Source organism: Somniosus microcephalus, chromosome 4, assembly GCF_052327205.1.
Source record: "Somniosus microcephalus isolate GS21.2 chromosome 4, FLI_Smic_1.0, whole genome shotgun sequence".
Taxonomy (NCBI): Eukaryota; Metazoa; Chordata; class Chondrichthyes; order Squaliformes; family Somniosidae; genus Somniosus; species Somniosus microcephalus.
The window spans coordinates 345917921-345990009 of record NC_140990.1 but is presented as its reverse complement, the minus strand read 5'-3'; positions in this window follow the sequence as shown (position 1 = coordinate 345990009).

The window sequence follows — 72089 nt, the reverse complement described above, 5'->3', positions numbered from 1 at the left end:
TGTGCGCAAATTGGCTGCTGCGTTTCCTACATTACAACAGTGACTACACTTCACACGGGACTTCATTGGCTGTAAAGCACTTTGGGAGGTCCTGAGATTGTGAAAGACGCTGGAGAAATGCGAGTCTTTCTCTGTCCCTCACTGGTTCAATGTGGAGCAAGAAAGGGACTTGGTGACATCGCAACCCATGGCCACGGACCCTGATCTCGGAGATCAGCCAGAGAATCCACAACCCATGGACCCTGAGCTCGGAGATCAACCAGAGAATCCACAACCCATGGACCCTGAGCTCGGAGATCAACCAGAGAATCCACATCCCATGGACCCAGAGCTCGGAGATCAACCAGAGAATCCACAACCCATGGACCCAGAGCTCGGCGATCAACCAGAGAATCCACATCCCATGGACCCAGAGCTCGGAGATTAACGAGAGAATCCACAACCCATGGACCCAGAGCTCGGAGATCAACCAGAGAATCCACATCCCATGGACCCAGAGCTCGGAGATTAACCAGAGAATCCACAACCCATGGACCCTGAGCTCGGAGATCAACCAGAGAATCCACATCCCATGGACCCAGGGCTCGGAGATCAACCAGAGAATCCACATCCCACGGACCCTGAGCTCGGAGATCAACCAGAGAATCCACATCCCACGGACCCTGAGCTCGGAGATCAGCCAGAGAATCCACATCCCATGGACCCTGAGCTCGGAGATCAACCAGAGAATCCACATCCCATGGACCCTGAGCTCGGAGATCAGCCAGAGAATCCACATCCCACGGACCCTGAGCTCGGAGATCAACCAGAGAATCCACATCCCATGGACCCTGAGCTCGGAGATCAGCCAGAGAATCCACATCCCATGGACCCAGAGCTCGGAGATCAGCCAGAGAATCCACAACCCACGGACCCTGAGCTCGGAGATCAGCCAGAGAATCCACATCCCATGTCCACAGACCCTGAGCTCGGAGATCAGCCAGAGAATCCACATCCCATGGCCACGAACCTGAGCTCGGAGATCAACCAGAGAATCCACAACCCATGGACCCTGAGCTCGGAGATCAGCCAGAGAATCCACATCCCAGAGGCTCTCGAGTGTGAGCCCTGACCCACTCAGCCACACCGCCCCTCCTCAAACAGCTTTGATCTGCCATCTGGATTCCTGTGGTTTGCTGGCTGCTCTTGAGTTTCACAAATAGGATGTCTCTGATAATTTAAAGTATTTCCTTCTTGAAAGTAAACCGATGGAAAGTGGCAACTGCCTGTCTGGGGCAGGTGTGGGTCAGGGCGAGGACACAAGCGAAGCTCTCGGCGATGTTAAATTCAATTTATCCACAGGGTCTTCTGAGCTTTGAGGTATCACCTTAACGCTCAGTGTTGGGGCCGAGCTGGGGATCAGTCTGAGCTGCTGCACTTGGTCCCTGTGCCCCAGGCTGGGTTGGGGAAGAAACAGCCCGGGGTCCAGTTCCTTGTCGTATCCAGTGTGTCCTCCTGGAATGTATGTGTGTTCAAGTGTGTGTGTGCATGCGTGTACGCACGTGTAAGCCACATGTGTGTGCGTGCATGCAAGGGTGTATGCAGGTATGGCTGCGTTGGTTTGTGTGCGCTGGAGTGCGTGTGTGAGTGTGTGCGAAGGTGTGTGTGCACTAGAGTGCGTGTGAGCATGTGCGAGGGTGTGTGTGCGCTGGAGTGCGTGTGTGAGTGTGTGCGAGGGTGTGTGTGCACTGGAGTGCGTGTGTGAGTGTGTGCGAAGGTGTGTGTGCAATAGAGTGTGTGTGAGCGTGTGCGAGGGTGTGTGTGTGCTGGAGTGCGTATGTGAGTGTGCGAGGGTGTGTGTGTGCTGGAGTGAGTGTGTGAGTGTGCGAGGGTGTGTGTGTGCTGGAGTGCGTGTGTGAGTGTGCGAGGGTGTGTGTGCACTGGAGAGTGTGAGTCTATGAGCGAGGGTACATGTGCGCTGGAGTGCGTGAGTAAGTGTGCAAGGGTGTGTGTGCGCTGGAGTGCGTGTGTGAGTGTGTACGAGGGTGTGTGTTCGTTGGAGTGCGTGTGTGAGTGTGTGAGAGTGGGTGTGCACTGGAGTGCATGTGTGAGCGTGTGCGAGTGTGATTGCACGCTGGAGTGCATGCATGAGTGTGTGCGAGGGTATGTGTGCGCTGGAGCGAGGGTGTGTGTGCGAGGATGTGTGTGTGCTGGAGTGTGTGAGTGTGTGTGCGAGGGTGTGCATGCGCTGGAGTACATGAGCGTGTGTGCGAGGGTGTGTGTGCGCTGGAGTGCACGTGTGAGTGTGAGTGAGGGTGTGTGTGCGCTGGAGTGCGCGTGTGAGTGTGAGCGAGGGTGTGTGTGCACTGGAGTGCGCGTGTGAGTGTGAGTGAGGGTGTGTGTGCGCTGGAGTGCACGTGTGAGTGTGAGTGAGGGTGTGTGTGCGCTGGAGTGCGCGTGTGAGTGTGAGCGAGGGTGTGTGTGCACTAGAGTGCGCGTGTGAGTGTGTGTGCGAAAGTGTGTGTGCGCTAGAGTGCGTGTCAGTGTGTGCAAGGGTGCGTGTGCGCTGGAGTGCGTGCGTGAGTGTGTGAGGATGTGTGTGCACTGGAGCGCGTGCGTGATTGTGCGAGGGTGTGTGTGCGCTGGAGTGCGTGCATGAGTGTGTGCGAGGATATGTGTGTGTGCTGGAGTGTGTGAGTGTGTGTGCGAGGGTGTATGTGCACTGGTGTGCGTGTCAGTGTGTGCTGGAGTGCATGCGTGAATGTGCGAGGATGTGTGTGCACTGGATTGCGTGCGTGATTGTGCGAGGGTGTGTGTGTGCTGGAGTGCGTGTGTGAGTGTGTGCGAGGGTGTGTGTGCTAGTATCAGTAATGGTGACCATAAAACTGCCGGATTGTCATAAGCCCATCTGGTTCACTGGTGTCCTTTAGGGAAGGAAATCTGCCGTCCTTACCCGGTCTGGCCTATATGTGACTCCAGACCCACAGCAATGTGGTTGACTCTTAACTGCCCTCTGAAATGGCCACTCAGTTGTATTCAAGAAGGCGGCTCACCACCACCATCACCTTCTCAATATAAATACAAGCTATTGTTGTAGGACACAGGATGTATCTGGGCACCCACCCCTGAGATAAATACTAGAAGATAATGGAGTGAGTGAATGGCTGAGAGATCAGGGTGAACGGGCGGAGAACCAGCAACAGTGAAGGAAGGGAAATTGCGATTGGCCAACAACACACAATTAGATCTGAGCGAGCAAACAAAGTCAGGATGAAGTTAGTTAACTGGTCAAGGACGACAAGACCTTGGAGAGGGTGCAGAGGAGATTTACTGGGATGAGGGACTTCAGTTATGTGGAGAGACTGGAGAAAATGGGAATGTTCTCCTTAGAAAGGGAAGGTTAAGGGGAGATTTAATAGAGGTCCGCCCCATCTCCAACCTCCCCCTCCTCTCCAAAGTTCTTGAACGTGTTGTCTCCTCCCAAATCCATGCCCATCTTTCCCGGAACTCCATGTTTGAATCCCTCCAATCAGGTCTCCACCCCGCCACAGCACGGGTAGCACGGTGGCATAGTGGTTAGCACTGTTGCCTCACAGCGCCAGGGACCCGGGTTTGAATCCGGCCTCAGGCGACTGTCTGTGTGGAGTTTGCACATTCTCCCCGTGTTTGCGTGGGTTTCCTCCGGGTGCTCCGGTTTCCTCCCACAGTCCAAAGATGTGCGGGTTAGGATGATTGGCCATGATAAATTGACCCTTAGTGTTAGGGGGATTAAATACGTGGGGTTACGGGGATCGGGTGGGATATGTGTTGGTGTAGGGGTTACGGGGATCGGGTGGGATATGTGTCGGTGCAGGCTCGATGGGCCGAAATGGCCTCTATCTGCACTGTGGGGTTTCTGTGTTTCTGTGTTTCTGTGTTCAAACTTATGAAGGGTAATAGGGAGAAACTGTTTCCAGTGACAGGAGGGTCGGTAACCAGAGGACACAGAGTGAAGGTAATCGGCAAAAGAACCAGAGGGGGGATGAGGAGAATGTTTTTCCGCAGCGAGTTGTTGTGATCTGGAACGCGCTGCCTGAAAGGGCGGTGGAAGCAGATTCAATAGTAACTTTCAAAAGGGAATTGGAGAAATACTTGAAAAGGGGAAATGTGCAGGGTTATGGGGAAAGAGCGGGGGACTAATTGGAGAGAATCTTTCAAAGATCCGGCACAGGCACGATGGGCCGAATGGCCTCCTCCTGTGCTGTATCATTCCATGATTGTACGGTTCATTCTGGGACACTGATATCTCTATCCAGACAGGACCCAGTCAGAGAGGAGGGAGAGAAACCTAATGACACCTTTCCTCTCTGTCATTATTATTAGCAACAATGAGTATTCACAGAATCACAGAAACCCCACAGTGCAGATAGAGGCCATTTCGGCCCATCGAGCCTGCACTGACACATATCCCACCCTATCCCCGTAACCCCTACACCAACACATATCCCACCCTATCCCTGTAACCACACGTATTTAATCCCCCGAACACTAAGGGTCAATTTATCATAGCCAATCAACCTAACCCGCACATCTTTGGACTGTGGGAGGAAACCGGAGCACCCGGAGGAAACCCACGCAAACACGGGGAGAATGTGAAAACTCCACACAGACAGTCACCCGAGGCCGGATTCGAACCCGGGTCTCTGGCGCTGTGAGGCAACAGTGCTAACCACTATGCCACCGTGCTGCCCTGAATGTATTAACTGAATGTAACAGGAACTGAATCGACTGAGCTGCTTTGAAGAGTTCTTACCGCTCAATGGGGATTGATCCACATCAAAGGCCTTGTGGGGAGGGCTCTCCTCACCGCTGTTTTTTCAGCTCTATTTTCTTTTTTGAGTTGTCAGTATTTCTGGGGTTGTGTCAGCATTTAATGAAGCTCAGTCGGAGATTCTGGAGTGGAAATTGGTTTAGGTCCAGCCTGCAGGCAGAAACCGGGTGCTGGGAATGGCCACTGCGCCTGAACGTGTAGGCCTGAGGACAGGCCCGAGGACAGGCCCTAGGCCTGAGGACAGGCCCGCAGACAGGCCCGAGGACAGGTCCAAGACACAAGGCCTGAGGCCCGAGGACAGGCCCAAGGACAGGTCTGAGGCTCAAGGACGGGCCCGAGGCCCAAGGGCAGGCCCTAGACCTGAGGACAGGCCCTAGGACAGGCCCAAGACCCGAGGACAGGCCCGAGGACAGGCCCTAGGCCTGAGGACAGGCCCGAGGACAGGTCCAAGGCACAAGGCCTGAGGCTCGAGGACAGGCCCAAGGACAGGCCTGAGGCTCAAGGACGGGCCCGAGGAAAAAGGGCAGGCCCTAGACCTGAGGACAGGCCCTAGGACAGGCCCAAGACCCGAGGACAGGCCCGAGGACAGGCCCTAGGCCTGAGGACAGGCCCGAGGACAGGCCCGAGGACAGGTCCAAGACACAAGGCCTGAGGCCCGAGGACAGGCCCAAGGACAGGTCTGAGGCTCAAGGACGGGCCCGAGGACAGGACCTAGGCCTGAGGACAGGCCCGAGGACAGGCCCGAGGACAGGTCCAAGACACAAGGCCTGAGGCCCGAGGACAGGCCCAAGGACAGGCCTGAGGCTCAAGGACGGGCCCGAGGCCCAAGGGCAGGCCCTAGACCTGAGGACAGGCCCTAGGACAGGCCCAAGGCCCGAGGACAGGCCCGAGGACAGGCCCTAGGCCTGAGGACAGGCCCGAGTACAGGTCCAAGGCACAAGGCCTGAGGCCCGAGGACAGGCCCAAGGACAGGCCTGAGGCTCAAGGACGGGCCCGAGGCCCGAGGGCAGGCCCTAGACCTGAGGACAGGCCCTAGGACAGGCCCAAGACCCGAGGACAGGCCCAAGGACAGGCCCCTAGGCCCAAGGACAGGTCCAAGGTACAAGGCCCGAGGCCTGAGGACAGGTCCTAGGCCTAGGCCCGAGGACAGGCCCGAGGACAGGCCCTAGGCCCGAGGACAGGCCCGAGGACAGGATCTAGGCCTGAGGACAGGTCCAAGGCACAAGGCCCGAGGCCCGAGGACAGGCCCTAGGCCTGAGGACAGGCCCGTGGATAGGCCTAGGCCTGAGGCTCAAGGAGAGACCAAAATTGGGCTTCATTTAAAATATGATGTGGAGATGCCGGTGTTGGACTGGGGTGGACAAATGTGAGAAGTCACAGAACACCAGGTTATAGTCCAACAGCTTTATTTGAAATCATAAGCTTTCGGAGCGCTGCTCCTTCGTCAGGTGAAGTGAAGAGATGCATATAGGCACAGCATATATAGTCAGAGAACACTGCCAGATGATTACAGGTAATCTTTCTAACTGCCCTTTATCCCACCTCGGCAGAGAGATAATCACAGCAATCAAAGGTGTGGATGGTGTCCAAACAGGTCAGTCAGGAAAACATTACATCAAAGAACAATGAGGTGGGGTCACCAGGGGTCAAATGTTGCAGATGCTGGGGTCTGTATGAAAAACAAAAAACAAACAAAGAACAATATAAAAAAATATATTTTTTTTTGCTGAAAATCACAGCAGGTCCGGCCGCATCTGTGTAGAGAGAACAAGCCAACGACGACTCGAGTCTGGATGACTCTACGTCAGGTGGGGTTACATGTAGCGTGACATGAACCCAAGATCCCGGTTGATGCCGTCCTCATGGGTGCGGAACTTGGCTATCAGTTTCTGCTCGACGATTTTGCGTTGTCGTGTGTCTCGAAGGCCGCCTTGGAGAATGCTTACCCGAAGATCGGAGGCTGAATGTCCTTGACTGCTGAAGTGTTCCCCGACTGGGAGGGAACACTCCTGCCTGGTGATTGTTGCGCGGTGTCCGTTCATCCGTTGTCGCAGTGTCTGCACGGTCTCGCCGATGTACCATGCTCCGGGGCATCCTTTCCTGCAACGTATGAGGTAGACAACGTTGGCCGAGTCACATGAGTATGTACCATGTACCTGGTGGGTGGTGTCCTCACGTGTGATGATGGTATCTGTGTTGATGATCTGGCATGTCTTGCAGTGGTTGCCGTGGCAGGGTTGTGTGGTGTCGTGGTCGCTGTTCTCCTGAAAGCTGGGTAATTTGCTGCGAACGATGGTCTGTTTGAGGTTAGGCGGCTGTTTGAAGGCGAGTAGTGGTGGCGTGGAGATGGCCTTAGCGAGGTGTTCGTCGTCATCGATGACATGTTGAAGGCTGTGAAGAATATGGCGTAGTTTCTCCGCTCCGGGGAAGTACTGGACGACGAAGGGTACTCTGTTGGTTGTGTCCCGTGTTTGTCTTCTGAGGAGGTCTATGCGATTTTTCGCTGTGGCCCGTCGGAACTGTCGATCGACGAGTCGAGCGTCATATCCCGTTCTTACGAGGGCATCTTTCAGCGTCTGTAGGTGTCCATTGCGTTCTTCCTCGTCTGAGCAGATCCTGTGTATTCGCAGGGCTTGTCCATAGGGGATGGCTTCTTTAACGTGGTTAGTGTTCAAGTCAACCTACAACACAGACTACGCTGAGAGACTCTGCCGTCGTACCTCTCGCACACTCCTCAGCCATCTCATACACCAGCTCTACAGCAGACGCCGCAACCTCGAAGCCAAGATAGAGTCCATGTTCTCAGCCTGTGCTCAGGACACAGCAGACCAGCTACGAGACACCGCCAAACAGACGAGGCAACGGAACTACGCTGCCTACATACACACCAAGAACAGGAAGCTTGAGAAACTCGGCATCACCACCAGCAGCAACCAAGCCTTCCCCGGTACCACGGTTGAAACCACAGGGAAGTCCATCGTCAACTTGTCCGACCACACCCTTCAACCAGACAAAATCGAAGTTCTCAGCCGAGGATTCAATTTCTGCCCCACCACCAAAATGGACCCCATCGGTCTCGCGGCAGACACAGAGGAATTCATCAGGAGAATGAGGCTCCGGGAATTCTTCCACAAATCCCAAGATGTCAGCAGCGAACCCAATGAGACAATCAGTGATCCGGAACAGAGACAGAGGGATCCGCAGTGCAGCAACCGAAGAAGAAAGAGTCAAATTGGACCCCTCCGGAGGGTCGCTGCCCTAAGCTTGACATGTATGCTCAAGCTGTCAGGAGATGCATCAACACCAGATTCATCAGCCGCACTCACAAGACAGTCCAGAATGTCACCCGAGCACAACGCAATGCCATCCATGCTCTCAAGACCAACCGCAACATCGTCATCAAACCAGTAGACAAAGGAGGAGCCATCGTCATACAGAACAGAACGGACTATTGCAAAGAAGCATACTGACAACTGGACAACCAGGAACACTACAGACAGTTACCCGCAGATCCGACCAAAGAACACACCCACCAACTCAACAGACTGATCAAGACCTTCGATCCAGACCTTCAAAGCATCCTACGCGGTCTCATCCCACGTACTCCCCGCGTGGGAGACTTCTACTGCCTCCCAAAGATACACAAAGCCAATACACCCAGACATCCTATCGTATCAGGCAACGGAACCCTGTGTGAGAACCTCTCTGGATACGTCGAGGGCATCCTGAAACCCATCGTACTGAGAACCCCCAGCTTCTGTCGCGACACTGCAGACTTCTTACAGAAACTCAACACCCACGGACCAGTTGAACCAGGAACACTCCTCGCCACGATGGACGTCTCGGCATTCTACACCAGTATCCCCCACGATGACGGCATCACTGCGACAGCCTCAGTACTCAACACCAACAACAGCTAATCCCCAGACGCCATCCTACAACTCATACGCTTCATCCTTGACCACAATGTCTTCACCTTTGACAACCAGTTCTTTACCCAAACACACGGAACAGCCATGGGGACCAAATTCGCACCCCAATACACCAACATCTTCATGCACAAGTTCAAGTAAGACTTCTTCGCTGCACAGGACCTCCAACCAATGCTATACACCAGATACATCGACGACATTTTCTTCCTATGGACCCACGGCGAAGAATCACTGAAAAGACTACACAATAACATCAAGAAGTTCCATCCCACCATCAAACTCACCATGGACTACTCCTCAAAATCGGTTTCATTCTTGGACACACGAATCTCCATCAAAGACGGACACCTCAGCACCTCACTCTACCACAAGCCCACGGACAACCTCACGATGCTCCACTTCTCCAGCTTCCACCCTAACCACGTTAAAGAAGCCATCCCCTATGGACAAGCCCTGCGAATACACAGGATCTGCTCAGATGAGGAGGAACGCGATGGACACCTACAGGCGCTGAAAGACGCCCTCATAAGAACGGGATATGACAAAATCGCATAGACCTCCTCAGAAGTAAAACACGGGACACAACCAACAGAGTACCCTTCGTCGTCCAGTACTTCCCCGGAGCGAAGAAACTATGCCATGTTCTTTGCAGCCTTCAACATGTCATCGATGATGAGGAACACCTCGCTAAGGCCATCCCCACGCCACCACTACATGCCTTCAAACAGCCGCCTAACCTCAAACAGACCATCGTTCGCAGCAAATTACCCAGCTTTCAGGAGAACAGCGACCACGACACCACACAACCCTGCCACGGCAACCTTTGCAAGACATGCCAGATCATCAACACAGATACCATCATCACACGTGAGGACACCACCCACCAGGTACATGGTACATACTCATGTGACTCGGCCAACGTTGTCTACCTCATACGTTGCAGGAAAGGATGCCCCGGAGCATGGTACATCGGTGAGACCATGCAGACACTGCGACAACGGATGAACGGACACCGCACAGCAATCGCCAGGCAGGAGTGTTCCCTCCCAGTCAGGGAACACTTCAGCAGTCAAGGATATTCAGCCTCCAATCTTCGGGTAAGCATTCTCCAAGGCGGCCTTCGAGACACACGACAACGCAAAATCATCGAGCAGAAACTGATAGCCAAGTTCCGCACTCATGAGGAAGGCCTCAACCGGGATCTTGGGTTCATGTCACGCTACATGTAACCCCACCTGACGTAGAGTCATCCAGACTCGAGTCGTCATTGGCTTGTTCTCTCTACACAGATGCGGCTGGACCTGCTGTGATTTCCAGCAAAAAAATATTTTTTTTATATTGTTCTTTGTTTGTTTTTTGTTTTTCATACAGACCCCAGCATCTGCAACATTTGACCCCTGGTGACCCCACCTCATTGTTCTTTGATGTCATGTTTCCTGAATGACCTGTTTGGACACCATTCACACCTTTGATTGCTGTGATTATCTCTCTGCCGAGGTGGGATAAAGGGCAGTTAGAAAGATTACCTGTAATCATCTGGCAGTGTCCTCTGACTATATATGCTGTGCCTATATGCATCTCTTCACTTTACCTGACGAAGGAGCAGCGCTCCGAAAGCTTATGATTTCAAATAAAGCTGTTGGACTATAACCTGGTGTTGTGTGATTTCTCACATTCATTTAAAATAGACTAGCAAAGCAGACATCAATTTTGGGCATTGCATGTAAGTCCTGGAAGGTGGTGGGTGAGGGGAGGTGTTCTGGAGGAGGCCAAGCGGGGTTTTCTGTGGAGTCAGGAGGAGCGTCTCAACCATCGAGAATCAGACCACGTGGACTGGGACTGGAGTCACCCGTAGGCCGGAGCAGGTAGGCGTCGCAGTGCCCACAGTCCCAGCCATTAATAAGGTCCCTTTCCTCTTCAAAATCCTTGAACGTGCTGTTGCCTCCCAAGACCATGCCCATCTTTACCACAACTCCATGTTTGAACGTCTCCAATCAGATTTCCGTGTAAATATTGGGAAGACCAGTCCCTACCACAAACTCTGTTCCCTAGTGACCGGCTCCATCCTTCTCCCTGGCAACTGTCTGAGGCTAAACCAGACTGGTCGCAGCCTTGGCACCGTATTGACTAAGAAAGTGGTTAGAAGGTGGAACCCGATGCTTTCAAAAGGAAACTAGATGAGTACGTGAGAGAAAAGGGAACAGAAAGATATGCTGAAAGACTGAGGTTAACTAGAGTGAATGGAAGGTTATGTGTGTGGAGTATAACCCGCAGCACAGGCTGGTTGGGCGGAATGGCCAGTTTCTGTGCTGTATATTCTATGTAATTCTATTTGACCCTGAGATGAGCTTCCGACCACATATTCGCTTCATCAGCAAAACCGCCTATTCTACCTCCATAACATCGCCCGTCTCCGCGCCCGCCTCAGCTCATCCGCTGCTGAAACCCTCACCGTGCCTTCATTACCTCTAGACTCGACTATTCCGACACTCTCCTGGCCGACCTCCCATCTTCCACCCTCTGTAAACTTCAGCTCATCCAAAACTCTACTGTCCGGTGTCCTAACTCGCACCGAGTCCTGCTCACCCATCCCCCCTGTGCACGCTGACATACATTGGCTCCCGGTCCGGCATTACCACGATTTCAAAATTCTCATCCTTGTTTTCAAATCCCTCCATGGCCTCGCTGTTGCGTTTGCAAAGATAATCCAGAGGCCGTATGCAGAGCTCAGTTCATGTTGCTTTTAATGGCTGATCCAAAAACCCTCTCACAGGCAAAAGCAATCGAATACCTATATCCAATGTCAGACACAATACAACGATAACAGCACTATCAAACTCCATGTGCTCAGGCCAAGGCAATCGAGTACCTATCACCAAATGTCAGACATAACATTTCCTCCCCCCTCACAGAATTTCAAACATGAAATGGCGTGACAAAGTCCTGTAGGTGGCCAGGGCGAGAACGTGTACGAACAGGCCGAGGTGCGGACTGCTGAAGAGCAGGCCGAGGTGGGGACTGGTGAGGAGCAGGCTGAGGCACAATATCTGCTTGAGGGTTGGCTGGCTGAGCCACATGTGCATCCCGCCACTCTGGGGGTAAGGCTTGGGGATTAGGTCCGTATAATCCCGCATCAGGGGGTGCTGGCACCTTCCGAAGGTGGCTGGCATGCCACCGAGAGCCGTCAGTGAGGCAGAAAGTGGCTGGTCCAAGTTGGCAGCTGATTTGGAGAGGGGAGGACCAGAATGAGGCCATCTTATTGTTGCGGTGAGGCCTGCGGACTCTGACCCAATCGGAGACTGAGATGTTGGGCGCCTTGGCCCTCTTCGACTGGCCGAAGCGGAGTTTCATCTTCTCCTGCTGTCTAGCGACTGTGGCTTGAGCCGGTGGAGCAGGGCTCTGAGCTAGCGAGGGGCGGAGCCTGCCAAGGGGCAGCATGAGCTCACGGCCTAGCATGAGGGATGCGGGTGAGACCCCTGTAGTGGAATGCTGGGAGGCTCTGTAGTGCAGCAGTGTGTGGAGGAGGACCTTGTCAAACGCACACCCCTGGGATAGGTGTGCTCTGAGGCCATTTTTCAGTGTCTGGTTAAAACGCTCCACCCCCCCATTTGACTCGGGGTGGTAGTGTAAGATCAGGATCACAGGCTCACACAGATTACCCAACAGGGCTTTAGAAGTTGTAAGGCTTTTATTAAAGAGCTACAGTTTTAAGGCATAATCAGATATTACATATGGTTTAAGCCGAGTATAATAGACATACAACCCGTGACAGCAGGAGCGATCTACGACTCCCCGAATCGGAATGCCACGACCGGACGGACGGGGAGGCAGTAGGGTGGTCTCGGATTGGGTGGATTCCTGCAGTCTGCTGCAGTGGTCACTTCCGTTGGGTCATCTCTCAAGCTGCTGGAGGTGTTAGGCCATCAGCCACCTCAGAGGCTAAACTTGACCAAGGTGTTAGGCCACCTCGGAGAAGCCTTTGCCCCTAACTGCCTGATTTCCTCTCTCGGTCGTCTATATTTATAGTTATTTCGGTGGGCTGGTAATCACCTGTTGTCAATCATTTGATCCCCATCCTATTGTCCAATTGTGAAGCGGGAAGGCACCCCTCGCCGTCCCTTTCTGCATGACTGATGAAGCCTCCCTCGGATCTTTCTGAGGAATGTTTTGTTATGTTTCTTTAAGGATATTTTATGACTTTTCGGCTCTATTTTTGTCTATTATCCCACCACCCTGTGATGTTTTGCATTTTACGATTCCCTTATCACTTCTATTTGTCTTTTGATGCTTGATATTCGACCTTGCTGGCATTTCTGCTCTCTGTTCCCGGTTGTGTGTTGTCAGTCCCTGGTCTAAGAATTAAAACCCATCTTTGAATCTCACAGCTATTTCTTACAATTCCCTTCTTTGAGAAGGAAATATCCTTATTGACTTCTCACAATCGGCTCTTGACTAATCTAGCTAGCTCTTATTGCTCTCTCAACTTGGGCGTTAGTTCGTAGGGAGTCTTGAAAATGAAGATTACCCTCATCCTTACAGTCCATTCCTTTGAGGAGAAGGAGCAACCTCTGACCCCTTACTCAAATTCAATTCACTGTTCCGGTGTTCCAATTCTGCCCCGCTTGGGACATCCTCTGTTTCTTCTATCTTTCCTGATGTTACCCCGCCTGGGGTCTCCTATACATTGCTTCGGATCTTCTCTTTTGGTGTGCTCAATTAATTTGTTAGTGCTTGTCAGTCATGGGCATGAGTACCCAATTGGCTTATGTATCAAAGTCTTACTGCACACGTTACATGTATCAAATACACTATCATTACAAGTTGGATAACTAGCAGAGCATGTGAAATAATACGAACCTAAGGGTGTGCTGATGTATTAAGCCCAATATCCCACCAGTCTGAGTTGTTCCCTATGCTGTCAATTTCAATATCCATTCTCGAGTTGTCTTGCTCCAAAACATAAAAATACTTTAGGGAGGAATTCAGTCACATCATGAGCTCACTGAAGCCCTCAAACAACAGGGGAATGTCGTATCCGAGTATCCGAATGGGACAGGTCCTGTTAGACCCATAAAGCGTGGTAGTTGCGGTAGTAGTGACACAGGAGGCACCACCAAAACTGGTAGATCCGTGTATCTTGATGTTGTGTCCTTCAATAATTAGACAACAAGACTGCAGGGAACGATTCAACAGGTGTTTACTTAATGAGGGTTACTCTAGAACTAACTGTACAGATCACTACTCGGGGTTTATATACAGGTGTGGTCACTGCCGGTACTACAGTATACAGGAGCTGTAAAAAGTAGTTCTCCCCTTAAAGGTACATACATTACAATTCCTCCCCTTTTAGATTAACAGTACCATAACACTCATTTAACAATTAAATATCAAACTAATTACAATTAACACTTTTAACATGCAACATTAACTGAAAATAGTCTATTTATAAATTCAGTCTTTGGGGAGGCTTCCTGATTCTTTCTGGATAACGCCTTTCCCGAGTGTCTCGCTTTTGGTGCGGAGTCGATTCTAGCACCCTGTCGTCAGTTGATTCATCAGCTTCCAATGCTATTGTTTCTGAGGTAGATGCGACCTGTACGTCGGGTTCCTCGCCAGGTACGTATGGCTGAGACATGGGGTTGACTCGTTCCTGTGACTCTAGGATCTGGTCAGCATGGCGTCTCACAATGTTCTCCCCAACATCCACTGTGTACATTAGTGGCCCCTGCCGTGTGCATATCGTTCCTGGTTGCCATTTCTCTGTTCGGTAGTCGCGGGCCAAGACAGGTTGCCCTACATTGAAGCTCCTTGTCGGCTTCTCATTGATGTGCTGGAATTGCTTACTCTCAACATCTCTTCGTACATTTGGTCTGAGCAAATCCAGACGAGATCTCAACCTTCAGTTAAAGAACATCATGGCTGGAGCCTGGCTGGTGACTGCATGTGTCGCATTCCGGTAGGCGAACAGGAAATTGTCCACCTTGTGCTGCAGCGGAATGTTGCCATTGTACATAGCCTTTATTGCCTTCTTAAAGGTTTGTACGAACCTCTCAGCCAATCCATTTGTGGCTGGATGATACGGGGTGGATGTGTAATGCCTTACCCCATTCCTTTTCATAAATCTTCGAAACTCTTCGGACACAAACTGTGGTCCGTTATCAGAGCAAATCTGCTCTGGCAAGCCGTTCCTGGCAAAAATGGTCCGTAGGACTGCAATAGTTTTCTCCGTGGTGGTGGAGGACATTTTGATCACCTCAGGCCATTTCGAGTGCGCATCCACGGCTATTAAAATCATTGAGTCCATGAATGGACCAGCAAAATCAATATGCACCCGTTGCCATGGAGAGGAGGGCCACTCCCATGGGTGTAGAGGGGCATGTGGTGGTGCATTTTGGACCTTCTGGCATCCTGAGCAGCTCTTTGTCAGGTCCTCGATTTGCTGATCGATCCCCGGCCACCACACATAAGCCCTAGCAAGGCTTTTCATTTTCACCCCTCCCAGATGACCTTCGTGAAGCTCATTGAGCACTCTCTCTCTTAACTTGGGTGGAATTACCACTCGGGATCCACACATCAAGGTCCCCTGGCATACTGACAGCTGTTCTCTTCTGGATGAGAATGCTGGCAACAGTGAGTCGCCATGTGCTGGCCATCCCTTCACCGTCAAATCATATACCCGAGACAGTGTGGGGTCATTTCGGGTCTCCTTCTCTATACCAGCGTTAGTTACTGGCAAGCATTCAATTATAGTCGAATGAAATATTTCGACAGGATCCACTGCTGGTGCTTCCTCCACAGTAGGCAGTGGCAGGCGTGATAACCCATCAGCGTTTCCATGCTGTTTCGTGCCCTTAAACTTGATTTCATATTGGCGCGCCCCTAGAAAAAGGGACCATCTTTGTAGCCGTTGTGCAGTCATCACTGGAATGCCCTTCTTTGGATTAAAGATGGAGACAAGTGGTTGGTGGTCAGTCAGCAAGGTGAACTTCTGCCCGTGCAGATAGTGATTCAACTTTTTCACTCCCGACACTAGGCTGAGGGCCTCCCTGTCAATCTGGGCGTAGTTACGCTCGGCTGAGGTTAGTGACCGAGACGCAAAGGCTACTGGCCTCTCCGAGCCATCCAGGAATTTGTGCGACAGCACCGCTCCAATGCCATAGGGTGATGCATCACACGCCAACCGAATTGGTAGTGCTGGGTTGAAATGAGCCAACACCTCTTTTGATGTGATCAATACTTTGCTCTTCTGGAAAGCTCGTTTACATTCGTCACTCCACTTCCATGGTACCCCCGTTTGCAGTAGGGTGTTCAGTGGGTGTAGTACGGTGGACAAATTCGGCAAGAACTTATGGTAGTAGTTCACCAGCCCGAGGAACAACCTCAGTTGTGACACATTTTCCAGTGCTGGAGCCTTGACTACTGCCTCAATCTTTTCAGGGGACTTATGTAACCCCTCTTTATCAATAACGTGGCCACAATACGAGATCTGCTTCTGGAAAAACTCGCATTTGTGGTGATTAGCTCGGAGCCCATATTCCTTCAATCTAGTGAGCACCTGCTCCAGGTTGGCGAGGTGATCACTGTCATTTTCGCCCGTGACCAGGATGTCGTCCAAATAACACTGGGTCCCTGGAATCCCTTGCAGGACTTGTTCCATTGCCCTTTGCCAAATAGTCGGAGCTGATGCTACCCCGAACACCAGCCGGTTTTATTGGTAGAGGCCTTTATGAGTGTTGATCGTGAGGTACTGTTTCGAGGCTTCTTCTACCTCCATTTGCAGGTACGCCTGGGCCAGATCAATCTTAGTGAAGCGTTTCCCTCCAGATAGCGAGGCGAAAATATCTTCATTCCGCGGAAGCGGATATTGTACAGTGTGAAGGACTGGGTTCACTGTCACCTTAAAGTCCCCACAGATGCGAACCTTCTTTGATTACCCAGGCGTGTTACTCAACGACCTCTTCATTACAGGAACGATGGGTGTAGCCCACTCGCTCCAGTCCACTTTGGACAGTACTCCTGAACGTTCCAAACCTTCCAGCTCTGCTTCGACGGCTGGGCGGATCGCATAAGGTACCGGTCTGACCTTAAAAAACTTTGGGCTTCCATTTTCCTCTTTTTTGATCGTCGCTGTTATGCCTTTTAGTGTTCTGAGTCCCTGCTGGAACACTTCTTGTGTGTCAGTTAGCATTTTTGACAGTCGTCCAGGTGTGACGTCGTCATCCTTTTTGGCATCTACAGTCAGTGCTTGTATGGAATGCCAATCTAGCTGTATCTTCCGGATCCATTCACGTCCTAGTAGTGGTGGTCCTCCCTCTGGCAATACATATAGGTCCATTTTTGGCGTTTCCTTGCCGTTATATATAACGTTCACCCTTATTTTTCCTTTGGGGTAGACTTTTTGCCCCGTGTACGTCTTCAAGACAATCTTTGTATCTCTCAAGGGTATGTGTGAGAATAGCCGCTTGTAGTCCCTTCGGTTTATGACTGTTAGGGCTGATCCTGTGTCCAATTCTATTTTCACTTAGACTCCTGCTATCTTGAGCGTGACCCAGATAGTTTGGTGATCCTCCGTTTTGATCACATTATGTAGTTTCAGACAACCCAGCTCCTTGCTTCCGGAGTCTGTATCACTTTTCTGTTTGTCTGAACTACTCTCCGTCACCTTATGTACCTTCTTGTACTTCTCCTGTGGAGATTTCTTGCTGCTGGTTTTCTTTCCCGACCTGCAGACTCTTGCTATGTGCCCTACTTTTCCACACTGTCTGCACACTTTGTCCTTGAACCAGCAATCATTATGGTCGTGTGTTGTTCTGCCGCTGCGATAGCACTTCACTGTTCCGTATGACATTTCATTTGTGCCATATTCTTGCGGTCTCCGTTGTATCTCTGCCGCGCCCCGTGCTGCTGCTTCGTGTGATACTGCAATGCTGAAAGCCTTGTCCAGCGTAAGATCCTTTTCTGATAGAAGCTGTTTCTGGGTTCCTTCACTTTGAAGCCCACACACAAACTTGTCCCTTAAAGTATCTGCTAGTCCCGTTCCAAACTGGCAGTGTTTCGATAGCTTGCGCAGTTCCGTTAAATACTCAGCATTACTTTCATCTTTATGCTGGTTCCTTTTGTGAAACTTAAATCTTTCTGCTATCAGCAGCGGTGTGTGGTTTAAGTGGTCCTGTAGGATTGACACTATGTCTTCAAAATCCTTTTCTACTATCTTCTCTGGGGTTACTATGTTTCACAGTAAGCCATAGGTTTTTGCACCCATTGAATTCAACAATACCAGCGCTTTCTTGTCATCTGGCACTTCATTTGCCTTGCAGTATACTTCTATGCGTTCGACATATGTCGTCCAATCTTCGACTTCATTGTCGAACGCTGTGATACTGCCACTCTTCGGCATTTTTGGGTGTGGTTAGACTGGCTTAAAATGGCGTCTCCCGCGCTTTCCTTTCTTCCCCGCTGCGGCTTAAAATGGCGTCTCCTGCGCTGCTGCCAACGCCGCTCTCGGCGCTCCTTGTGGCAAATGGCGACGCCCTGTGGGTTTTCTGCACTGCTCCTGCACTTCTGCCAACGCCGCTCTCTGCGGTCCTCATGGCAATGGCAGCACCTCGCGTTTTCCTGCGCGCCTCTCTCCCCCGTTGACGCTGCTCGGCCCTTGAACACCGGCTGTGCTCTGCTCTCTCTCGCCTCGCTCCCCTGTTGACGCCGCTCGGTCCTGAACACCGGCTGCGCCCTGTGCGCTCTACCCTCTCTCTCTCCCCCATCGACGCTGCTCGGCCTTTTTCTGTGCCGCTCGGTTGGCTCTAGCCGCCGCTGTCCGGGAAGGGTCTGCGCAGTACCTGTTGCCAGCCCGTTTCGCTGGACCACCGTGACTGGAAAGCCAAGCCTGGCTCTCAACAGCCTCCCCTGCGATGCTCAAATCTCCGCTGGATGACTGGGGGGTTGCCCGTGGTTGACGCCCGTGCTTCTGGACTCGGTCTTCTTCCACTGTTCTCCAGGAACAAATCTCTGGGAGGTGATGCAGAGTTGCAGGTAGGTTCGAATCTGCTCGTCGCCAATGTTAGATCCATGTATCTTGATGTTGTGTCCTTCAATAATTAGACAACAAGACTGCAGGGAACAATCAACAGGTGTTTACTGAATGAGGGTTACTCTAGAACTAACTGTACAGATCACTACACAGGGTTTATATACAGGTGTGGTCACTGCCGGTACTACAGTATACAGGAGCTGTAAAAAGTAGTTCTCCCCTTAAAGGTACATACATTACAAAAACCACCTCATACTGGATTCGTACTGGTTTTTCCCACGCTCTGTTACCTACAAAACACAATTATTACAGTCACAGTTAGAGTCAGTCTTACAATCATTTTAAGCGACATTACAGTTTCACATCTAATCAACAAATCATGGACTTAAAGATTCTCCAGATCTCTCTTTTGCTCGTATCCATCTTGTGGATAATTCTTACTAAACATGATTTCTCCTTAGCCCTCAATTGTCCCAATCCAGATTCCATGTAACTCTCCACTTCAACTTCAACTTCAATCCCTCTAACAGGTACCAGTGTGTTTAACTCTATTCTGATTGTTTCATTAATTAGATAGTTTCTCGATGGAGTATGTGTCAATGCTTTAAAAGTTGTCTCGCTCTCCTGAGCCACATTAACCATTTCATGTTTTGCTGTTGTCAAGTAACTGAGCATGTCTGAGACCTATTCTTCAGTGCAGATTCACCATACATTCCTGGATGGTAATTGCTTCATACATAACAAATCACATTTGCACACTCATATCAGTATCTCAACATTATGCCACACGTGCATCCGATACAAGCCTTTCTCGGGCTTTCAGGTATCTTATCGAAAGATTGTAGTCGTCTGGAGATCTTCCTCTGCATGGTCCCGATGTCTTGGGTAGTGGCCAGACTATCAAATTCAGTTTTCTTAAAAGTTCATTAAAGGCAGGGACACAAACGTCTCCAAGAGAAAGCTATCAATTTACTATTCTTAACTACACTTTCCTGACTTTCACTAGAAAGTTTTGAAAATTCTCAATTGGTGGTGTAATTCTCCTGTTTCTATCTCACACCATCAATCACTTCCTCGCTCCATTTTACACATCCCATTAATTATCATTCATATCTCATTCATGAGCCCTGGAGGAACTTTACTGTCCAGTACAATATTTAAGATTGAAAACATAGATCAAACATTCTCACTTGGTCCAAGTTATTAACACTTTTTATTTATCATTATTTTAGAGGATCTTTTATTTTCCCAAAAGTAACCCAATATATAGTGCCTGAGTCCATTTTGTCATTTCAAAATTGCCCCAAAATCCAAACAGCAGTATTATTGAACTGACAATGTTCAATTTCATTTCTATCAATTTATCCTCCATTTCCAATTTCAAAAACAAGTAATTCTCAGACTAGGTAGCTTACACAGTGTTTTAACATTAGAGACAGAAGTGCTGCAATTAGTTTACAAGGTAACTTCCGTATAACAAAAGAAAGAAGATAATCCATTGTGACTCTGCTTAGAGCCCAAGGGGTTAATTTATCAAATCATAATTTTCCTTCTGTCACTGTGGTGAAATATTAACTTAAAATTAAGAAACTTAAATTTAATAATGTCCAATATCTTTAAATTTCATACTAAAGTTGTTGCTTGGTGAACTTAAACAGCTGTCAGTGGGAAGGGTTAACTCCTTTGCAGGATTTTAAGAAGGTGGAGCAAAACATTATCAGGCGCACGCAATTACGTTACTTCACGTAAATTTTAAAAAACTTTCCCGATCGAAAAAGACAGTTGTGTTTTCACACTTTAACTAAACACGAACAGAACAGATAAAACAAAACAAAATAGCACATTCTTGCAGAAAACAGTAAATTGTGTCATATTTCTTATTGTCCTTTCTTCAGATGTCTTTCCAAAATACTGTAAAAATATTGAATATAACTGGAGAAAAATTCGTTTTTCACATTTAAACAAATCAAACCAAACTGCTTTAGAAGATTTCACCATAGCAACCGCGACTCCAAGGTTAAATCTTAGACTGAAACCTAATCTTTTGTTAAACAAACTTATTGTTGTTCTTCCCAGTTTTTACACACCAGCTTAATTTAAATTGTAGTTCAAAGATTTTTTTAAAAATTCTTGGGGCACAATCTTATTCGCACATTCTTAAAACTTCCAAAATCCAAGACAAGACAAAAGATTTAAACGCTTTTAACACAGAAGTGGGTGGAGCCAGAACAAACATAACAGAATCTTTCTTTTAAAGACAGACTTTCAGACAAAAGAAATACTGTAACTTCTTAAACATTCATAGTCAGAAAAACAGTTATACTTTAACACACACTTTCACACAAACTGAAATTCCAGCATTTTTTAAGGTTTCTTTCACTCAGCAATCTTGTGTTCTATTTGTCTCGGCACAGACATTAATAACTTCCATGTCGGTAAAACTTTAAGTTTCTCTTTTTACATCGGTGTCTCAGCAGCTTTTCCTGGCTTTCCAAATCACTGTTTTTTCCCTTCCTTTGCTGAGTTTTCAGATTGGTTAGTCTGCAAATTAGATCCCTTTCCTTCTTTATCTCTCCCTCTCTCTCCTGCACTTTATGCTTTACCTCCTTCAGGCTATCTATCAGCTGCTCCCGGTGATATGCCAACGCCATTGTATTTCTGGTTTTACCTTTCAACAAGCTCTTTACCGCTCCCTTCTTTCAGAGAGAAAAAAACACTAAACACAGACTAACCAACGATCACGTGCATTCGACCGGACCGCCCCCTTCCTTCAGAGAGAATAAAACACTATACACAGACTAACCAACGATCACGTGCATTCGACCAGACCGCTCCCTTCCTTCAGGGAGTAAAACACTATACACAGTCTAACCAACGATCACGTGCGTTCGACCGGACCGCTCCCTTCCTTCAGGGAGTAAAACACTATACACAGTCTAACCAACGATCACGTGCGTTCGACCGGACCGCTACCTTCCTTCAGGGAGTAAAACACTATACACAGTCTAACCAACGATCACGTGCATTCGACCGGACCGCTCCCTTCCTTCAGAGAGAATAAAACACTATACACAGTCTAAGCAACGATCACACGTGTTTGACCGGTCCCTCCGGTCATCCCAACCGGAACCTTACAACTCCTAACTCCGTGATCCCACTTCTGACACCAATGTAACGTTAGGATCACAGGCTCACACAGATTACCCAACAGGGCTTTAGAAGTTGTAAGGCTTTTATTAAAGAGCTACAGTTTTAAGGCATAATCAGATATTAGATATGGTTTAAGCTGAGTATAATAGACATACAACCCGTGACAGTAGGAGCGATCTACGACTCCCCGAATCGGAATGCCACGACCGGACGGACGGGGAGGCAGTAGGGTGGTCTCGGATTGGGTGGATTCCTGCAGTCTGCTGCAGTGGTCACTTCCGTTGGGTCATCTCTCAAGCTGCTGGAGGTGTTAGGCCATCAGCCACCTCAGAGGCTAAACTTGACCAAGGTGTTAGGCCACCTTGGGGAAGCCTTCGCCCCTGACTGCCCGATTTCCTCTCTCGGTCGTCTATATTTATAGTTATTTCGGTGGGCTGGTAATCACCTGGTGTCAATCATTTGATCCCCATCCTATTGTCCAATTGTGAAGCGGGAAGGCAACCCTCGCCGTCCCTTTCTGCATGACCGATGAAGCCTCCCTCGGATCTTTCTGAGGAATGTTTTGTTATGTTTCTTTAAGGATATTTTATGACTTTTCGGCTCCATTTTTGTCTATTATCCCACCACCCTGTGATGTTTTGCATTTTACGATTCCCTTATCACTTCTATTTGTCTTTTGATGCTTGATATTCGACCTTGCTGGCATTTCTGCTCTCTGTTCCCGGCTGTATGTTGTCCAGTCTCCGTTCTAAGAATTAAAACCCATCTTTGAATCTAACAGCTATTTCTTACAGTAGTGCGCTGTGCGTATGTGACGGATGCCCTTGCTCTCAAGGTAAGAGGAGAGTTCCGAAGAGACCATTTGGGGGCCATTGTCTGTGGTGATGGCCTTTGGATGCCCCCAGCGGGAGAAGAGGGACTCAAGGATATCGATGATGACCCGAGAGGTGACGGAGCCCACGGCAGTGACCTCTGGCCATTTTGAGTGCAGGTCATAGGTCACCACTAGGAACCGTTAATGGTGGGGGACACCATGGATCTCCCCGCAGACGTCCAGCTGCAGGTGCTCCCAGGGCTGAGAGGGCCAGGCAAGGGGTTGCAGGGGTGGGGGAGCTTGGTGGCCAGTCTTGCCACTTACAAGGCAGGCTGCACAGTCCTTGACGAGGGCCTCGATTTCCCTGTCGATACCCGGCCACATCGTTGTTTGAGCTTCACTATGCCCAAGTGGCCCTCGTGCGCCATGGATAAAACACGCGCACGAAGGGCACTTGGGACCACAGTGCAGAGTCCACGTGCAACACAGGAGTCATTCCAGCAGGAGAGCTCCTCTTTAACTCTGGAGTAGGCAGACAGTTCCTCAGGCACCTTGCGAGGCCAGCCATCTCTGATGAAGGTGCACAGCTGGGAGAGAGCCGGCTTCTGTTCAGAGGCCTCTTTGAGCTCCTGGAGAGAGACTGTGGTTTGGAGAGGCGTGTGCAGCATCTGGACGATATCCTGTTCCACATGTTCAGACCCGACGAGTGGGGCTGGGGCAGAGACACTGCGGGAGAGCAGATCTGCAACAACATTGTCACGTCCTGGTGTGAACTGGAGACTGAAATTGTATTGGCGGAGGCGGTCAGACCAGCGGTGTAGACGCAGTGGTCTGTGGCCCATGCCGGATGTCGACAGCAGGGCAGTGAGAGCCTGGTGATCGGTTCGCAGGGTGAAGGCACGGCCATACGTGTACAGGTGCCACCGCTCACATGCCCAGACGCACGCCAGCGCCTCACGCTCGCCTACTGAGTACTTCTGTTCAGTGGGAGTAAAGGCTCGGGAGGCAAAGGCGATTGGTTTCGTCACTCCATTCTGTATCTGCGATAACACCGCCCCCACAGCTGCAGCAGATGCGTCGCAGGTGACGAGGGTGGGGCTGGCGACGTCAAAGTGAGCCAACACTGGAGGCGACGTGAGCTGCGATTTGAGGAGGCGAACAGCTTCCGTACAGGCTTGTGACCACACCCAGGGCTTATCCTTTTGCAGGAGCTGGCGCAGTGGGGCTGTGGTGGCTGAGTACTGGGGCAAAAACTTCAGGTAGTACCCAGTCATGCCAAGGAAGGAGGCAACCTGTGCTGCAGAGCTGGGTTCTGGGATGCTGTGAATGGCATCCACGTTTGACTGGAGTGGGGATATACCATCAGCCGACAACCGAAACCCCACAAATTTGATCTCTGAAACAGCAAAGACACACTTTTCGCCATTCAGTGTGAGCTTGTGTTTTGCTAGAGCCGTGAAAACTCTGTGAAGGCGTTCGTCGTGAGTGGAGGTCGAGGGCCCATGCACGACGATGTCATCCAGGTAGATGGCCACCCCAGGAGTGCCCGTGAGCACAGAGGACATCACCTTTTGGAAGCAGCTGGGTGCAGAGCTAAGTCCAAATGGCATCCTGGTGTACCGAAAGACGCCAGCATGTGTCACAAAAGCAGTGAGGTCCCTGCTGCTGGGGTGGAGGGGAACCTGTAGATAGCCCTGTCGAAGGTCCAGTTTCGAGAACAGGATGGAACCATAGAGCTGCGCTGTGAGTTCCTCTGACGTGGGCAGTGGATATTTGTCAGGGATTACGGCCTTATTCACTGCTCAAAGATCGACACAGACGCGTAGACCACCTGACTTTTTCGTTGCGACCACCAGGTTGGAGACCCATGGGGAGGCATCAACTGGTTCGATGATGCCAGCTTCCAGTAGCTGCTTTAGTTCAGCTGTGACCCCGTCACGGAAAGCAAGCAGGATGCGGCGCAGTGGCTGAATGACAGGGGTAACAGTGGAGTCAACCATGGGCTGGTGGGTGAAGGCAGTCAGGCAGCCCAGACCCTCGAACAGTGCTGGCCACATTCAGCAGTGAGGCGCTGGCACCGGTATCCAACAACAGAGGGATGCGATATTCATCATCTAGAATCGGGGCAGAGGGTATTTAAGAATAATAATAAATTTAATTAATTACATAGAATGGGAGATCAGGTGATGTGTTGCTGCTGCAATATGTGGGAGCTGGTGGACACCATTGATGCTCACGATGATCACATTTGCAGTAAGTGTTGGCTGCTCGAGGAATTCCGGCTCCGTGTTGAAGAGCTGGAGTCCGAGCTTCAAACACTGAGACACATCAGGGAGGGGGAGAGTTACCTGGACTCTGTGTATCAGGAGGTAGTCACACCAATTAGATTAATTAATTCAGATGTAGTCCGTGGCCAGGGTCAGGATGGTGTGACTAGAAGTGAGGCAGGTACGGGGATCCAGGAGGTAGTGTTGGAGGAGCCGCAGCCCTTGCTCTTGTCCAACAGGTTTGAGGCTCTTACTCCCTGTGAGGATGGGAACGGGGACTGCGGGGAGGATGAGCAACCTGGCCACAGCACCGTGGAACAGGGGGCCATTCAAGTGGGGGGAGATAAAAGAAATGTTGTAGTGGTAGGGGATAGTATTGTTAGGGGGATAGATAGCGTTCTTTGCAGCCGAGAGCGAGAGTCCCGAAGGCTGTGTTGCCTGCCCGGTGCCAGGGTTAAGGACATCTCCTCTGGGCTGGAGAGAAACTTGGAGTGGGAGGTGGAGGATCCAGTTGTCGTGGTCCATGTTGGTACCAACGACATAGATAGGACAAGGAAGGAGGTTCTGCTGAGGGAGTTTGAGCAGCTAGGGGCCAAATTAAAAAGCAGAACCACAAGGGTAATAATCTCTGGATTACTACCTGAGCCATGTGCAAATTTGGCTAGGGTAAATAAAATTAGAGAGTTAAATGCGTGGCTCAAAGACTGGTGTGGGAGAAATGGGTTTTGCTTCTTGGGACACTGGCATCAGTACTGGGACAGGAGAGAGCTGTTCCGTTGGGACGGACTTCACTTGGCCAGTGCTGGGACTAGAGTCCTGGCGAATTGAATAACTAGGGCTGTAGAGAGGGCTTTAAACTAATTAGTGGGGGGGAGGTTTTAAGAGAGTGAAAAATAAAAATGACAGCGGAGAAGGCAATAGAGCAAGGTAGCAGTGGGGGAATTAAAAACCAGAGTGTGTCAGGAAGGGACACAATGTATAATGATAAAGGTAAAGTAGTAAAAGGGGTAAAAGCAGGAATAAATTGTCAGAAAACATATTTGAAAGTTCTTTATCTGAATGCACGCAGCATTCGTAACAAAATAGATGAGTTGACGGTACAAATAACTACACATGGGTATGATCTGGTGGCCATTACGGAAACATGGTTGCAAGATAATCATGACTGGGAACTAAACATACAAGGGTATTTGACAATTAGGAAGGACAGACTGGAAGGAAAGGGAGGTGGGGTTGCTATGTTAATCAAGGATGGAATCACTGCAATAGTCAGAAATGATATTGGGTCAAAGGATTAGGATAGTGAAACAGTTTGGGTGGAGATAAGGAATAATAAGGGGAAAAAGTCACTAGTGGGCGTAGTCTATAGGCCTCCTAGCAGTTGCAACTCTGTTGGTCGGAGTATAAATCAGGAAATAGTTGGGGCTTGTAATAAGGGAACAGCTATAATCATGGGGGATTTTAACTTTCATATTGACTGGACTAATCAAATTGGGCATGGCAGCCTTGAGGAAGAGTTCATAGAGTGTATTAGGGATGGGTTCCTTGAGCAGTATGTAACTGAACCAACCAGGGGGCAGGCAATCTTAGATCTGGTCCTGTGTAATGAGACAGGATTAATAAAAAATGTCCTAGTAAAGGATCCCCTTGGAATGAGTGACCATAATATGGTTGCATTCCAAATTCAGTTTGAGGATGAGAGAGTTGGATCTCAAACCAGCGTACTGAGCTTAAATAAAGGAGACTATGAAGGTATGAGAGTAGAATTGACTAAAGTGGACTGGGAAAACAGATTAAAGTGTAAGACGGTACAAGAGCAGCATTCAAGGAGATACAAACATACAAGGTATTGGTGAGACCGCACCTGGAATACTGCGTACAGTTTTGGTGTCCATACTTAAGAAAAGACATACTTGCTCTCGAGTCAGTACAAAGAAGGTTCACTCGGTTAATCCCGGGGATGAGGGGGTGGTCATATGAGGAGAGGTTGAGTAGATTGGGACTTTACTCATTGGAGTTCAGAAGAATGAGAGGCGATCGTATTGAAACATATAAGATTGTGAAGGGGCTTGATCGGGTGGATGCGGTGAGGATGTTCCCAATGATGGGTGAAACTAGAACTAGGGGGCATAATCTTAGAATAAGGGGCTGCTCTTTCAAAACTGAGATGAGGAGAAACTTCTTCACTCAGAGGGTGGTAGGTTTGTGGAATTTGCTGCCCCAGAAAGCTGTGGAAGCTACATCATTAAATAAATTTAAAACAGAAATAGATAGTTTCTTAGAAGTAAAGGGAATTAAGGGTTACGGGGAGCGGGCAGGAAATTGGACATGAGTCTAGGTTCGGAATGGTCATGGCCCTGTGGGTAGTGGAGTGGGCCCAGGGGCCATGTAGCCTGGTTCTGCTCCTACTTCTTGTGTTCTAATTCTGTGTTAGATTTCAGGAGATGGTTTTATTCCTGTTCCTGGCTGGGTGGAGATCGCCTTTACAGAAGGTAAGTACTGTCGAAAATATAGGGACAGAGTGATCTCCTGGACGAGTTTCGATCGCCTAGACGGGTCGGAGAGGAATTTCCCTGATTTTTCCTCCCAAATTGGCCATTGGGTTTTTTATCTGGTTTTTCGCCTCTCCCGGGAGATCACATGGGTTCGGGTGGATGGAGAGGGGTAGAAGATTTGAGGTTAGGATCAGATCAGCCATGATCTTATTGAATGGTGGAGCAGGCTCGAGGGGCCGATTGGCCTACTCCTGCTCCTATTTCTTATGTTCTTATTTCACATCTTTCAAGATAAATATACTCCACTGAGGAAAAAGGGGAATAAAAGAAAAGAAAGCCATCCGTGGCTTAGTAAAGTAATAAAGGATAGTATCCGACTGAAAACAAGGGCATATAAAGTAGCCAAATCTAGTGGGAGGATAGAAGATTGGGAAGCATTTAAAAGCCAGCAAACAATAACTAAAAGATTAATTAAGAAAGGGAAGATAGATTATGCAAGTAAACTAGCAAAAATGATAAAAACAGATAGCAAGAGTTTCTACAGCTATATAAAAAGAAAAAAGGGTGGCTAAAGTGAAAGTTGATCCCTTAGAGGATGGGACCGGGAAACTAGTGGTGGGGAACATGGAGATGGCCAAGACGCTGAACAAATATTTTGTATCAGTCTTTACAGTAGAGGACACTAAAAATATCCCAACACTGGACAAACAGGGGACAATGGGGGGGGGGGAGGAGCTAAACACGATTAAAATCACTAAGGAGATGGTACTCAGTAAAATAATGGGACTTAAGGCGGATAAATCCCCCGGACCTGATGGCCTACATCCTAGGGTCTTGAGAGAAGTGGCGGTAGGGATTGTGGATGCATTGGTGATTATTTTCCAGAACTCCCTGGACTCAGGAAAGGTCCCGGCAGATTGGAAAACTGCTAATGTAACGCCCTTATTTAAGAAGGGAAGTAGACAAAAAGCTGGAAACTATAGACCAATTAGCCTAATATCTGTGGTTGGCAAAATGTTGGAGTCCATTATTAAGGAAACAGTAACAGAGCATTTGGATAAACATAATTTAATAGGACAGAGTCAGCATGGTTTTATGAAGGGGAAGTCATGTTTGACAAATTTGCTCGAATTCTTTGAGGATGTAACATACAGGGTGGATAAAGGGGAACCAGTGGATGTAGTGTATTTGGACTTCCAAAAGGCATTTGACAAGGTTCCACACAAAAGATTACTGATCAAGATAAGAAATCACGGGATTGGGGGTAATATACTGGCATGGGTGGAAGATTGGCTATCTAACAGAAAACAAAGAGTTGGGATAAATGGTTCATTCTCGGGCTGGCAATCAGTAACTAGTGGTGTTCCGCAGGGGTCAGTGCTGGGTCCGCAACTCTTTACAATCTATATTAACGATTTGGAGGAAGGGACCGAGTGCAACATATCCAAGTTTGCCGACGATACAAAGATGGGAGGGAAAGCAGTGAGTGAGGAGGACATAAAAAACCTGCAAAAGGACATAGACAGGCTAAGTGAGTGGGCAGAGATTTGGCAGATGCAATATAATGTTGGAAAGTGTGAGGTTATGCACTATGGCAGAAAAAATCCAAGAGCAAGTTATTATCTAAATGGAGAGAAACTGCAAAGTGCTACAGTACAAAGGGATCTGGGGGTCCTGGTGCATGAAACACAAAAAGTTAGTATGCAGGTGCAGCAGGTGATCAGGAAGGCCAATGGAATCTTGGCTTTTATTGCGAGGGGGATGGAGTATAAAAACAGGGAAGTCTTGCTGCAGTTATACAGGGTATTGGTGAGGCCACACCTGGAATACTGCGTGCAGTTTTGGTTTCCACATTTAAGAAAAGATATACTTGCTCTCGAGGCGGTTCAGTGAAGGTTCACTCGGTTGATTCCGGAGATGAGGGGGTTGACGTATGAGGAAAGGTTGAGTAGGTTGGGACTCTACTCATTGGAGTTCAGAAAAATGAGAGGCGATCTTATCGAAACATATAAGATTGTGAGGGGGCTTGATCGGGTGGATGCAGTGAGGATTGTAAAGATACCAGCAAATAGTGATGTTATTTGCCTGTTTGATTATGATGCCTTACCAGCATGTTTGCATGTATTGATTACTTATGCCTGACCAGCAGAGGTCATGTGACAGAGACAAGCAGTTTGGTTTAGTTTCAGTTTCGTTCTAGATGGATCACTAGCATGGTGTCTCCTGAAATGCTGTATAAAGAGTTGAACAGACTTTAGATTAAAAGACATTCTCTTTCATAAATGTCTCGTCATTGAACCCACAAAGAAATCAATACATGGTGTCAGAAGTGGTTGAAAGAGATGAAGAGGAAAAATCTGAAGCTACCCAGTGAAATCAGCTCTCCACATATTAGCAAGCCAAAAGAAAAAATCGTTACTTACCTTGGAGAATAGCTAACGAAGTGAAAAAATGGAAGGATTACACCCACCGGCGAAGCTTCAGTTAACAGGTAATGTGGCTGAAAATTGGAGGAGGTTCAAACAACGTGTGGGGTTGTATTTAGCGGCAATCGGAGCTGACGAGAAAAGTAATAAAAAGAAATCGTCACTGTTCTTACATGTCGTGGGTGATGAAGCGCTGGAGGTGTATAATAACTTCACATTCGCTGCTGATGGAGACAAAATGAAGCTAGATAAAATAATGGAACAGTTTGAGGCCTACTGCATACCTAAACGTAACGTGACGTTTGAGAGGCACAGATTTTTCACATGTGTACAGAAAACGGGAGAGCCGATTGATCAGTATGTGACTGAACTGAGAAACAGAAGCAAATCATGTGAATTTGGAGGACTGACAGACTCGCTGATAAAAGACAGACTGGTGTGTGGTATTCCAGATAATGGTCTAAGGGAAAGACTGCTAAGAGAGCAAGATCTAGACCTGGGAAAAGCCATAGCACTGTGTAGGGCTACAGAGACTGTGAAGTTGCAGGCAAAGGAGCTGTTCAGTGACAGTAGCTGCAACGTGGATGCAGTGAGAAAGAACGGACACAAACCGTTTAACAAAAAGAGCGCCAATGTGAAAAAAGAGGCGTGGCCAACGAACAAAAATGAGAGGGACAATCGAAAGTCATGTAGTCGATGCGGTACACAGCATACACCAAGAAAGTGTCCAGCATATGGTAAAACATGCAATAGTTGCAACAAAAACAACCATTATGCCCGTTGCTGTAAGAACCAAGCGCAACAAAGCAAGGTCCATACAGTAGATGAAAGCGAGATAGAGGAGTTCTATGTAGATGTTGTGTCTGAAAACAAAAAAGAAGAAAGAGACTGGATGTTGACACTAAAAGTGAATGACATACACATTCCATTTAAATTGGATACTGGAGCACAAGTTGATGTGATATCAGAGACTGATTTTAAGAAAATTAGACCCAGACCAAAGATACATGGAATAAAAGTGAAAGTGACAGGATACACAGGTACTGATATACCAGTGAAAGGAAGATGCATTGTCAAAGTAACACACAAGGACAGAGAGCACACGCTAGCATTAATCGTGGTGCCAAAGGATGTGCAAGCCATACTAGGTTTAAAAGCCTGTGAGAGACTGAACCTGGTAAAGAGAGTCCTCGTTGTGGAAAGCGAAGGAGAGACAGTCTATGATGAACTGAATGTTGCGTACACACCGGGTAAGCTGATGTATACAGCAGACACTTTGTCCAGAGCTGTTGACCCAGGAGAGCCCGCAAACACAGTGAAAAGACTGATGTACAAGGCAAAAGACAGTGGAACTGACTTCTACCAGAGCATGCTTGTATACCGCACAACGCCGCTCGAGTGTGGTATGTCACCAGCCCAACTCCTTATGGGACGTATGCTAAGGTCATACCTACCCATCCCGGAGAACCTCCTGAAAACAAAAGAGGGGGAGAAAGTGAGGAAGTTCAAAGAGCAACAGAAAGAAAAGCAAAAGTACTACTTTGACAGAGGAACACAAAACCTACCTGAACTCCACACTGGTGACCAAGTAAGGTTCAAAGACAAAACAAACATATGGACTCAGAAGGGAACTGTCCTGAGTGAAGTTCAACCAAGATCATACACCATTCAGACAGACGAGGGTGCTGTTCTGAGAAGAAATCGTCGAGATCTTCTCATGGGACCAGCCACAGCAAGTCAGAAGACTGATACTGTTGAACAACCTGATCACACAGCTGAGAAACCATCATCTGAGGCAACAACTCAGATTCAAGGACAATCAATCAGAAAATCCTCAAGACACGTGAAGCCTCCTGAGAGACTCATTGAGCAAATTTAAGGACTATTGTTATAGAAGGAAGTAATGTTATCTTATTCTTTCTTCAAGTTCTATTGTAGTTACATATTTCATGTGAACACACAAAGCAAGGTTAAAAAACCTTGATCATGATAATGATAATGTAAGTTCATTAAGTGTTACTGTTAAAATGCAGATTAATACAAAGAAAACATGTTGTTAGTTAAAAGTAAAATACTTTTGTTTTAAGAAAGGGAGATGTAATGATATCAGCAAATAGTGATGTTATTTGCCTGTTTGATTATGATGCCTTACCAGCATGTTTGCATGTATTGATTACTTATGCCTGACCAGCAGAGGTCATGTGACAGAGACAAGCAGTTTGGTTTAGTTTCAGTTTCGTTCTAGATGGATCACTAGCATGGTGTCTCCTGTAAATGCTGTTTAACCAGAGTTGAATATACTTTAGATTAAAAGACATTCTCTTTCATAAATGTCTCGTCATTGAACCCACAAAGAAATCAATACAAGGATGTTTCCACTGATGGGTGAGACTAGAAGTAGGGGGCATAATCTAAGAATAAGGGGCTGCCCTTTCAAAACTGAGATGAGGAGAAACTTCTTCACTCAGAGGGTAGTAAATCTATGGAATTTGCTACCCCAGAGAGCTGCGGAAGCTGCTACATTAAATAAATTTAAAATGGAGATAGACAGTTTCCTAGCAGATAAGGGAATTAGGGGTTACGGGGAGAGGGCAGGGAAGTGGACATGAGTCTAGATTCGGATCAGCCATGATCCTATTGAATGGCGGAGCAGGCCCGAGGGGCCATATAGCCTACTCCTGCTCCTACTTCTTATGTTATGTTCTTATTCAGGTTAATTGTGCATGACTTGAAAGCCACTACTGGCCCAGAGCTCACGTTGTGAATTATAGGCCAACTGCTTGAGGACTGAGAGTGTTCATTTGTAGCAACAGGGGCAGAGCGGTAGACATTGGCAAAGTGATTTTGTTTTCCACAATTGCGACAGGCTTGGCCGTGCGTGGGGCAATTCTGCGCTCTGGTAGCATGTGAACGAGATCAGCAGTTTCCACACTATTGCCGCAGTAGTGCGCGTTGCTGCCGTCGCGCGAGCATTGCAGTGTCAGAGCTGTCGGGCCCGAGGGCGCTGTCACTGGGTGTGTGTGCTAGTTTCGCTGCACATTCGGCTGCAGACTCCACTTGAAAGGCAATGTTGACTGCCTGTGACAACGACAGATCGTCGGACTCGAGTAACAGTCTTTCACGCACTCTCACGTTGTTGGTGTGCTGTATTAGTTGATCACGCACCATCTTGTCTTGTAGTGCACCAAACTTGCACGAGCTAGCTAACCCCCTCAAATTAGCCACGTATTGATGCACCGACTCGCCGGGGAGTTGGTGACGCTGTCTAAAAATGAATCGCCGCAGGAGGGCACTTTGTGGGGCAGAGAAGTGTGTGCTTAACAGAGCCACAGCCACATCATACGTTTGAATTGAGTCTGCTGTGCATAATGTCCCAAGAACACGCTGGCCCTCCGCTCCCCAGCAATGGGATAACAGTGCCTTTTTCCGTGCTGTACTCACATTTTCTAGTCCAAGAGCAATGAGATAGGTTTCAAAGGACTGTAACCAGCGAACCCATGGGATCAGTGGCTCACCGGGTAGTGCAAGGAAGGGAGGAGGTGGTGGAAGAGAGATTTCAGCCATCCTCGTCGCCAAATGTTGCATTTGCAAAGATAATCCAGAGGCCGTATGCAGAGCTCAGTTCATGTTGCTTTTAATGGCTGATCCAAAAACCCTCTCACAGGCAAAAGCAATCGAATACCTATATCCAATGTCAGACACAATACAACGATAACAGCACTATCAAACTCTGTAAGGATTCGCAATAATTTACAGTTCTGAAGATTCATGTTTTTTTGATTAAAGTATCCCTGGGCAATGTGCTTTTTAAATTTCCAGGGATAAAATGGCTGTCACACCACATGGCCGAATGACAAAAGAGGTTTGGAATGCAGCTTTCTGTGTCTGGAAGTAAGGTTCAATGAAGACAAAGGACAATGCTTTGTTTACAAAGCAATTGAATGCTATTAGCATTTGTTTGTATGTCGAGTGGATCCAAAGGACAACTAAACTGCAGAAGTGACTTTTTGTATCTTAAATGGGGAGCGTTAACATTTGAAAGGATTTTTAAGACACCCAGTACTGGACAATGGAGCAGATGTACCTCCCTTTTGTTTCAGCAAAGGGAGCTCTGAAAATCACATTAACTCAATCTAACCACTTTGAATTAGCCTATCACAGCTTTGGGGTTAATTTTGCACACAGCCCTTGCAAGGCAGAACGGCAGGGGGGCTCACCAGGTATAAAGATAGATGCTGAAGCCAGCTCTTTCTCTTGACTTCCTGGGACGATAAGGTGAGCTCTCTCTCTCTCTCTCTCTTCGCTGGACCATGTGAGCAGAGATTTTCTGACTCTCAACAAGGCAACCTAGCAGGAGTTAAGGGGGATGGTGATTTAAGGGAATTGCTAAGATTGTTTAAATAACATTGTAGCCATTGTATCCCTCGTTTTTGTCGTGTGTACCCCCTTGATATATAGTTTTACAATTTTACTGTGTTCATGTGGGATAGTTTGATATTGTGATTATAGTTTCTTTTAGTTAATAAAGCTTGATAATTTTCTCTCATCCAAACCACGTGTTCCGTTTTAATATCATTAATGATAAGTTCCTCCACTCAGAACTAAAGGAGGGGTAGCGATTCGAAACCGCTGTTTGTAAATTGGTTTAGAGTGCAGCAGCAAAAAGACTGCTGGCCAGGTAGATTACCTTAAACCAGTTTAAACGAAGCCCCCGAAATCCTTACAATGGCGAGCCAGGTAGGAGTGGAGGCAGTTTTTGATTTAATAAGTGGTCTGGATCTGGTGAAAGCATCAGCTCTTGTTTCTCTCGTTTTCAGTATGTGGGTAGCCCTGCGAATGTTAGCAGCAGCGTGTAGGCTCACCTATCGGGGTATAGGTGGCTGGGTTAGGAAGGGTGTGATGGGAGAGCAGGAGGAGTTCAAAGAGGCCAGAGCTAGTGGTATGAGGGTGCGGGAAGAGAATGCAAGCCTCACACTAGAGGTCACGAAATGCCAGGCATTTATAGAGCGCCTTGTGCAGGAAGTCACAGAGGCAAGGGACAGTGAGATGAGACTGCGGGAAGAGAATGCCAGGTTTGGTGAAGCAGATCATGGCCCCTGTAGGGCAGAGATAGAAAGTCTTAACGTGGCTTTAAAGGCAGCAAGGGGAATGATTTGCATGATCAGCCCGAAGGCAGGTCAGCTGGATTTTACTGGCAGCCCAAATCAAACTATCCCACAGGCATCACCCAGGGAAAGGCTGGCTAGGGAATTAGAGGGAGGGAGGGAGGGAGAAGAGGGAGGGAGGGAGGGAGGGAGAAGAGGGAGGGAGGGAGGGAGGGAGAAGAGGGAGGGAGGGAGGGAGGGAGAAGAGGGAGGGAGGGAGGGAGGGAGAAGAGGGAGGGATGGAGAAGAGGGAGGGAGGGAGGGAGGGAGAAGAGGGAGGGAGGGAGGGAGAAGAGGGAGGGAGGGAGGGAGGGAGGGAGGGAGGGAGAAGAGGGAGGGAGGGAGAAGAGGGAGGGAGGGAGGGAGGGAGAAGAGGGAGGGAGGGGGGGAGGGAGAAGAGGGAGGGAGGGAGGGAGGGAGAAGAGGGAGGGAGGGAGGGAGGGAGAAGAGGGAGGGAGGGAGGGAGGGAGAAGAGGGAGGGAGGGAGGGAGAAGAGGGAGGGAGGGAGGGAGGGAGGGAGGGAGAAGAGGGAGGGAGGGAGGGAGAAGAGGGAGGGAGGGAGGGATCCCAAGACAGCAGCCCACAGCTCCGGGTTTTGAGGAGCTCTAGCAGCGAGGAGGGGTGGACAATGGGGTGGTAGGAGACATAGGGAGGGAGCTGACACCAGGTTTTGGATCAGGAGAGAGAGATTTGTACCAGCAGGCTTCCAGATATATTATACAGTGCGGGCTATTTGGACATGGGGGAGAAGGTTCCCAGCCAGCTGGGGCTGTGACCCAAGCTCAGGGTCCGCCAGCCAAAGTTTCCCCCATAGAGACACCCCTCAGAAGGTCTCAGCAGGTGCCCCAGCCTAAGAAAGCCTGGTCACCCACTTTACAGTGGAGTAGGGCGGACTCCCGAGCCGGGGAGAAGCCAGAGAACAGAGGCCCCCACTCAACAGCCATAAGCTGCGGGGGACCAGAGACAGGAGGCAGACCAGCTTCGCTGCAGCCAGCAGCAATCTGCGACAGTGCCAGAGATTAGACTGGCCGTCCGGAGACGGGCGGCATTTGTATTATAGTAATGGTGGGATGGTGGTGTATATAGCTTGCTTTAAGGTGTATTTTAAGTATTGTGTAATCTAACTAGTTTCAAGTTAAAGTGCAAAGAGTTTAAGTTTACATGTGTGCCGAATGTTTGTATTTTGGTCCGAGGTCGAGGGACCCGACCATGTCTCCACCTAAGGCAGCAGGTCAGTGAGACCTGGCTGCATGTCCTTTTAAGTTTTTGCAGGAGATTGGAAAATGAAGCAGCCATGTTCGCCCAGCCCGAGCTGGACATCGAATGAAGATACGGAAGGTTGGGGATCACCTCGCCACTGGACGAATCCAGGAAACCCCGCAGCGATCTTCGGGAAAAACCGGACAGAGTCCGGAGGAACTTGCCTACTCCTCCTACGGGGAGGAGATGGCCCCAGCTGGGTGGGGCATGGCCCCCAACCCAGCACTATCCTGACCGAAGTTCACGTGCGGGAGACCTCACTGTTGAGGAGTCACGATGGGGAAGCGTGGGCGCCTTGTGATAGGGACGCATTCCCCGGGGTGGGTGGTGATGGCCCGGGAATGATTGTATAGAGGAGGGGGAGACCCAAGAGTCGCGTGGGTGTGGTCGGGGGAGGGAGGAACTCACCCGGGGGCCCACGGGCAAAGAAGATAAGTTGTGGCTGGGAAGGATGAGTGGGTGGCCGGATCGGTGTGGGGCCAGGGAGTGCCGCCACACAGGCACCCATCATTTTCTGCAGCCAGTCGAGGGAAGACGGGAGGGGGAGGGACTGAGAGTCATGAGATCCCATACTCCCCGGTCTCGGTCTGTCAAGGTAATTTTAAACGTGAGGGTTACCCCGCCTCCACAAAGGGACAAGGGAACGGCTCGGGGCTGGCGGAGCAGGCTGGTCGGTATATCCATTCTGCCTGTTTTAAAGTTTAAGCGAATCAAAGGGGGGTGGAAGGTACTTTTACTGCCCGAGTGGGAGGAGCAATACCCACTCGAATTTCGCAACCCACCATCGGCACGTGATGATCGGGGTTCATAAGCATGTTGTTTAATGATTTTTTGTATTTTGTGTTGCAGCCCCAAGTTGAGCAGAGGCGTGAGGTCCTCTCCGTGCTTGGGACCAGTTTGTGACAACTCCAAGTTGAGCAGAGGCGTAGGACCCTCTCCGTGCTTGCGATAATTTTTTGAGTACAATGTGTAACTAAGATTGCAACATTTTGTAATAACTTATGATGTAAAAAAAAGGTGATTGTAAATTTGGTTTACACTGTATAATTTTACAAGCGTGTAGGGGTATGAGACCCCTTAGTGAAAACTGAAGTATCTGTAAGATGCCTACCGCACCATGGTTTGTTTCTTGAATTTAAGGGGAATAGACGGGACGGGGATCAGTGGCAGATAGCTATTAGGTAAATACAGGGGATGGTTGTTTGTGGGGGGTCAGAAATTATTGCTCATTTCTTCAAGAGGATACTACAAGCAAGCTGGAAGTATCCAAGGGCGGACTGTAAGAATTCGCAATAATTTACAGTTCTGAAGATTCATGTTTTTTTGATTAAAGTATCCCTGGGCAATGTGCTTTTTAAATTTCCAGGGATAAAATGGCTGTCACACCACATGGCCGAATGACAAAAGAGGTTTGGAATGCAGCTTTCTGTGTCTGGAAGTAAGGTTCAATGAAGACAAAGGACAATGCTTTGTTTACAAAGCAATTGAATGCTATTAGCATTTGTTTGTATGTCGAGTGGATCCAAAGGACAACTAAACTGCAGAAGTGACTTTTTGTATCTTAAATGGGAAGCGTTAACATTTGAAAGGATTTTTAAGACACCCAGTACTGGACAATGGAGCAGATGTACCTCCCTTTTATTTCAGCAAAGGGAGCTCTGAAAATCACATTAACTCAATCTAACCACTTTGAATTAGCCTATCACAGCTTTGGGGTTAATTTTGCACACAGCCCTTGCAAGGCAGAACGGCAGGGGGGCTCACCAGGTATAAAGATAGATGCTGAAGCCAGCTCTTTCTCTTGACTTCCTGGGACGATAAGGTGAGCTCTCTCTCTCTCTCTCTCTCTCTCTCTCTCTCTTCGCTGGACCATGTGAGCAGAGATTTTCTGACTCTCAACAAGGCAACCTAGCAGGAGTTAAGGGGGGATGGTGATTTAAGGGAATTGCTAAGATTGTTTAAATAACATTGTAGCCATTGTATCCCTCGTTTTTGTCGTGTGTACCCCCTTGATATATAGTTTTACAATTTTACTGTGTTCGTGTGGGATAGTTTGATATTGTGATTATAGTTTCTTTTAGTTAATAAAGCTTGATAATTTTCTCTCATCCAAACCACGTGTTCCGTTTTAATATCATTAATGATAAGTTCCTCCACTCAGAACTAAAGGAGGGGTAGCGATTCGAAACCGCTGTTTGTAAATTGGTTTAGAGTGCAGCAGCAAAAAGACTGCTGGCCAGGTAGATTACCTTAAACCAGTTTAAACGAAGCCCCCGAAATCCTTACAACTCCATGTGCTCAGGCCAAGGCAATCAAGTACCTATCACCAATGTCAGACTTAAAACTCGCCCCTCCCTATCTCTGTAACCTCCTCCAGCCCCACAATCCCCCGAGATCTCTGTAACCTCCTCCAGACCCACAACCCCCCGAGATCTCTGTAACCTCCTCCAGCCCCACAACCCCCCGAGATCTCTGTAACCTCCTCCAGACCCACAACCCCCCGAGATCTCTGTAACCTCCTCCAGCCTCACAACCCCCCGAGATCTCTGTAACCTCCTCCAGCCCCACAACCCCCCCGAGATCTCTGTAACCTCCTCCAGCCCCACAACCCCCCCGAGATCTCTGTAACCTCCTCCAGCCTCACAACCCCCCGAGATCTCTGTAACCTCCTCCAGCCCCAGAACCCCCCCGAGATCTCTGTAACCTCCTCCAGCCCCACAACCCCCCGAGATCTCTGTAACCTCCTCCAGCCACCACCCCCCCCCCGCCCCGAGATCTCTACGCTGCTCTAATTCTGGCCTCTTGCGCATCCCCGATGTTGTGTGTATACCCTGTGTTATATGTTGTGTTAGAATCATAGAAACTTACAGCACAGAAGGAGGCCATTCGGCCCGTCGTCCCTGTGCTGGCTCTTTGAAAGATCAGTCGTGCTCAGTCACACACTCCCGCGTATTGTCCGTAACCCTGTGAGTTCCTCATCCTCGAGAACCCGTCCAACTCCCTTTTAAAATTCTTGATGGAATCAGCTCCCACCACCTGTTCAGGCCGAGCGTTCCCGATCCCGACAACTCTCGGAGTGAAAACATTTCTCCTCATCTCCCCTCGAGATCTGTCGCCAGTGATTTTGAATCTATGACCTCTGGTATTGACCCACTCGCCAGAGGGAATAGCTTTTCTCTCTCTACTCTATCAAAACCTCTCATCATCCTGAAAACCTCCATTAGGTCACCTCTTAACCTTCTCTGTTCCGAGGAGAACAGTCCAAACTTTTCCAACCTCTCCTCATAACTGAAAAGGTGGAGAAAGAAATATGCAAACAAATTAGGGAAATGAGTAAAAAACATAGAATAATAATCATGGGGATTTCAACTACCCCGATATTAATTGGACAGAAGAGGCAGGTGAAGGGGATAAGGGAATGGAGTTCCTACAATGTGTACAGGACTCCTTTCTAACCCAATATGTAAAAAGCCCAGCAAGGGAGGATTCGCTATTGGATCTAGTAATGGGGAATGAACCAGAGAAGATAAGAGAAGTCAAAGTAGGGGAACATCCAGGCAATAGTGACCATAATATAATACGCTTTAAGATGATAATTGAGAAGAACATAAATATGACAAAGACCAGGGTAATAGATTGGAGAAAAGCTGATTTTGAGGGGCTGAGAAAGAACTTGGGAAAATAAAATGGGCAACAATATTGGCAAACAACGATGTAGAACAGCAATGGGAACATTTAAAATGGTGTTGAACAGAGTCCAGGAAAAATATATTCTTCTAATAAACAAGAACAAACTAAACACTAATGAGACACCATGGATGATTAAAGCCATAAGGGAAAAATTGAGGGTAATGAAAGAAACATACATTAAGTACATGGGCAGTAAAGGGGAGCATAACAAGAGAGAATATGAAGGGATTAGGAGAGAAGTCAAAAAAAATTAGGAAGGCAAAGAGGAACTATGAAATTAAATCATCAAGGAACATAAAACAAAATAGTAAAATATTTTACAGGCAAATAAATAAAAAAGTAATACAATAGCAAAATACTGCGGATGCTGGAAATCTGAAATAACAGCAGAAAATGCTGGAAACACTCAGCAGGCCAGGCAGCATCCGTGGAGAGAGAAACAGAGTTAACGTTTCAGGTCTGGGACCCTTCGTCAGAACTGGAAAAAGCTGGAGATGGAGCAGGTTTTAAGCAGGTGTGGGGGCGGGTAGGGGGGTGGATGGGATGGGAAGGTTGGGATGGGAATAGGGTCATTAAGGGATGGAGAGGATAATACCATAGGTAACGACAGAGAGATGGCACAGATATTGAATCATTATTTTGCTTCAGTATTTACCAGGGAGATAGAACAGGTGGACATGCCATTGGATGATGAGATGAGTAATGAGATAACTGCATTTAAAATAAAAAGAGATATACTAAATAAGCTAATGAAACTCAAAGAGGATAAACCCCCTGGTCCGGATGGATTACATCCACACATTTTAAAATAATCTAGTGAAGAGATAGCAGAGGCATTACTACACATATTTAGTAATTCATTAGAAAAAGGTGTAGTGCCAGAGGACTGGCGGATAGCTAACGTAATACCGATATTTAAGAAGGGGGATAGAACATGTCCAGGGAATTAGAGACCAGTCAGCTTAACATCGGTGGTAGGAAAAATAATGGAATCCCTACTAAAGGAGAAAATAGAAGAACATCTAGAAACCAAAAATATAATATTGAATGGATTTCAAAAGGGAAAGTCTTGCTTGACCAACCTCATTGGATTATTGTCTGAACGGCAATAGATTGGGAAAAGGGGAAGTGCAACGAGACCTGGGTGTCCTTGTGCACCAGTCGCTGAAGGTAAGCATGCAGGTGCAGCAGGCGGTTAAGAAGGCAAATGGTATGTTGGCCTTCATAGCGAGAGGATTCGAGTACAGGAACAAGGATGTCTTGCTGCAGTTGTACAGGGCCTGGTGAGACCACACCTTGAGTATTGTGTGCAGTATTGGTCGCCTTATCTGAGGAAGGATGTTCTTGCCATGGAGAGAGTGCAGCGAAGATTCACCAGACTGATACCTGGGATGTCAGGAATGACGTATGAGGAGAGATTGGGTCGATTAGGCTTATATTCGCTAGAGTTTAGAAGAATGAGAGGGGATCCCATTGAAACTTATAAAATTCTAACAGGACTAGACAGACTAGATGCAGGAAGGATGTTCCCGATGGTGGGGGAGTCCAGAACCAGGAGTCACAGTCTAAGGATAAAGGGTAAGCCATTTAGGACAGAGATGAGGAGGAATTTCTTCTCCCAGAGAGTGGTGAACCTGTGGAATTCTCTACCACACAGGGCAGTTGAGGCCAATTCATTAAATATATTCAAGAAGGAGTTGGATATATTTCTTGAGGCTAAAGGGATCAAGGGATATGGGGAGAAGGCAGGGACAGGGTACTGAATTTGGATGATCAGCCATGATCTCATTGAATGGTGGAGCAGGCTCGAGGGGCCGAATGGCCTACTCCTGCTCCTATCTTCTATGTTTCTATGTTTCTAATCCTGTTTAAGAGGGAATCTAGCCCTCCACCACTCTGTTAATCTCTCACTCGCCATGTCGCTCTCTGCCTCTCCCCAGCATCTGTTCACCCTCTGCACATTTTGATTTCACTAACACCCTGTCCATCTTGTACTGGTGCCCCTTTCCCCAGAACCGGCCCCAATACTCCAAGAATCTGAACCCCTCCCTCCTGCACCACTTCTCCAGCCACGCATTTGTGAAGGAATAAACCATATAACCAATTTAGAAAAAGACACCATTCTAGGAAAGAATTCCGGCCTTATTAAAACAGGACAAACTGGGTCGGGAAATCTCGAAACCGAACTGAAGAAGCTGTTACAGTAATTCAGGTAATGGAGATAAGATAGTTGTTGACACTGAATCAATAACCTTATTGAAACAGGCGGTTGGAGGCTCCTGACGGTCTGGATCTTTGGAAAGAAGACAATGGTATATCCTGGTTAAGGTGTTCTAAGTTACACTTCGTAAAGAGGCACATAAAATTAAGAAACATTTGCCTTCGTAAAAATGACATCAGGTAAAAGAAACACCTGCTGCCACACCATTTTTGTGTTAAACTTAGAACACCTACAGAGGAGAGACATGATTCTGTGTTACAACCAGCTGAGGTGACTAAGAACTGCATAGATCACCCTAGTTAAGGTGTTCTAATTGCAAGAGCACAAACAGAAGGCCTTAGTAACAATGACATCAAATAGAAACACCTGCTGTCACACCGTTTTTATGGTAAGCTTGATACACCTGGGGTAGAGACATAATTCTGTAATGCTACCAGCTGAGGTGACTGTAAGAATAGCAGGGGTCAGCAGAAAAATGACTAGAGTTAATTAGCTTACTTCAGCAGAAAACTTCAAAGGAAATACCACTGAAAAAGAGTATAAATATTGAACTTTTAAATGGGAAAATAGACTCGTTGTAAAGGGGCAAAGCAATTCTCAGGCTTCAGAGGTAGCTCTGTAAGTCTACAACTCTTTGTATCTTGGGGATCAAGGTACTGTATTTGATTTTGGTGGATATCCTGAATAAAACTAAGAACTATAAAACTGTAGCGAAGTTAAGATTTGAGAATGAGGATCTCTGATAATAAGATTGTAAGCTTTCTCTTTTTGGAACTGTTAATGTTGCGATTGACTCACCAACTGTAAATTATATGTCGGTTCTTTAATAAATCTATATATTTTTAGAATTGTCTCACATAATACTTCTGTATCAAACTCGTGAACTCAAACTCTGTATATTCTTTGGTGAGGAGTTGCAGAATTCTGGGGGAGTTTTCCGGTTCTCATAATATCCGGAACGTTACAGTCTAGCTAAACTTATTAAAAGTGCTATCTGGAGGATGGTAACATTTTCAGGTTGTTCCTTTCCTTTAGGGAGAGATAGCCCGGACCTTTAGACCCAATTAAGCGTCTTTAGGATTCGGCTACCTCAAACTTTAGTTGAAAGTGAACGTCTGAGGAATACACCTAATCCGGGGTAGCCCTAAAGGGGCTAGAACTAGTAATTATCCTTTCACATTTACCTGCACTATCTTTCTGATTCTGTACTCACTACCACGTGGCACTGGGAGTAATCCTGAGATTACTACCGTTTGAGGTCCTGTTTTATAATCTTTGTCCGAGCTCCTGAAACAATGCCTAAAGGACCTCAACACTTTTTCTACCTATGTCATTGGTTCCAAAATGGACCACGACCTCTGGCTGTTCACCTTCCCCTTGCAGAATGTCCCGTATCCTTTACCCTGGCACCAGGGAGGCAACATACCATTCGTAAATCGCCTGTCTATGCCGCTAACTATCGAATCCCCTATGACTACTGCATTTCTCCTCTTTTATTTTCCCCTGTGTGCAATCAAATCTCCCGTGGTGCCGGGAGATGCATTCTTACTGCATTCCTCCAAGGAGCGGTCAAAACTGAAAACCAGTTAGCGAGCGCCACGGGCTTGGGGGCTTCCTGCACTACCTGTGTTTGTCTCCTACCCGGTCTGGTGGGCACCCGTTCCCTCACCTCCTGCACCTCCTGAGGCTGTGGGGTGACCACCTCCTGGAACGTACCATCCAGGAAACGCTCAGACTCCCGGTTCACTGCAGTGGCTCCAGCTGCTCCTCAATCTCCGAGACTCGGAGCGTGAGCGAGAGCAACAGGCGACACTTCCTGCACACATGGTTATCCAGGATGCAGGAAGTTTCCTGCAGTTCCCACAGGATACAACGGGATCCCATGTGCCTGCCGTGAGAGTCAATCCACTGACCACTAAATCACTCAGAACCTGACAACTAAAATACTTGACACTGAACTCTAAAAATCTTAGACACTGAGAAACTGAGCTACAAAACTCCGAGAGACAGACCTCTAAAAGTCTGGTGTGTTGTGTTAGACGTTTTGCAGCATTAAATGTGTCTCAGAGATTGCAGACACAGTATTTCCCAACAAATAAAATACAATTACTTTCAGTTCCACGTTACCATTTGACCGGTTCTTGCTTGAACTTCCGTTATTGTAAGAGCCAGAAAAGCTTAAGAAAATACTTTAAAATAGTGGCTAAATGGCATAATACAGTTAATTTACCTGAACGACTTATTGTATTAAGAAACCCCCTATTTTCTTGCTCCAGTAGTATAATCCGACACCCCCTTCATTCTTGCCACAATGGAACAGTCCCTAAGCCACACATGGGTGCAGCCATCTTACAGTTTTAAACTGCACGTGGTGAAAGAGGCAGAAGCTGTGAGGTTTGGAGCAGTACAGTTTTTGACCGTGTTCGTTTATACGTGTTTGCTTTGTAATTCTGTTTGTTAAGTGTTATAGTAAACCGTTTAAAAGACAAAGCTACGTTTGGGAACGTTTTATTTCGACACGCGTCTACTCGATGTTAAAAGCCCCACAGCCCAGTGGCTGCCTGTTTGGAAACTAAGAAGCGCCACTACATTAGTCAAAAACTAGCTCCCTAAGAAGGAAGGGACGGAATCGTCGGCGAACGTATACATGAATGGTCACGGAGCCAGACGACAATTTAAGAAAGCGAAGGTACAGTGACTGTTACTTGCTTTGTTCATTCTGTTGAGAAGCTAAATAAGAGCTGCGGGTAAAATGGCCGAGGCCTTAAGGAGCCAGGAGCTTCCCCCAGCCAGAAGGATTGCTGGCCAAAAGAGGGAAATAAAGCTCACCCCAAAGGCAAGGGAAGAGAAGTTACACAGAAGCATAGGTGCAAGGAAGGCTAAATTAGTTCAGATAACTGGAAAAATGAAGATAATTGATCGTCTCATGGAAGATAATGCTAATATTAAGAAAGCTGAAGACATGATGTATTACGATTTCTCCAAGCTGCATGAAGAATTTAATATACTCAATGAAGATGTATTAGCACTTCTGTCTGAAGAAGAGGGAAACACTGATCAGCACGACTGGTTTGATCTTAAATCAACCAGCATTAAGGACTATATCAAGGCCACGGAGCAGTGGATGTTAAAAATTCGTCAAGATGCTGATACAGCAGAGAAAGATAAGGTTGACGATGAAGTCGGACCAGACGATAGCATTTCAGAGACTTCCGCCAGACCGAGCAAAAATCGAAAAGATGGTAGCTCTGTTTCTGGACGCAGGTCAGTCGCTTCTACCACAAGCTCGGCGCGACGCATGAGAGCGGAGGCTGAACGGGCGGCGTTGATGGCGCGCGCAGCATCTTTAGATGAGAAACAAGCTCTTGAACGGGAAGAGGCCCAACTGCAGGTCCAAGAGGCCCAACTGCAGGCCCAACTGCAGGCCCAACAGGCCCAACTGCAGGCTCAACTGCAGGCCCAACAGGCCCAACTGCAGGCCCAAGTGCAGGCCCAACAGGCCCAAGTGCAGGCCCAGCGGGCCCAGGTGCAGGCAAAGAAAGAACGGCTGGAGATGAAAACAGCTATCGAGGTCTCAGATGCCAGGTTGAGTGCGTACGAAGATTATGAAGGCTCACGGGACGGCGGGAGCCACCGCCAGTCAACGTTGCCACATAGAGTTGGATCCAGGGCACCTTCAAGAGTTACAACAGAGCCCGAAAGCAATTCCCCGGCATTACAGCGTGGAAGAGTGGCCTCTCCACTAACAGGAGCACGTGATGCTACCCCAGACGTCAGACGGTCTAGACTAAACCCTGCTGATGACCACCAGAGGCCTGAAGACACAGGGAGAAGCCTATACCGAGTGATGCAACGTCAGAACGAAATTACAGAGATGCTTGTAAAACAACAGAATCTGTTTCGACTCCCTCAAAGAGATATCAGTGTTCCAAGGCGACCCACTCAAGTATAAGCCCTTCATCAGATCCTTTGAACAAGCCATTGACTCCAAGACAGAGAGCAGCAGTGATAGGTTGTACTACCTGGGACAGTACACCAGTGGTAAACCACAAGACCTGGTCAGAAGCTGTGAACACATGAGACCGGACCGGGGATACATAGAAGCCAGGAAGTTGCTGCAGGAGCACTATGGTAACGAGCTGAAGATGGCCACTGCATATATCGAAAAGGCTACCAAGTGGCCACAGATCAGATCGGAAGACGGAGAGGCATTGAACGCATATGTTCTCTTCCTCATAGGATGTCGCAACACCATGGAGGATGTTGAATTCATGGAAGAGATGGACAATCCTACGACTATGAGAATCGTCATCTCTAAGCTTCCTTACAGGATGAGAGAACATTGGAGAAGAACAGCCTTTGAGATAATGGAGAGACGGAAAAGTAGAGCCAGGTTTGCAGACTTAGTGAATTTCATAGACAAACAGGCTAAAATTGCTAGGGACCCATTGTTTGGAAACATCCAGGATGTCAGCCCGACCACCGATGGAAGAGTGAAAGCCAAGCCTGCTGAATCAAAGACTCTCAGGAAAGGTGGTTCCAGGGGAAGCAGCTTTGCAACTATCGTCACTCAGGCCGAGGAAGAAAGGCCCCAGAACTCATCTCCCAAAAAGAGCAGCACAGTGACGCCTGCTAATGCCTTTCAGAAGCCATGCTTATTCTGCCAGAAGAATCATACATTGGATTTCTGCAGCGACATCAAAGCACAGCCACATAAGGACAGAATCGAATTCCTGAAGTACAACTGTTGTGTATGTAATATGTGTGCTACTTTGAACCTATGGACAGGACTGCACTACTTGTAGGGCGTAGTGATACGCAGTACCACTCCTGGCCATAGGGGTATAAATAGTACTGTGGGTACTGATCTCCCCTCAGTTCCCGCCTGTGGGCATGAAGTAAAGACCTACGTATAGTCCCTACCTCCAACCAGTAAAGACCTGTTTGAGTTATACGTTTAAGTCTTTGTGTTAATTGTTCAATACAATACACATACTTAACACTGGCGACGAGTCAGGTTCTTACCCTGCGGCAGTTGAAGAGAGGTTTCAAACATCACCACCCCACTAGAAGCGACAGGCTTTAGGACTCTGAAGCCTCCATCAGCGACTGAGCACTGGAGTGCAGCAGCCATCCTGACAGCTTCCAGCGACTGACAGAAGTCTTTCTGCAGTTTCCTTGTTCAACCTAGGTGGTGGGGTAAGCCGTGCAGCGTTGGCTGCAAAGACAGGGCTGGGGAAGTTGGAGAAGATAAGGGCAATCGCAATCCCTGATAAGAGCCGCGGTGAAACGCGCGAGCGGGTAAGCCAGAGCCCGGGAGGGAGCGAGCGAGCCAGAGGCCGGGAGCCGCTTCAAGTGCGAGGCGCAGCGCGGGCCAGCGATCGGAACCAAAGATAAGGGCCGCACTCGGACTGAAAGGCGCGGTGGCTGCAGAAGCTCAAGGTGCGAGAGCCGCGGTGCACAGCGCGGGCTATCGATCGCGGCGAAGATAAGGGCCGCACTCGGGGGCTGAAGGGAGACAGCGTCGGGGGACGGGTGAAGACCGCCAAGCGCGGGAAAACCGCCATTTTGTGGGCGGAGGACGACGGCAAGAGCGGGAAGCCGCCATCTTTGATAACAAGTAAACAAAATAAAATCTGAGAAATTGCAAATCTACAATGCCTAAACACAGGAATATTAGCACCTTTGATAGTGACCTCGAAGATTGGGCCATATATGTTGAAAGAGTAAAAAATTATTGTAAGGCCAATAAAATTCGTGACCAAGATAAAGCTCTAACATTATTAAATTTAATGGGTGCGAAGACATACGCGCAATTGAAACACCTGTTATCACCAGATGAACCGGCGGATAAGACGTTCGATGAGATTGTTACTGTCCTGAAAGATCATCTAAACCCCACGCCGCTGATGCTAGCGGAACGATTTAAATTTTACGACAGAAGGCAGCTACAGCATGAAAGCAATGCTGAATATTTGCTGGAATTACATAAATTAGCGAAATATTGCCAGTTTGGAATGGGACTGACAGATGCACTACGAGACAAATTTGTGTGTGGTTTATTTAAACAGGATACACAAAAGCGACTGCTCGAGGAGAATGAGCTGACGCTTGAGAAGGCGGTCACTATGGCAGCAGCACACGAAGCCGCAGCGAGAGGCACGGCAGTAATGCAGCTACGGTCACCGGAGCTCAGTGCACACAAATTGGGTGTGAGTTCTGGCAAATGTTATCGTTGTGGAAAGACAACGCATGATCAGAACCAGTGTTGGTTTAAAAACCAAGAATGTAGAACTTGTGGTAGGCTTGGACATATAGCTAGAGTATGCAGGTCAGGGAAGAAGACCAGCAACAAGAAGTCACCGCAAGGAAAATACGCAAAGGTACACAAGGTGACCGAACAGGAGTCCGATTCAGACGCTAGCAGTAATGAACTGGCTAGCTTAAGCTGTAATGAACTGGCTAGCTTAAGAGTACTCAACGCTGGTAAGGGTGCAGACCTCCAGACAATTTGGGTCACTCTTCAGATAGAAGGAGTCCAAGTAAAACTGGAATTGGACACTGGATCGGCATTGACGGTCATAAATAAGAAAGATTACGGAAAGTTATTCCAACATATTCCCCTACAGGATACGGGGAATATATTGAAAACATACACGGGGCAAAGAGTGTACCCCATCGGGAAAATAGAGGTTGCAGTGGTCCACAAGGGTGAAGACAGTCAAATAATGGACTTATATGTGATATCTGAAGGAGGTCCTCCACTACTAGGACGGGAGTGGATTAGGAAAATGAATATGGACTGGCATTTCCTACAAACAATAACGAGTGAGAACTCGGTGAAGATAGTCAGCTCAGATTCTGGAACGGATGATGGTAAGCCCAACTCAGGTGCAAAAGACAAAGTTTCAGCACAGAATTCCACTGAGCAACAACAACATAGTTTAACTGTGGATTCTGAGTCTGGCAAGTCTACTGATGTGCCCATTTCTGAGGGACACCGGGCTTGAACTCAACTCCATTTCAAACTACAACAGCAATTAGAACAAATGCTTCGCCGTTTTGAGCAAGAGTTGAATGCAACGAAAGAGTTCTTTGATATAGAGTTGGAGAATCTGGAAAGACAACAGAAGCAGCTGATGGAGAAAATGGAGCAGGAGCACACAAAACGTCTGATGTCAGAGGAGTTAACGGTCAGCCAACTCCTGCATATGCTGAAGGACAGGACTCTGAAATGGGAAAAACTTGAACACGAACTTCAATATTCAAACGAAAGGGGTTCGGAGCTCTCAAAGGTTATTGGAAGAGCTGAGGTGGCAACACAGACTGAGATGACTGCAACAGAGCAGCCCTTGGATGCCAAAAGTACGCTGACTCACGTCAACGTAGAACAACAGACCGCTGAAACAGCTGCTCCGGTAGAGGGATTGAATAGTCCGATCAATCAATCTCCAAAAGAAGTTGAAGTAGTAAAATCTCAAATGAGGTCATTAGTAAACGACTTGCTGAAAGCCCAGAAAAAGCTGGATGAAGAGGTACGCATGAAGAAGTCTCTTCAGGAAAGATGTCTGGACTTGGAACAAAAGCTGGCTAACGCCCAGCTGGGTATGGAGGAAATAGAAGACCCTCTCGCTGGCCTAGATCAGGACGACACCGAATATTACTATGTCCTGTCCTGCCCAACTTGTAACTTCGACTCCCACCATACAGAAATCATGGAGGAGCACCGAAAGTCTACGGAACATCGGGAGAAGGTGGCTCTACTACGGAAAAAGGAGGACGAGAAGGAGGAACTGCGCATGCAGCTGGCAGCTGACAGTGGAGCCCAGAGAGTCTCCAAGAAGCAGAAAAGGAAAAGTCGAAACAGAAGATGACCCATCTGAACCATTATTACCTCTACCAGATCACACACGTGGTCCCTCCGAACGGAGCCAATTCAGTTCGGAAGTTCAAACTGTTAAATCCATGGAAGGACTATTGAATGAGTCACTCCAGCAACGTGAACCGACTACACCACAGAGATTGAATCTGTGAACTGTTTTCCGCAGAGACTGAATCTGTGATCTGTTTTGACATGAAGTTATCTATGTATCTATGTTATTCTGTTATGTAAACCTGAAGTTATATATGTATATATGTTATTACGTTATGTTAAATGGGGAGATGACTGTAAAGCGAAGAAGGGAGGAATGTTGTGTATGTAATATGTGTGCTACTTTGAACCTATGGACAGGACTGCACTACTTGTAGGGCGTAGTGATACGCAGTACCACTCCTGGCCATAGGGGTATAAATAGTACTGTGGGTACTGATCTCCCCTCAGTTCCCGCCTGTGGGCATGAAGTAAAGACCTACGTATAGTCCCTACCTCCAAAAAGTAAAGACCTGTTTGAGTTATACGTTTAAGTCTTTGTGTTAATTGTTCAATACAATACACATACTTAACAACAACGGCCTATGTTTTGGATGTCTCTCTCAGGGGCACCTGAGTAGAAACTGTAAGCAAAGAACAACATGCAGAGAGTGCACTCGGAAACATCCCAGTCTGCTGCATATCCATAAAGAAGAACAAGTCTCTAAAAAGAGTGAAGAAAACAATACCGACGAGAAGGTTGTTTCAAGTGCTCTGGTGTCGCTAGGACCAGAGACTTGTGGACTCACTGGGGCCGGTGACAGTGACTGTATTCTTGCCATCGTACCAGTAAGGATCAAGTCTAAGAGGAGTGAGAAGGTTGTGGAGACTTACGCCTTCATGGATCCAGGTAGTTCAGCAACGTTCTGCACAGAATCACTCATGCGACAGCTGAACGTTAGCGGCAGAAGAACAGAAATCCTATTACGCACCATGGGTCATGAGAAGTCAATGCAAAGTTATATCCTGTCAGACCTAGAAGTGTGTGGACTTGAAGAGAAGGACTTCATAGACCTGCCTAATGTTTTCACACAGAGGGAGATTCCTGTTAGAATAGGGAACCTAGCCCTGCAGAAGGATGTGGATAGATGGCCCTACCTAGAAAAGGTGCGTCTCCCATACATTGAAGCAGAAATTGGCCTATTAATTGGAACCAATGCCTACAAAACTATGGAGCCATGGCAGGTGATAAACAGCAAGGATGACGGACCCTATGCCGTCAGGACAGCCCTTGGATGGGTAATCAATGGACCGGTAAGGAGAGATGATGGCCACAAGTCGAACAAGGAGGAACGACAAAACGTCACAGTTAATCGCATCTCTATCGCAAGCATTGAAGAGCTGTTGATACAGCAGTTCAACGCAGACTTCTCAGAACGCAGCTGTGAGGAAAAGACAGAGATGTCACAAGAAGACCATCAGTTCATGGGTTTGATGACAAGGTCTACACAGTTCATTGATGGCCACTATCACATTGGTTTGCCACTGAGAAGACAGACCGCGAAGATGCCGAACAATCGCTGCATAGCAGAGCAACGCGCCATCAGTCTAAAGAGAAAGCTGAACAAGAACCCCGACTTTCACGAAGACTACAAAGACTTCATGAGAAACATCATAGCGAAAGGCTATGCTGTAAAAGTGCCCGAAGAGCAGTTGAACAGAGACGATGGAAGGGTCTGGTACATTCCTCATCACGGGGTGTATCACCCAAAGAAGAAAAAGATCCGTGTAGTGTTTGACTGCGCCGCCTCATTCAGAGGAACTTCATTGAATGACCAGCTGCTTCAAGGTCCTGATCTTACTAATACCCTCATTGGCGTCTTGACTAGGTTTAGACAAGAGCTCGTTGCCATGATGGCAGACATAGAATCAATGTTCTACCAAGTCAGAATCCCTGACGAAGATGCTGATCTTCTGCGTTTCCTTTGGTGGCCAGATGGCGACGTTAGTGAAGCGATGGTGGAATGTAGAATGGCCGTACACCTGTTTGGAGCCACATCATCTCCCAGCTGTGCAAGCTACGCTCTCAGAAAAACTGCAGAAGATGGCAAGGGCAAAGCACCATCCGAGGCTGTGGAGACAATCTTCAGAAACTTTTATGTCGATGACTGTCTGAAGTCCGTGTCAACAGAAGATGATGCCATCGCACTGTCAAGAGACCTTAGAACTCTGTGTTCGAATGGAGGATTCCATCTGACTAAGTGGATAAGCAACAGCAGAGCAGTTCTAGCTTCTATCCCAGAAAAGGAAAGAGCCACTGAAGTCAAAGATCTGGACCTGAGCCACGATGTCCTTCCTATCGAGAGAGCTCTTGGTGTACAATGGTGCATCGAGTCAGACACGTTCAACTTCAGGATAATGGTGAACGAAAGACCATCCACAAGACGAGGGATTCTCTCCGTGGCCAGTCCCATCTACGACCCTCTCGGATTCCTGGCACCACTCATTCTGCCGGTGAAGCTGATGCTACGAGAGCTGTGTAGAGACAAGAGAGGATGGGATGAAGATATCCCAGAAGGTCAAGCTCAGAGATGGCACAGATGGTTGACAGATTTGCAACAACTTTCTAGCTTCAACGTCAGTAGATGCATCAAGCCCGCGAGTTTTGGAGTTACAAAGACGGCTCAACTACATCATTTCTCGGACGCCAGTGAGGACGGCTATGGCACGGCTACCTACCTCTTGCTGACAAATCAACAGGGCCAGAAACATTGTGCCTTCCTCATGGGAAAATCCAGGGTGGCTCCGCTGAAGCAGGTCACCATCCCGAGACTGGAATTAACGGCAGCGGTTGTTGCAGTTAAAGTTGACCAGGTGATGCGTAAAGAGTTACAGCTCCCATTAGAAGAATCTGTCTTCTGGACGGATAGCACGACGGTGCTGAAGTATATAGAGAATGAGAAGATACGCTTCAAGACCTTCGTAGCAAACAGAATCTCATCCATTAGAGAAGCTACACAACCATCTCAATGGAGGTATGTAAACACCTCATTAAACCCAGCAGATCAAGCCTCACGGGGATTGAAGGCTGAAAACTTCATGAGGAGTGAAACTTGGATACAAGGCCCAAGTTATCTGCTGGAAACAGAGAGATCATGGCCAGAAAGACCAGATATGCCAAGTCAGATTACTGAAGACGACGTCGAAGTCAAGAGATCAGTCACAGTAAATTTCATAACTACGAAAGAGAACTTTGACACAGTGAACAAGCTTGTTAACCATTTCTCAGGATGGCACCAGTTGAGGAAAGCAGTTGCATGGTTTCTAAGGTTGAAAGAGTTGCTGCTACACCTGAGCGGTAAGAGAAAAGAGCACCGAGCCACTATCAGTCAGTCTGAAAGTAACCCTGATAAGCAGAGAATGCTTCTACAGCAGTATATGCATCAGCACAAGACCACATTGAGCAAGAATTCATTGACCGTGGAGGATTTGGCCAAGGCTGAGAAGGAGATAGTTTGCTTCAGTCAAAGACAGAAGAAACCGAAGCTCTACAGCAAAATACTCCAATCAAGAAAGGTAGTCATATCTACAAGCTGGACCCTACACTGCAAGATGGAGTACTGAGGGTGGGAGGGAGACTAAACAAATCTGCTATGCCAGAGGAGGCCAAGCATCCTGCTATCCTTTCTAAGGACCTCCGGGTTGCTACTCTCATTCTTCAGCATATACACCAGAGTATTGGACACAGTGGGAGGAATCACGTGCTTGCGAAGCTAAGACAAAGATACTGGATTCCAGGAGCTAATTCCGTAATGAGAAAAATACTCTCTGAATGTATTGTTTGCAGACGGTTACATGCTAGAGCTGGGGAGCAGAAAATGGCAGACCTGCCTGAAGACCGTTTGTTACCAGACAAGCCCCCATTTACAAACGTAGGGGTGGACTATTTCGGGCCTTTCGAGGTAAAGCGAGGACGGAGCCTTGTCAAGAGATATGGTGTGCTTTTCACTTGTTTGACCATCAGAGCAGTTCATATTGAGGTGGCACACACGCTTGACACTGATTCCTGTATTAACGCCTTGCGGCGCTTTGTCTGTAGAAGAGGACAGGTGTCCATTATGCGTTCTGATAATGGCACTAATTTCGTCGGAGCGGAGAGAGAACTACGGGAAGCTATTGAAGGTTGGAATCAGCTTAAAATACAGGAAGCCATGATGCAAACAGGAATTAAGTGGATCTTCAATCCTCCGGCTGCATCCCACCACGGAGGTGTCTGGGAAAGACAGATACGCACCGTAAGAAAACTACTCAGTTCTGTACTGAAGCAGCAAGCGCTGGACGACGAGGGACTCCAAACCGTTCTGTGCGAGGTCGAAGCCATCATTAATGACCGACCGATAACTAAGACATCAGATGATCCCAATGACCTCGAAGCCCTGACTCCGAACCACCTGTTGTTGTTGAAAACACAGCCAGCCATGCCCCCGGGAGTCTTCAAAAAGGAAGATCTGTATGCCCGTCGGAAGTGGAGGCAAGTTCAGTATATGTCAGACCTCTTCTGGACCAGATGGACAAGAGAATACTTACCTCTGCTACAGGAGCGTCAAAAATGGTCCAAAATAAAGAGGAACTTCATCGTCGGAGACATTGTCTTAATTGTGGATGATTCAGCCCCGAGAAATTCTTGGTTGATGGGAAAAATAATTAAGACCATGCCAGACTCCAGAGGCGTCGTTCGTCGCGTCTGTTTGCAAACCAAGACCAGTACCCTGGAGAGACCGATCACAAAGCTCTGCCTGCTACAAGAAGCAGCGTGAAAAGCTCCTGAACGAAAGAAAAAAGTGGACACTTGTATTGTAAATATGTTGAACTCATTAGTTTATGACTCTTAATGTTTGAGTAATTGATATGCGTCATGTGCCTAGTCAATTAGGGGCCGGAATGTAAGAGCCATAAAAGCTTAAGAAAATACTTTAAAATAGTGGCTAAATGGCATAATACAGTTAATTTACCTGAACGACTTATTGTATTAAGAAACCCCCTATTTTCTTGCTCCAGTAGTATAGTCCGACACCCCCTTCATTCTTGCCACAATGGAACAGTCCCTAAGCCACACATGGGTGCAGCCATCTTACAGTTTTAAACTGCACGTGGTGAAAGAGGCAGAAGCTGTGAGGTTTGGAGCAGTACAGTTTTTGACCGTGTTCGTTTATACGTGTTTGCTTTGTAATTCTGTTTGTTAAGTGTTATAGTAAACCGTTTAAAAGACAAAGCTACGTTTGGGAACGTTTTATTTCGACACGCGTCTACTCGATGTTAAAAGCCCCACAGCCCAGTGGCCTGCCTGTTTGGAAACTAAGAAGCGCCACTACAGTTATACTGATGGAAGGTATCGATCCCACAATGTCTCCCTGTTCTCCCAGCTACAGGACAACCTCCACTCTCAGTAGCTTTGGAGAATTGAACCCAGTTTCTGCATTAAACCTCAAACCTCGATGATGGGACCAGGTCGTGTTCTCGCTGCACACCAGGGTGAGTTTCCAGAGTCCATGGCTGGTGGGGGAAGGAAAATTCCCACACCCAGAGGTGAATATACAGCGAAACCAGGGGTCCCTCCCAAACCCCACTCCTCTCCTTCTCAGGTCTCACCCGTGGCTCAGAGGGCAGCACTCTCACCTCGGAGTCAGAAGGTCGTGGTTCGAGTCAAATTCCAGATTCGTGAGTCCATAATCCAGGCTGACACTCCCAGTGCTGGTACTGAGGGAGCGCCGACCGGTCGGAGGGGCAATACTGAGAGAGTGCTGCACTGTCGGAGGGGCAGTACTGAGGGAGCGCCGCACTGTCGGAGGGGCAGTACTGAGGGAGCGCTGCACTGTCGGAGGGGTAGTACTGAGGGAATGCTGCACTGTCGGAGGGACAGTTCTGAGGGAGTGCTGCACTGTCGGAGGGGCAGTACTGAGAGAGTGCTGCACTGTCGGAGGGGCAGTACTGAGGGAGCGCCGCACTGTCGGAGGGGCAGCACTGAGGGAGCGCTGCACTGTCGGAGGGGCAGTACTGAGGGAGCGCTGCACTGTTGGAGGGGCAGTACTGAGGGAGTGATGTACTGAGGGAGCGCTGCACTGTCACAGGGGCAGTACTGAGGGAGTGCCGCACTGTCGGAGGAACAGTACTGAGGGAGCGCCGCAATGTCGGAGGAGCAGTACTGAGGGAGCGCCGCATTGTCGGAGGAGCAGTACTGAGGGAGCGCCGCACTGTCGGAGGGGCAGTACTGAGGGAGCGCCGCACTGTCGGATGGGCAGTACTGGGGGAGCGCCGCCCGGTCAGAGGAGCAGTACTGAGGGAGCGCCGTACTGTCGGAGGAGCAGTACTGAAGGAGCGCCGCAGTGTCGGAGGGGCAGTACTGAGGGAGCGCCGCACTGTCGGAGGGGCAGTACTGAGGGAGTCCTGCACTGTCGGAGGGGCAGTACTGAGGGAGTGCTGCACTGTCGGACAGGCAGTACTGAGGGAGCGCTGCATTGTCGGAGGGGCCACACTGAGGGAGCGCTGTACTGTCGGTGGGGCTGTACTGAGGTAGCGTTGCTCTGTCAGAGGGGCGGTACATAGGGAGCGCTGCACTGTCGGAGGGGCAGTACTGAGGGAGCGCTGCATGGTCAGAGGGGCAGCACTGAGGGAGCGCCGCACTGTCGGAGGGGCAGTACTGAGGGAGTGCTGCACTGTCGGACAGGCAGTACTGAGGGAGCGCTGCATTGTCGGAGGGGCCACACTGAGGGAGCGCTGTACTGTCGGTGGGGCTGTACCGAGGTAGCATTGCTCTGTCAGAGGGGCGGTACATAGGGAGAGCTGCATTGTTGGAGGGGCAATGCTGAGGGAGTGCTGCACTGTTGAAATGGCAGTACTGAGGGTGCGCTGCACTGCCGGAGGGGCAGTACTGACAGAGCGCTGCACTTTTGAAGGGGCAGTACTGAGGGAGCGCTGCTCTGTCGCAGGGGCAGTACTGAGGGAGTCCTGCACTGTCGGAGGGACAGTACTGAGGGAGCGCTGCATTGTCGGAGTGGCAGTACTGAGGGAGTCCTGCACTGTCGCAGGGGCAGTACTGAGGGAGAGCCGCACTGTCGGAGGAGCAGTACTGAAGGAGCGCCGCACTTTCGAAGGGGCAGTAGTGAAGGAGCGCCGCACAGTCGGAGGGGCAGTACTGAGGGAGCGCCGCACTGTCGGATGGGCAGTACTGAGGGAGCGCCGCACTGTCGGAGGGGCAGGACAGAGGGAGCGCTGCACTGTCGGAGGGGCAGTATTGTCGGAGTGATGCACTGTCGGAAGGGCAGTATTGAGGAACGCCGCCTTGTCGGATGGGCAGTACAGAGGGAGCGCTGCACTGTCAGAGGGGCAGTATAGTTGGAGTGATGCACTGTCGGAGGGGCAGTACTGAGGGAGCGCCGCACTGTAGGAGGGGCAGTACTGAGGGAGCGCCGCACTGTCGGACAGGCAGTACTGAGGGAGTGCCGCAGTGTCAGAGGAGCAGTACTGAAGGAGTGCCGCACTGTCGGAGGGGCAGCACTGAGGGAGCGCCGCACTGTCGGAGGGGCAGCACAGAGGGAGCGCTGCACTGTCGGAGGGGCAGTACTGTCGGAGTGATGTACTGTCGGAGGGGCAGTACTGAGGGAGCGCTGCACTGTCAGAGGGGCAGTACTGAGGGAGTGCTGCACTGTCGGACTGGCAGGACTGAGGGAGCGCTGCACTGTCGGAGGGGCAGTACTGTCGGAGTGATGTACTGTCGGAGGGGCAGTACTGAGGGAGTGCTGCACTGTCGGACAGGCAGGACTGAGGGAGCGCTGCACTGTCGGAGGGGCCACACTGAGGGAGCACTGCACTGTCGGTGGGGCTGTACTGAGGTAGCGTTGCTCTGTCAGAGGGGCGGTACTGAGGGAGCACTGCATTGTCGGAGGGGCAGTACTGAGGGAGCGCTGCACTTTCGGAGTGGCAGTACTGAGGGAGTCCTGCACTATCGGAGGGGCAGTACTGAGGGAGCGCTGCACTGTCGGAGGGGCATTGCTGAGGGAGCGCTGCACTGTCGGAGGGGCAGTACTGAGCGACTGCTGCACTGTCGGAGGGGCAGTACGGAGGGAGCGCTGCACTGTCGGATGGGCAGTGCTGAGGGAGCGCTGCACTGTCCGAGGGGCAGTACTGTCGGAGTGTTGCACTATCGGAGGGGCAGTATTGAGGGAGCGCCGCCCTGTCGGATGGGCAGTACAGAGGGAGCGCTGCACTGTCGGAGGGGCAGCACTGTTGGAGTGATGCACTGTCGGAGGGGCAGTACTGAGGGAGTGCCGGACTGTCGGATGGGCAGTACTGAGGGAGTGCCGCACTGTCGGACAGGCAGTACTGAGGGAGCGCTGCACTGTCACAGAGGCAGTACTGAGGGTCTGGTGCACTGCAGGTGGGGCAGTACTGAGGGAGCGCTGCACTGTCGGAGGGGCAGTACTGAAGGAGCGCTGCACTGTCGGAGGGGCCGCACTGAGGGAGCGCTGCACTGCCGGTGGGGCTGTACTGAGGTAGCGTTGCTCTGTCAGAGGGGCAGTACTGAGGGAGAGCTGCATTGTCGGTGGGGCTGTACTGAGGCAGTGCAGCTCTGTCGGAGGAGCGGTACTGAGGGAGTCCTGCATTGTCGGAGGGTAAGTACTGAGGGAGCTCTGCATTGTCGGCGGGGCAGTACTGAGGGAGCTCTGCACGTTCGGAGGGGCAGTACTGAGGGAGCACTGCACTGTCGGAGGCTCAGTACTAAGGGAGCTCTGCATTGTCGTAGGGGCTGTACTGAGGGAGTGCCGCACTGTCGGAGCGTCAGTACTGAGGGAGCGCTGCACTGTCGGAGTGGCAGTACTCAGGGAGTCCTGCACTGTCGGAGGGGCAGTACTGAGGGAGCACTGCACTGTCGGAGGGGCATTGCTGAGGGAGCGCTGCACTGTCGGATGGACAGTACTGAGGGAGTGCTGCACTGTCGGAGGGGCAGTACTGAGGGAGTGCTGCAATGTCGGAGGGGCAGTACTGAGGGAGCGCTGCACTGTCGGAGGGGCAGTACTGAGGGAGCGCCGCACTGTCGGAGGGGCAGTACAGAGTGAGCGCTGCACTGTCGGAGGGGCAGTACTGTCGGAGTGTTGCACTGTTGGAGGGGCAGTATTGGGGAACGCCGCCCTGTCGGATGGGCAGTACAGAGGGAGCGCTGCACTGTCGGAGGGGCAGCACTGTTGGAGTGATGCACTGTCGGAGTGGTAGTACTGAGGGAGTGCCGCACTGTCGGAGGGGCAGTACTGAGTGAGTGCCGCACTGTCGGACAGGCAGTACTGAGGGAGCACTGCACTGTCACAGAGGCAGTACTGAGGGTGTGGTGCGCTGCCGGTGGGGCAGTACTGAGGAAGCGCTGCTTTGTCGAAGGGGCAGTACTGAGGGAGCGCTGCACGTTCGGAGAGGCAGTACTGAGGGAAGCGCTGCACTGTCGGAGGGTCAGTACTGAGGGAGTGCTGCACTGTCGGAGGGGCAGTACTGAGGGAGCGCTGCACTGTCGGAGGGGCAGTACTGAGGGTGTGTCGCACTGTCGGAGGGGCAGTACTGAGGGAGCACTGCACTGCCACAGAGGCAGTACTGAGGGAGTGCTGCACTGTCGGAGGGGCAGTACTGAGGGAGTCCTGCACTGTCGGAGTGTCAGTACTGAGGGAGCGCTGCACTGTCGGAGTGGCAGTACTCAGGGAGTCCTGCACTGTCGGAGGGGCAGTACTGAGGGAGCGCTGCACTGTTGGAGGAACAGTACTGAGTGAGTGCTGCACTGTCGGAGGGGCAGTACTGAGGGAGTGCTGCACTGTCAGAGGGGCAGTACTGAGGGAGCGCTGCACTGTCGGAGGGGCAGTACTGAGGGAGCGCCGCACTGTCGGAGGGGCAGTACAGAGGGAGCGCTGCACTGTCGGAGGGGCAGTACTGTCGGAGTGTTGCACTTTCGGAGGGGCAGTATTGAGGGAGCGCCGCCCTGTCGGATGGGCAGTACAGAGGGAGCGCTGCACTGTCGGAGGGGCAGCACTGTTGGAGTGATGCACTGTCGGAGGGGCAGTACTGAGGGAGCGCCGCACTGTCCAAGGGGCAGTACTGAGGGAGCGCCGCACTGTCGGAGGGGCAGTACTGAGGGGGAGCTGCACTGTCAGAGGGGCAACACTGAGGGAGCGCTGCTCAGCCAGAGGGGCATTACTGAGTGCGTGCTGCACTGTCAGAGGATCAGTACTGAGGGAGTGCTGAACTGTCACAGGGGCAGTACTGAGGGAGCGCCCCACTGTCGGACGGGCATTACTGAGGGAGCGCTGCACTATCGGAGAGGCAGTACTGAGGGAGCATTGCACTGTCCGAGGGGCAGTACTGAGGAAGCGCTGCACTGTCGGAGGGGCGGTACTGAGGGAGAGCTGCACTGTCGGAGGGGCAGTACTGAGGGAGCGCTGCACTGTCACAGAGGCAGTACTGAGGGAGCGCTGCACTGTCGCAGGGGCAGTACTGAGGGGAAGCTGCACTGTCAGATGGCAGCACTGAGGGAGCGCTGCACAGCCAGAAGGGCATTACTGAGGGAGCGCTGCACTGTCAGAGGGGCAGCACTGAGGGAGCGCTGCACTGTTGGAGGGTCCGTGCTGAGGGAGCGCTGCACTGTCAGAGGGTCAGTACTGAGGGAGCGCTGCACTGTCTGAGAGGCATTACTGAGGGAGCATTGCACTGTCCGAGGGGCAGTACTGAGGGAGCTCTGCACTTTCGGAGGGGCAGTACTGAGAGAGAGCTGCACTGTCGGAGGGGCAGTACTGAGGGTGTGGTGCACTGCCGGTGGGGCAGTACTGAGGAAGCGCTTCACTGTCGGAGGGGCGGTACTGAGGGAGAGCTGCACTGTCGGAGGGGCAGTACTGAGGGAGCGCTGCACTGTCACAGAGGCAGTACTGAGGGAGCGCTGCACTGTCACAGGGGCAGTACTGAGGGGAAGCTGCACAGCCAGAGGGGCATTACTGAGGGAGCGCTGCACTGTCAGAGGGGCAGCACTGAGGGAGCGCTGCACTGTTGGAGGGTCCGTGCTGAGGGAGCGCTGCACTGTCAGAGGGTCAGTACTGAGGGAGCGCTGCACTGTCAGAGGGTCAGTACTGAGGGAGCGCTGCACTGTCAGAGGGTCAGTACTGAGTGAGTGCTGCACTGTCGCAGGGGCAGTACTGAGGGAGCACCCCACTGTCGGACGGGCATGGCTTCCGACCATAGAGCACATATACCAGAAACGCTGTTTACGGAGTGTAGTGTATGTAACCTGTACCACCTTAAGAGGATACCTTAAGGTGATGGACTACTTTTTGATGGCTCCTGTACATTGTAGTACAGGTGGTGACCACACCGGTATATAATTCAATTCAATTCAATTCAATTCAAATCGCTTTATTGGCATGATAAGGTACATCTTATGTTGCCAATGATGTGCCTCAATAAATCCGAGACTCGATGTTAGCGAAACAAAACAAGGCTTTTATTGACTTAGAAGGTAACACACAGAGGAGAGGTATCTTCCATCCAGAGGTCTGCCGTACTGGATGTGATGCAGGCGGGGCCAGGTATGGGCGGAGCCCTACACACAGTACAATACAATGGTGAGGAAACGGAACTGAGGTAAGGGAAATGAAACTGAAACCAACCACAGTCACAGGCAGAGAATACCAATGAGTGATGAATGGAATATTTCATCACAGCCAAAGCATCGAAAAACATTTATGGTAGAACACATAAACGCAGATCTATTCATACAGTGTATAAACAGATATATCCCTGAGTGTATAAATATACATTCGTATAATTTGTATATACTCTTTTCTTAGGTTTACTGGTTGTCCCTCTGTTTATGGCAAGCTGTAACATAGTGTGCCGCTAAGGTTACACAGTTTCTCTGTTCCCCTAGTAGGTATGGGAGTTTTTGGTCGTCATTCAAATTTCTGAATTCAGGGCATATTTGTGAGAATTTTTGGTAGAAATTCTCCCTGATGCCCTGATATTTTCCACAAGCTGTAAGGAAGTGCATCTCTGTCTCCACCACTCCCTGACTGCAGTGAGAGCATATCCTGTCCTCTCTTGGCAACCGGGTCTGTCTGTGTCTGCCTTTTTCGATCGCTAGGCTATGTTCACTAAGTCTGTACCTTGTCAAGGTTTTTCTCAGTTTGCTATCCTTTACCATGGTCAGGTATTCAGCCATGTTGTATTGTCTGTTTAGGTCCAAGTAGCAATTGAGTTTGTTTTGGGTTTTTGTTGTTTCTGCCCAATATGACAGGTATTTTTCCTTTTGCTTAGTGACAATTGTGTTGGGTCGATTTCTCTGTGCTACGATGTCACTGTCCTGGGGCTGGTTATTGTTAGTAGTGTTAGTGGTTGCTTCACTGAGTCCCAGGACTAGTTGACTGAGGGTATTCTTCTTTATGGTCCTCTCTTGGCATTTCAAGGCTTCGTAATGATAGCAGTGGGGGTTGCTCATTTTTAGGTGTTTCCAAAATTTGGTGGCTCTTTTTTGGATAGCAATTATTAGTGGATATTGGCCTAGTTCTGCCCTGCATGCATTGTTTATGGTTTTCCTTTGAGTCCGGAGGATACTTTTACAGAATTCTGCGTGTAGGATCTCAATTGGGTGTTTGTCCCATTTTGCAAAACCTGTGGAGCAAAGTGTATTCCAGTTCAGCCCTGACCCTCAATTACTAAAGACCTGTTTAATTATTTCTGTAGTCTGTGTCCAGTTATTCAGCATAACTACATTTGGAAACACAGACTCAACAGTGGCAACGAGTCTGATCTTACCTGGCGGCAGTTGCATCAAAGGAAGCTTCGCCTCTGAAACGGGCGTCGATCAAGGACATCCACCCTCAACATCCTGCTGGGCACTGCATAGCACGGGAGGCAATCGGGAACCCGGGTTGGTTTCTGGCCACGAAGTCAAACATCAGTGAACATCCCTTTGACGACAGCGGCGGGTAAGCCCGATCGAGTGGCACGGGGGGGAAGTCGGCCGAATTGTCAGTAAGAGAAGGGGAGGGAAACGACGAAAAGGGTGGAGAACACGACCGCAGCCGGTGTCAGGGGCCGGACTGCAATCGGGGCAGAGACGCGCAGCAGCCAGAAAAGTGTTTATGTCCACAAGGACCGCGGGAGCGGCGGGGAACAAGAGCAGCAGCGTAGGGGAAAATAAAGGACCACTTGGAGGCGAGAACGGCAACAGCGCGGTAATCACCATTTTGAGTCGGCGGGGGAAGAAGACAATCACAGAATCTACAGTGCAGATAGAGGCCATTTCGGCCCATCAAGCCTGCACCGACACATATCCCACCCTATCCCTGTACCCCCACGTATTTAATCCCCTAACACTAAGGGTCAATTTATCATAGCCAAATCAACCTAACCCGCACATCTTTGGACTGTGGGAGGAAACCGGAGCACCCGGAGGAAACCCACGCAGACACAGGGAGAATGTGCAAACTCCACACAGACAGTCGCCCGAGGCCAGATTTGAACCCGGGTCCCTGGTGCTGTGAGGCAACAGTGCTAACCACTATGCCACCGTGCCCCCCGTGGGGGAAAAGCCGCCAAGCGCGGGAAGCCGCCATTTTGAAAAAAATAAAATAAAATAATAATCATATCCGAAGGAAAGGAAACTCAACAAGGATGCCAAAAACGGGTAACATCACTGCTTTTGATAGCGATGTGGAAGATTGGGCCACTTATGTGGAACGCGTCGAAGTTTACTGTACAACGAATGAGGTACCGGAGGATAAGAAAACACTAACCCTATTAAACTCGATGGGTGCGAAGACGTACGGGTTATTAAGGAACCTTGTAACACCAGATAAACCGGTAGGAAAGAGTTTCGCGGATATTGTTACTATCCTGCAAGAGCATTTAAACCCCACGCCGCTGCTGATTGCGGAACGATTTAAATTCTACAAAAGAATTCAACTTAAAGAGGAAAGCAACGCTGAATTCTTAATCGAACTGCGCAAGTTATCAAAGTACTGTCAGTTCGGTACAGGACTAGCAGACACACTGAGAGATAAGTTTGTGTGTGGGCTCCTAAGGGAAGGAACCCAGAAGCGACTGCTAGAGGAAAAGGATCTTATGCTGGACAAAGCTTTCATCATTGCAGCATCGCACGAGGCAGCAGCACGAGGCGCTGCAGAGATACAGCAAAGGCCATTGGAATTCAGCACCGATGAAATGGCATTGGGCGCAGTAAAGTGCTATCGTTGCGGAAGGACAACGCATGACCAGAACCAGTGCTGGTTCAAAGATAAAGAATGCAGGCAATGTGGCAAACTTGGTCACATAGCGAGAGCATGCCGGTCAGGAAAGAAGACCAGCAGCAAAAAGTCGCCGCAGGAGAAGTACAAAAAAGTACACAAGGTGACAGAGAACAGTTCGGATGAACAGAAGATGGATTCAGACTCCAGCAGTAAGGAACTGGGTTGTCTAAAAATACATAATGTGGGTAACACAGCAGACCACCAAACTATCTGGGTCATGCTTCGGATAGCAGGAGTCCAAGTGAAGATGGAATTGGACACTGGATCGGCATTGACGGTCATGAATAAGCAAGATTACAAAAGGTTATTCTCACACATTCCCCTGAGGGATACGGAGATTGTATTGAAAACATACACGGGGCAAATAGTTGATGCGCTATCAATTACTCATAAAAGACTGAGAGTTAGAAGAGTAACTAAAGGCTTTTATTAACAACAGAATGGAGGTCTGCCTCGAGTGGTCGACCGGTCCAGGATACCAAGGGCTGGGGAGCAGTCACCTTTATACTAGGACCTGTGGGAGGAGTCAGCCGAGGCATGTCCAGGCATGTACACAGTGGAATACAAACAGGACAAACAGGAATACAAACAGTGGTTTACCACATTCACCCCTTGTTTAAAATTGAGTCCGGCGGGGTGAAGTGTATTAAAAGTTAGTGTATTGGAGTCTCTCCGGAGGTCTTGTCTGCCGCTGTGATCGGCGTGGCGACGGCAGGGGTAGTGAAGCTTCCGGCGTCGAGTCCAGCGTAGGCTGTGGCACAGGCGTGTCGTCCTCGTAGATGTCGAGCGGGTCGCGGGGCCCAGGCCTGCCGTCTGCTGGGGCTGGATATCGGATCGTGGGGGGGGTGGTAGTGGGTAGTGGGTTACTGTGGTCCCCGAGGGTGCAAGGTCTCTTATGGAGACTGTGTCCTCCCGCCCGTCCGGGTATGCGATGTAAGCATACTGGGGGTTGGCGTGGAGGAGGTCGACCCTCTCGACCAGGGGGTCCGTTTTATGGGTCCTCACGTGTCTTCTCAGTAGGACCGGCCCTGGGGACGTCAGCCATAGCGGTAGCGATGTCTCTGATGTGGACTTCCTTGGGAAGACAAACATTTTCTCATGAGGGGTGGCGTTAGTGGCAGTGCAGAGCAGTGACCGAATAGAGTGGAGCGCATCGGGGAGCACATCCTGCCAGCGGGAGGTTGGAAGGCCCCTAGACTTTAAGGCTAGCAGGACGGCCTTCCAAACTGTCGCATTTTCTCTTTCCACCTGTCCGTTCCCCCGGGGGTTGTAACTGGTGGCCCTGCTTGTGGCAATACCCCTAGTTAGCAGGTACTGACGGAGTTCGTCGCTCATAAACGATGAGCCCCGGTCGCTATGGATATAGCTGGGGAAGCCGAACAGGGTGAAGAGGTTGTTCAGACATTTAATGACCGTGGCACTGGTCATGCCCGGGCAGGGGAAGGCGAACGGGAAACGGGAGTACTCATCAATAATATTGAGGAAGTACACATTGCGGTCGGAGGAGGGGAGAGGCCCTTTAAAATCAACGCTCAGGCGCTCGAAGGGGCGAGTGGCTTTTATCAGGTGGGCCCTGTCTGGTCTATAAAAGTGTGGTTTGCACTCAGCGCAGACTTGGCAGTTCCTGGTCATGGTCCTGACCTCCTCAATAGAGTAAGGCAGGTTGCGGGCCTTGATGAGGTGGAAGAACCTGGTGACCCCCGGGTGGCAGAGGTCATTGTGGAGGACCCGTAGTCTATCGATCTGCGCGCTGGCGCAGGTGCCACGCGATAGCGCATCCGGGGGTTCATTTAGCTTCCCGGGCCGGTACAAGATCTCGTAGTTGTAGGTGGAAAGTTCGATTCTCCACCTCAAGATCTTGTCATTTTTGATTTTGCCCCTCTGCTTGTTGTTAAACATAAAAGCAACTGAACGCTGGTCAGTGAGCAGGGTAAATCGTTTTCCGGCCAGGTAGTGCCTCCAATGACGCACAGCCTCCACAATCGCCTGGGCCTCCTTCTCAACAGCGGAGTGTCTGGTCTCCGGGCCTTGGAGGGTTCGTGAAAAGAAGGCCACGGGTCTCCCCGCCTGATTGAGGGTAGCGGCCAGGGCAAAGTCGGACGCGTCGCTTTCCACCTGGAAGGGGATGGATTCGTCCACTGCGTGCATGGTGGCTTTGGCAATGTCCTCCTTGATACGGTGGAAGGCTAAGCGGGCCTCTGCCGTCAAGGGAAGAGAGGTGGACTTGATCAGCAGACGGGCCTTGTCCGCATAGTAGGGGACCCACTGGGCGTAATAGGAGAAAAACCCTAGGCACCTCTTCAGGGCCTTGAGGCAGTGGGGCAGTGGAAGTTCCATAAGGGGACGCATCCGGTCGGGGTCGGGGCCGATGACTCCGTGTTCCACAACACAGCCAAGGATGGCAAGGCGGTTTGTGCGGAATATGCACTTCTCCTTGTTATATGTCAGGTTTAGGAGTTGGGCGGTGCGGAGGAATTTTTCGAGGTTTGCGTCATGGTCCTGCAAGTCACGGCCGCAGATGGTCACATTGTCCAGATATGGGAAAGTGGCCTGCAACGCATTTTGATCTACCATCCGGTCCATCTCCCTTTGGAAGATGGAGACCCCGTTGGTGACGCCAAAGGGAACCCTAAGGAAGTGATAGAGGCGGCCGTTTGCCTCAAAGGCAGTGTACTGGCGGTCCTCAGGGCGGATGGGGAGCTGGTGGTACGCTGATTTCAGGTCAATGGTCGAGAAGACGCGGTACTGCGCGATCTGGTTGACCATATCAGCTATACGGGGGAGTGGGTAGGCGTCCAGCAGGGTGTAGCGATTTATTGTCTGGCTGTAGTCGATGACCAGGCGCTGCTTCTCGCCGGTCTTAACGACCACAACCTGGGCTCGCCAGGGGCTGGTGCTGCCCTCAATAATCCCTTCTTTCAGGAGCCGCTCCACTTCGGTTTTAATGAAAACCCTGTCCCCGGCACTGTATCGCCTGCTCTTTGTGGCGATGGGCTTACAGTCGGGGGTGAGGTTAGCAAACAGTGGTGGGGGGGTGACTCTGAGTGTGGAGAGGTTGCACCTGGTGCGCGGCGGGCAATTTGGAAGCTGCTGGCTGCGGACTGTGAGTGGGGGTAGGGGTCCACCGTACGCCATCGTAACACTTTTAAGGTGGCACTGAAAATCTAACCCCAGCAGGACGGCAGCGCAGAGGTCAGGCAGGACCAGAAGTTTAAAATGATCGTACACGGTCCCGTCTACTACGAGTGTCACCACGCAGTAGCCGCCGATGTCCGCCGACTGGGACTCGGAGGCCATAGAAATCCGCTGTTGCGCAGGCAGGACTGGGAGAGAGCAACGCCGCACCGTGTCGGGGTGGATGAAGCTCTCCATGCTCCCAGAGTCAAAAAGGCAGATTGTATCGTGACCATTTACCTTAATGTCCATTGTGGAACTGGCCAGTTGGTGCGGTCTCGCTTGGTCCAGTGTAACGGATGCCAGCGTAGGGGTCGGTGTGTCGCTGCGGGTATCAGATGAGGCGGTGTCGGGGGCCTGCTGCGTCCCGGCTGTCGTCCAAGATGGCGGCGTCCATGATCCCCATGTGGCTGGAGGCGTCCAAAATGGCCGCTGTACCGGTGATTCGCACACGGCCGGGGAGGTCCAAAATGGCGGCCCGCATGGCCCACACGCGGCGCTGCTGGGGTTCGGGGTGGCTTTGGCCCTGCAGACGCTAGCGTAGTGTCCCTTCTTCCCGCAGCCCGAGCAGATCGCGTTTTTCGCCGGGCAGCGCGCTCTGGGGTGTTTTGCCTGGCCACAGAAGTAGCATTTCTGGCCTTGGGGCACTGCTGTCTGGCCTTGGGACACTGCTGCGGTAGTTGGGCCGTTGTTGGGGTGTGGCTGGGGTGGCACGGCGCTATGAGGCAGTCCTACCGTGTCCCAGGCTGTCATTCCCCGCGGCGTCCACGGTGCAGAGGAGTAGGCATCCATGCCCTGGTAGGCTGCATCCAACGATAGTGCGAGTTCAGAGGCCTTGTTGAGGTCGAGGTTACTCTGCTCCAACAGTCGCTGTCGTGTGTAATTGGATCTGTGGCCCGCTACAAAAGCGTCCCGGATAAGTTCCTCTGTGTACACGGCGGCCTTTACATCCTTACAACCACAGGCCCGGCCAAGCACAGACAGTGCCTGAAGGTATTCCACGGTCGATTCCCCAGGTTGTTGTTTACGACTCCCCAGGAGGTGCCTGGCGTACACTTCGTTCACTGGGCGCGTGTACTGGTCCTTGAGGAGCTTGATAGCATCCGCGTACGAGGTCGCGTCTTGGATGACCGAGTACACTCGGTGGTTCACTTTGGAGGTCAGGACATCCAGTTTGTCCTCGTCCGATTTGATTGCTTCGGAGGCGGTCAGGAATTTTTCGAAACACTTAAGCCAGTGAGTAAACTTGGTGGATGAGTCCGCCTCCCGATGATCTAAGTCCAGGCATGCTGGTGTGAGGATCTTCTCCATTATAAAAATGTTGTTAATAAAATTGATGCGCTATCAACTACTCATAAAAGACTGAGAGTTAGAAGAGTAACTAAAGGCTTTTATTAACAACAGAATGGAGGTCTGCCTCGAGTGGTCGACCGGTCCAGGATACCAAGGGCTGGGGAGCAGTCACCTTTATACTAGGACCTGTGGGAGGAGTCAGCCGAGGCATGTCCAGGCATGTACACAGTGGAATACAAACAGGACAAACAGGAATACAAACAGTGGTTTACCACAATAGTATACCCCATCGGAAAGATAAAAGTAAATGTGGTCTACAATGGTAAAGAAAGTCAGGAAATGGACTTGTATGTGTTACCTGATGGAGGTCCGCCACTACTGGGACAGGAATGGATCCGGAGAATAAATGTGGACTGGCATTCCATACAAGCACTGACTGTAGATTCCTGTAAAGAGGACGACGTCAAACCTAAACGACTGTCCAAAATATTGGACGATGCTAAGGAGGTGTTCCAACAGGGACTGGGAACACTGAAAGGAATTACGGCAAACATCAAGGTTGAAGAACATGCAAACCCAAAATTTTTCAAAGCCAGACCGGTAACTTATGCGATACGACCTGCTGTGGAAGCAGAGCTGGAAGGGCTAGAACATTCAGGAGTACTGTCAAAGGTGGACTGGAGCGAATGGGCCACACCCATTGTTCCTGTCATGAAGCGTTCGTTGAGCAACAAGCCGGGGGAACCTGGGAAGGTTCGCATCTGTGGTGATTTCAAGATCACTGTTAATCCGGTTCTTCACACGGTGGAATATCCACTTCCGCGGATTGAAGATATCTTCGCTTCGCTGTCTGGCGGGAAACGCTTCACCAAGATAGACCTGGCGCACTACAGATGGAAGTTGATGAAGCGTCACGCCAGTATCTCACGATCAACACACATAAGGGCTTATATCGGTATAATAGACTGGTTTTTGGAGTGGCATCGGCTCCAGTGATTTGGCAAAAGGCCATGGAGCAGGTATTGCAGGGAATTCCAGGCACACAATGCTACCTGGACGACATTCTGATTACAGGAGATGATGATAAGGAACACCTCGCGAATTTGGAGCAGGTGCTCACCAGATTGAAAGAATATGGGCTCAGAGTTAATCGCCAGAAATGTGAGTTCTTTCAAAAGCGAATCTCGTACTGCGGCCACGTCATTGACCAGGAGGGGCTCCATAAGTCACCTGACAAGATCGAAGCTGTTGTGAAAGCTCCCGCTCCGGAAAATGTATCCCAGTTGAGGTCGTTCCTTGGGTTGGTTAACTATTACCACAAGTTTCTTCCAAATTTATCCACGGTGTTACACCCGCTGAACACTCTTTTGCAAATGGGGATACCATGGAAGTGGAGCGATGATTGTAAGCGGGCTTTTCAAAAAAGCAAGGCACTGGTCACCTCTAAGGAAGTGTTGGCTCACTTTAACCCAACGCTGCCTATTCGCTTAGCTTGTGATGCTTCTCCATATGATATCGGGGCAGTGCTCTCACATAAGTTTCCAAATGGCTTGGAAAGGCCAGTCGCGTTTGCATCCAGATCATTGACCTCCGCAGAGCGCAACTATGCTCAGATAGATAGGGAGGCTCTCAGCCTCGTGTGGGGAGTTAAGAAATTTAACCATTACCTGCAAGGCCAAAAGTTTACGCTGCTGACAGATCACCAGCCGTTGGTTTCCATTTTTAACCCTAAGAAGGGTGTTCCGGTTATGACGGCGCAGAAGCTTCAGAGATGGTCCCTTTTCCTAGGGGCACATCAATATGATATCGAATTCAAAGGTACAAAGCAACATGGTAATGCTGATGGGCTGTCGCGCCTGCCACTACCTACAGCGGAAGAGGCACCGGCGGTTGACCCTGTCGAGATATTTCACTCGACCATCATCGAATGCTTACCAGTCACCAATGTGGGTATTGAGAGAGAGACCCGAAATGACCCGACACTGTCTCGGGTCTACGACTTGACAGTGAAGGGATGGCCAGCACATGGCGAACCACTGTTACCAGCATTCTCAGCCAGACGAGAACAGCTGTCCGTCTGTCAAGGAACATTGATGTATGAAACAAGGGTGATTATTCCTCCTAAATTAAGGGAGAGAGTTCTGAAGGAATTGCATGAAGGTCATCTGGAGGGAGTCAAGATGAAAAGCCTTGCTAGGGCTTATGTGTGGTGGCCAGGTATCGACAAACAAACAGAGGATCTGACTAAAAGCTGCTCAGGGTGCCAAAAAGTTCAAAACGCACCTCCAATTGCACCGCTGCATCCGTGGGAATGGCCTTCAACCCCATGGCAACGTGTGCATATCGACTTTGCAGGTCCATTCATGGATTCCATGTTTTTGATAGCAGTAGACGCACATTCTAAATGGCCAGAAGTGATTAAGATGTCGACCACTACCTCTGAAAAGACGATCGCAGTTCTAAGAACCATATTTGCAAGGAATGGGTTGCCGGAACAAATATGTTCAGACAACGGACCACAGTTCGTGTCAGAAGAATTCCAGAAATTCATGAAAAAGAATGGGGTGAAACACTATACATCTGCCCCATATCATCCGGCTACAAATAGGTTGGCCGAGAGATTTGTGCAAACGTTCAAAAAGGCGATAAAGGCCATGAGCGAAGACCATATTCCACTACAACACAAGGTGGACAATTTCCTGATGGCATATCGAAACGCCACGCATGCACTGACAAATCAAAGCCCTGCCATAATGTTCTATAACAGGAGGTTGCGGTCCCGGTTGGATTTGTTAAAACCCAATGTGCGTAGGGAAGTCGAAAACAAGCAATTCCAGCACGTAAATAACAAGGCCACTCGGAGTTTCGAAATAGGACAACCAGTGTTGGCCAGGGACTATAGGAATGATAAATGGCAATCCGGAACAATTCGTGCCCGACAAGGACCCTTGATGTACACGGTAGACATTGGAGAGAACGTAATACGACGTCATGCTGACCAACTTGTGGAATCGAGAACAAGGGTCGACCCCATGTCTACGGCAGAGACACCAGTTGAAGAAGTTATTGAGCCTGTAGCATCTACCTCAGACTCGAACGTACATGGTGATGTTCAATCCATAGGAGATCAAATGGATGAGTCACCCCAGCAACGAGAACCAGAGACCCCTGAAAGGCGTTATCCGGCCTGGATCAGGAGGCCTCCTCAGAGACTGAATCTTTGAACAG